Genomic DNA, 72,089 nt, shown 5'->3' on the forward strand with positions numbered 1-72,089 from the left:
AAAATATCTTAATCACCTCTGGGATTGCAACTTTAGGATTCGTTATAATAAGGAGCAGGTCATCCGCAAAGGCTGCCAGTGAGTGGGTTCTCCCATTCACTTTCAAACCCTTAATAGCCTCTGATGTTCTTAATTTACAAAGAAGCATTTCCAAAGATAAAATGAATAATGCAGGAGAGAGAGGGCAGCCCTGTCTCGTTCCATTGGAGATGTGGAAAGGAGGGGATAAAGTTCCATTAACCAGGACCCTAGCTGAGGGACTTGTATAAAGAGAAAAAATGGCTGAGATAAACATGGGCGGAAATCCAAAGTGGCGTAAAGCATTTTCTATAAAAACCCAGTTAACCCTATCGAATGCTTTTTCCGCATCCGTTCCCAGGAGCGTCAGTGGGACTTTGTGTTGTTTAGCGTAATATATGGCATGTAAAACTCTGCTAACGTTGTGCTTACCCTCTCGCCCCTTCACAAAGCCTATCTGTTCCTCACCTATGAGCTTAGGGAGTAATTTTGCTATCCTAAAGCTTAAAAGCTTGGCCCAGAGTTTAACATCAACGTTAAGCAGAGAAATTGGTCTGTAGCTGCTACACTTAGTGGGGTCTTTCCCTTCTTTAGGGATAACTGTTATGTGGGCGATTAGTGATTGTGGCGGAAGGGATTTTCCATTTAGTAAAGAGTTACATAAGTTTATTAGCTGCGGGGCGAGGGTATTTTTAAATTTTTTATAGTATATTATGGGTAGACCATCAGGTCCCGGGCATTTCCCTGAAGGAGTACTCGCTAAAACATTTAAAATTTCATCTAAAGTCACCGGGGAGAGTAACATGTCTTTATCCTCAATTGTTAAAGTTGGGACTTTGACCGCCTCTAGGAAATTGTTAATTTTATTAATCATAAGACCAGGGTCATCGGATTTTAGATTATAAAGGGCGGAATAAAATCCAGCAAATTCCTCTGCTATGGCAGGAGTGTTAGTAAGATGTAGACCTTTGTCAGATTTAACGCTATCTATAAAGGCTTTCTCTCTTTGGCCCTCAATCATTTGCGAAAGAAGTCTGGATCCTCTATCTCCATGAATATAGAGCTTATATTTGGCTGACCTAAGGGCTTTAGCTGATTTGATATTTAATAAATCTTTCAATTGGCATCTTAGTTTAATAATATCGTTATAATGGGTATCTGAGGGGCTACTTTTGTTGATGCTTTCTAAAGCAGAAATTTGAGCTAATATGGAATCTACCTTAAGTGACCTTTGCTTCCGAACCCAGGATCCCAGGGATATGAGCTCGCCTCTAATGAATGCCTTATGGGCTTCCCATATCATGGCCTTATCCATAAGAGGGGTGTTATTTAAGTCAAAAAGGCTACTAGCTTTTCCTCCTATCTAAGTCTGTCCCTATCATTTTCCAACAGGGTTTCATTTAATCTCCAGGAGCAAGCTTTAGGAGGAAGACCTTTCAGCTGAATCACCAGAGAGACAGGAGCATGGTCCGAGATAGTGATCTGACCAATGGTAGAGGATATTAGCTTATCCAGTACATAATTGGACAAAAACAAGTAATCCAAGCGCTGGTAGGATCTGTGGACAGCAGAGAAAAAAGTAAAGTCCCTGTCCCTGGGGTGAGCCAGCCTCCAGGTGTCTGATATCTGGTGCGCGGCTAAACCTTTACGTAACTTACACATTTGTGCAGAGGAATATTTCGGGGTATTAGAGGTAGAATCCATGGGATGATCAAGGGTAAGGTTCAGGTCACCTCCCAGGATTAACACTCCTTCTTTAAAGTCTTGTAGTGATCTTAACAACTTAATTAGCCAGGGTATTTGTCTAGAATTGGGAGCATAGACGTTAACAAGGGTCAGCTTACTGCCATAAAGTGTACCTTTTAGGAACAAGTACCTACTCTCAGGATCAATATATTGTGCCTGTAGTTGAAAGGGGGTATTGGCTTTAATCCCAATGGAAACACCTCTAGAGGCGGAAGAGTGGGAACTATGGAACCATTTAGTATAATGTTTATTGAAGAGGGCCGGAATACGGTTATGTCTAAAGTGTGTCTCCTGCAAAAACAAAAGGTCTGCCCTCTCCCTCCTTAGCATATGGAAGACCTGACTCCTTTTTTGGGGGACATTAAGTCCATTTACATTTAGTGATGTTACCTTTATAGGATCCATAGGTGAAAGAAGTTTGCATAGCAGAATAAAAAGTTGCATCCCGGTGAAGCAAATGTTTTCGGATGTAGGACCCATTTTGACGAACTATATACAGGGTATATAACAACACAATTGAGCATGTTAATATACAATTAAAAGCAACAAGGTAAAACCTCCTGTACGGGAGGAAATAACTTAAAGAAGGAAAAGGTAAGGTCGGGGGACCTGAGGAGTAGAGCAAAGCGGAGGAAGGGAATAGAGAGAAAGGGGGGGGGGGGAGGGAATAGAGTATCTTACGAAAGATGAAAAGAATAGAAATAAGAATGGGAGTGAGAGTAGGATAGAGGGAGGAGAAGACTGTGAAATACACCAAGTCTAAGCGAGCCCTCACAGCACATCTTAGAGAGGCTGGCCAGGAGAGGGGTAAGGAGGGTAATGGAAACATGCAATATCATATCTCAGAACAATGCTCCCATTCCCTCTCCTAGTGCCAGAAACTGTGAGTTCCCACCTAAGTGGCTATTGGGATAGCCCATTTCTCGCATGGGACATCCCACAGAAACCTTATAACGGGGAGAAAAAACTTAGGAATCAATTAATAAAATCATAATAAACCAGAGCACAATAGCATATATATATTCCTCTGCGTGTGGAGAGAAAGAAAAATGTGGCCATCACCTCACCACCACCACGTCCAAAACCAAGTACCTTCTGTTAACCATGTATACCAAACAGGCTACTAAGGCAGCGGCGGTGATGGGGTGAAACGACCATGACAAGTATGCGATCAAGACATATAAGGTAAGATAATCCTAGATGTGATGAGACTGACATATTAGCACCGGCTTGTTACCGGTTAATGCTCAATTTGAGAAGAAGTCCAGCACAGTAGAGTTGCAGGCTAGTTTCAAGTGTCCTGGAGTTCTGCCTGGCGCCTCTTCGCCTGAGGTGACTTGAACTTCTTAGCTACACGCCAATCTTCAGTAGCAGGTAAGGGTGGCATCTTCATGTCACCGGACATCGGCAACCACGGGGGGATGTCCAGGGGCTCAACTTGTAAAGCATCCCATATTTTAGCAAGCTCCTCTGGATGGCGGATAACGATCTGTTTTCCGTTAATAGTAGCGCAAAGGCCGAATGGAAAAAGCCAGCGCAAGGGATGGCGTCTCTCCCTGAGAAGGTCCGTCAGAGGCTTGAGTTGTCTCCTTTTAGCTAGAGTGCTAGCTGCTAGGTCTTGGAACAGCTGGATTTTACAGCCTTCCAGCATTACATCGCCCTTGTGTCTGGCGGCCGTTAAGATGGCGGACGAGTCCACGTAGCTGAGCAAGCCGCAGATAATGTCGCGCGGCGGGGCTTCTGGCGGCGGTTTGGGCCTGAGGGCTCTTTCTATAATTACTGACTTTGCCTGCTCTGGGCCAATAAGGGAGGAGAAAATTTGTCTGACCGTATCTAGAATGTCGTCTCTCTGCACACTCTCAGGTACACCTCTTATGCGAATGTTCTTCCTCCGGCTTCTGTTTTCCTGGTCTTCCAGGTGCAGGAAAGCTGTGTTCATCTGATCACGCACTTCCTCCACTTTAGATTGTAGTGCACGGCTATGTTTAGTTAGAGCAGACTGAGAGTCTTCCAGGGCTGCCACTCTGTGTCCCGTCTGCCTTATCTCCGTTTTAATGGCAGAGAGCTCTTTCATGACGGGGTCAAAAGCGAGGGCTAGGGCTTCTTTGAGGAAGGCTCTGGTGATGGGAATCGAGCCTCGCTCACTGTGTGTCTCAGACATGGCACAAGAGCCCTCATCGTCGGAATCTTCTGTGCAGGTCAAAGCGGCGGCTGCGCCCTGCGCCATCTTGGATCTTGCTGCTGGGGAGGATAACTTATTTTTCAAGTATTTATCCAAGTCGGATTGTCCCCTGGCATGTCTAGGAGTCGTCTGGGTCTCCTTAGGCTTGTCTTTTTTAGGTTTCCCCATCATGGAGCTGGGTGGGAACCCGTTAATTAGCTATTTACTGGTGCTGCTGTGAGGAGCTCTCGATTCAAGCTGCCATTTCCTGACGCGGCTAGCTCCGCCCCCAAAATATGTCATATTCTAAGTTCTTCAAAGTAGCCACCTTTTGCTTTGATTACTGCTTTGCACACTCTTGGCATTCTCTTGATGAGCTTCAAGAGGTAGTCCCTGAAATAGTTTTCACTTCACGGGTGCGCCCTGTCAGGTTTAACCCCTTAAGCCCTATTTCACCTTAATGCATTTTTTTTGACACCATGTCCCATTTGAAGCCCCCCTGATGCACCCCTAGAGTAGAAACTCCAAAAAAGTGACCCCATTTTAGAAACTACGGGATAAGATGGCAGTTTTGTTGGTACTAGTTTAGGGTACATATGATTTTTGGTTGCTCTATATTACACTGTTTGTGCGGCAAGGTAACAAGAAATAGCTTTTTTGGCACAGTTTTTTTTTGGGTTATTTACAACATTCATCTGAAAGGTTAGATCATGTGGTAATTTTATAGAGCAGGTTGTCACGGACGCGGCGATACCTAATATGTTTACATTTTTTTTTATTTATGTAAGTTTTACACAATGATTTCATTTTTAAAACAAAAAAAGTTTTAGTGTCTCCATAGTCTAAGAGCCATAGTTTTTTCAGTTTTTGGGCGATTATCTTATGTAGGGTCTCATTTTGGGGTGCATATGACTTTTTGATTGCTTGCTATTGCACTTTTTGTGACGTAAGATGACAAAAAATAGCTTTTTTTAAACAGTTTTTATTTTTATTTTTTTACGGTGGTCACCTGAGGGGTTAACTCATGTGATATTTTTATAGAGCCGGTCGATACGGACACGGCGATACATAAATAAAAAAAAGTATACATATTAGGTAAGTTTTACACAATGATTTCATTTTTGAAACAAAAAAAAATCATGTTTTAGTGTTTCCAAAGTCTAAGAGCCATAGTTTTTTCAGTTTTTGGGCGATTATCTTGGGTAGGGTCTCATTTTTTGCGGGATGAGATGACGGTTTGATTGGCACTATTTTGGCGTACATGCAACTTTTTTGATCACTTTTTGGGAAGTAAGGTGGGCAAAATTTAAATTTTCTCATAGTTTTTTTTAGTTTTATTTTTATGGCGTTCACCGTGCGGGGAAAGTAACATGACCGCTTTATAGATCAGAAACAGGGACCGCGGCGATCAGAAACAGCAGAAATCGCAACAAACCGCAGGTCTGAATTGACCTGCGGTTTGCTGCGATCGCCGATACGGGGGGGTAATATGACCCCCCCAGGCATTGTGACAGGATGCCGGCTGAATGATTTCAGCCGGCATCCTGTGCGGATTTACCCCTGGGGCACCACAATCTCAATTTAAACTCATGGCGTACCGGTACGTCATGGGTCCTTAAGGACTCGGGATCCATGCCGTACCGGTACGTCATGGGTCCCTAAGGGGTAAGTGAGATTTCTTGCCTTATAAATGGGGTTGGGACCATCAGTGGCGTTGAGGAGAAGTCAGGTGAATACACAGCTGATAGTCCTACTGAATAGACTCTTAGAATTTGTATTATGGCAAGAAAAAAGCAGCTAAGTAAAGAAAAACGAGTGGCAATCATTACTTTAAGAAATTAAGGTCAGTCAGTCAGCCGAAAAATTGGGAAAACTTTTAAAGTAAGGGCTATTTGACCATGAAGGAGAGTGATGGGGTACTGCACCAGATGACCTGGCCTCCACAGTCACCGGACCTGGCCTCCACAATCACCGGACCTGAAATGGTTTTCACTTCACAGGTGTGCCCTGTCAGGTTTAATAAGTGGGATTTCTTGCCTTATAAATGGGGTTGGGACCATCAGTTGCATTGAGGAGAAGTCAGGTGGATACACAGCTGATAGTCCTACTGAATAGACTGTTAGAATTTGTATTATGGCAAGAAAAAAGCAGCTAAGTAAAGAAAAACGAGTGGCCATCATTACTTTAAGAAATGAAGGTCAGTCAGTCAGCCGAAAAATTGGGAACATTTTGAAAGTAAGGGCTATTTGACAATGAAGGAGAGTGATGGGGTAATGCGCCAGATGACCTGGCCTCCACAGTCACCGGACCTGAACCCAATCGAGATGATTTGGGGTGAGCTGGACCGCAGAGTGAAGGCAAAAGGGCCAACAGGTGCTAAGCATCTCTGGGAACTCCTTCAAGACTGTTGGAAGACCATTTCAGGGGACTACCTCTTGAAGCTCATTAAGAGAATGCCAAGAGTGTCCAAAGCAGTAATCAAAGCAAAAGGTGGCTACTTTGAAGAACCTAGAATATGACATATTTTCAGTTGTTTGTTATGTATATAATTCCACATGTGTTAATTCATAGTTTTGATGCCTTCATAGTCATTAAAATATAAAAAACTCTTTGAATGAGAAGGTGTGTCCAAACTTTTGGTCTGTACTGTATGTCACTAAAAACAGTGTCATATTTTCTGGCTGTGATGTCTAGGCAAAACGACCAGGCTAGAAGTATATTTGTGTTTCACCCCCTTGCTATTCACATACATCACTGAAAACACCTGTTGTGATAGCTTCATTTACTGGCCCTACACCCAGTAACTGACTGTTTTACTGATCGCTACTGTTATTTTTATCTCTACTTTCTCTTGATTTTCTTTCTTTTCTCCCCCTTTCCTTCTCCCCTTCCCATTGGTATCCCATTCAGACCCTTTAGGGGACTCATAGACGAGTTTGCAGATACTAATTCTATCCTAGAAGTAAATAACTTACCCACTGAGATGACTGATATAACAGTCTTTATTTACAGATGCCTGCACGGGCAATGACAACCTATCTTGGCCCAAGTACAAATTTAATACTTCACTTTTATTGTTTTGTTCATTAAAAAGTGTCACTGGTGTATGTGATTCACATGTGATAGGACACAGACACACAAACAGAATAGCCTACTAAAGTGTTAAAAACACAGTCACACAACCCACTGTGAGAGACGATGGATATGGCCGGTAGGAGGCGATACATATAATCGCTTGCTCCAATATACGTGAAGAGAAGAAGAGGATGCAGTGCCACCACGTCCCGCATATATTGTACCAGTTAGATTCTATTGGACTGTCGGTCCAAAAAACAATAGTGGGAGAGTGATGCCTCAATCCCACTATGTAGATCAAGAAAAAAATTTTTTTCTTGATCTACATAGTGGGATTGAGGCATCACTCTCCCACTATTGTTTTTTGGACCGACAGTCCAGTAGAATCTAACTGGTACAATATATGTGGGACGTGGTGGCACTGCATCCTCTTCTTCTCTTCACGTATATTGGAGCAAGCGATTATATGTATCGCCTCCTACCGGCCATATCCATCGTCTCTCACAGTGGGTTGTGTGACTGTGTTTTTAACACTTTAGTAGGCTATTCTGTTTGTGTGTCTGTGTCCTATCACATGTGAATCACATACACCAGTGACACTTTTTAATGAACAAAACAATAAAAGTGAAGTATTAAATTTGTACTTGGGCCAAGATAGGTTGTCATTGCCCGTGCAGGCATCTGTAAATAAAGTTGTTATTAACCTTGCCCAGGTTAGGTCCTAAATCTATTATTTTGATATAACAGTCACTACATTTAATGTGAAAGGTCTGAACTCACCCCAGAAACGGGGCCAAGTTATGCTGGCTCTCAGGAAAATGGATTCCCGTATAGTATTTCTTCAGGAAACTCACCTACGCCAGAAGAAAATGCCAAGACTGCCGAAACGTCCATTTGCACACTGGTTCCATAGAGTACAGTCAGTTTCTGCCTCCAAAGGAGTTGCCATAGCAATTCACCAATCTGTCCCATTTACTTTTTTACAGCAACACACAGATGCGGATGGACGTCTTCTGTTAGTCAAAGGCTTGATAGCAGATCGCAAGTTCACCTTAGCTAACTTTTACGTTCCAAATAAGTCCCCTGTACATTGGCTTATACCAGCTCTTGAGACGCTTAAACTCTTTGCTGAGGGCCAGATAATCCTAGGAGCTGACCTAAATTTAGTGCTAAATCCTGTCAAAAACTAATCTTCAGCTAAATCCCGTGTAACCCAAAAGCTTCTCAGTAAACTCCATAAGAAACTCCATGACTTATGCTTAATTGATGTATGGCGTAGCCTTCACCCCACAGATAAGGACTTCTCCTAATACTCTGTTCTGCATGGGACGTACCAACGACTAGATCACATTTTGACCTCTGCATCTCTTCTTCCCTTTTTTAGATCAGAGGAGATCGGAAATATCACCTTATCCGACCAAGCTCCGTGCATGGCGGCTTTCACCCTAGCCTCTCTACCAAAAAGGGACTGGAGTTGGAAGCTGAATGAATCTCTACTGTACAATCAACTCCATTTGGATCAGGTTAGGACTCAATTGACAGAGTACTTTGTGCTTAACTTCTCCACACACAGCTCACAATCCATTGTATGGGAGGCCCACAAGGCGTTCATTAGAGGCTGCTTTATCTCTCTAGGCACCAGAGTCAAGAAGGAACAACAGAAGGCAGTTGACACACTCCTAGCAGACAGAGATAATTGAGAAAAAACATAAAGCTTCACTACGCAATGAACACCAAAAAACACTGACAGAACATAGGTTACAACTTCGCGACCTCCTTAGCCAAAAAGTGACGAAACAAATGCAGAATTTTCAGCATAAAGTCTATGCTCATGGAGACAAAGGAGGAAAGCTGATGTCATCCTTGCTCAAGAAAGCTAAGAATGTCACTCACATTTCCTCTATAAAACAGTCAAATGGCAAATTGACCAATGAAACTCCAGAAATTGCTAGGGCTTTTAGAGAGTTCTACTCGGAATTATACAACCTACATCAGGAATACCTGACCGGGAACTCCAAAGGGAGTGCCAAATCAGAGACTTTTTAGAATCCCTCCATCTTCCGGCCATAACACCAGAAGACTCGAAGTACCTCATTAGTCCGATAACAACTGATGAAGTAGTTAGTGCTCTTAAAAGCTTCCCACCTGGGAAAAGCCCAGGACCAGATGGCCTGCCCTTATTATATTATAAAAAGTTCCAAGATATCCTGATCCCTAGGTTTACAGATGTGTGCAATGCACTCATGCAAGGGGACTCCCTACCTAAACAGACACTAGAATCCTATGTCACCCTAATTCCTAAAGATGGAAAGGACCCTTTGAGCTGCAGAAGTTACCGCCCGATTTCCCTCTTGAACCTGGACTTAAAACTGTGGGCCAAGATTCTGGCTTGCAGGCTAGGCAAGTTCTTGTCAGCTTTGATAGGATCCGAACAATCAGGCTTTGTCCAGGGTCGAGAGGTAAAAAACAATTCCCACAGGATATTTCACGCTATACACATGGCACATAGAAAGAAACTACCTCTAGCTTTACTCAGAAAACAACAGTCACAGAAAACACATAGATTTGCGTTAACTATTTAGTGATCCTATGTGATGGAAAGTACCCTATATAGTGAGATACCCACTCAGTGTACATAAGCATACACGAACAAAGGATAAACAAACTAGACGGGTATAGTAGAAAAAAATATATACATATACTTTATTAAGCAATACATAAAAAATAGAGTTGAGCGAACACCTGGATGTTCGGGTTCGAGAAGTTCGGCCGAACATCCCGGAAATGTTCGGGTTCGGGATCCGAACCCGATCCGAACTTCGTCCCGAACCCGAACCCCATTGAAGTCAATGGGGACCCGAACTTTTCGGCACTAAAAAGGCTGTAAAACAGCCCAGGAAAGAGCTAGAGGGCTGCAAAAGGCAGCAACATGTAGGTAAATCCCCTGCAAACAAATGTGGATAGGGAAATGAATTAAAATAAAAATTAAATAAATAAAAATTAACCAAAATCAATTGGAGAGAGGTTCCATAGCAGAGAATCTGGCTTCCCGTCACCCACCACTGGAACAGTCCATTCTCAGATATTTAGGCCCCGGCACCCAGGCAGAGGAGAGAGGTCCCGTAACAGAGAATCTGTCTTCATGTCAGCAGAGAATTAGTCTGCATGTCATAGCAGAGAATGAGGCTTCACGTCAGCCACCACTGCAACAGTCCATTGGCATATATTTAGGCCCAGCACCCAGGCAGAGGAGGGAGGTCCCGTAACAGAGAATCTGTCTTCATGTCAGCAGAGAATTAGTCTGCATGTCATAGCAGAGAATGAGGCTTCACGTCAGCCACCACTGCAACAGTCCATTGGCATATATTTAGGCCCAGCACACACACAGGCAGAGGAGAGAGGTCCCGTAACAGAGAATCTGGCTTCATGTCAGCAGAGAATCAGTCTGCATGTCATAGCAGAGAATGAGGCTTCACGTCAGCCACCACTGCAACAGTCCATTGGCATATATTTAGGCCCAGCACACACACAGGCAGAGGAGAGAGGTCCCGTAACAGAGAATCTGTCTTCATGTCAGCAGAGAATTAGTCTGCATGTCATAGCAGAGAATGAGGCTTCACGTCAGCCACCACTGCAACAGTCCATTGGCATATATTTAGGCCCAGCACCCAGGCAGAGGAGAGAGGTCCCGTAACAGACAATCTGGCTTCATGTCAGCAGAGAATCAGTCTGCATGTCATAGCAGAGAATCAGGCTTCACGTCACCCACCACTGCAACAGTCCATTGTCATAAATTTAGGCCCAGCACTAGTGTTGAGCGGCATGTCCCATATTCGAATTCGCGAAATTTTGTGAATATTCGAAAGAATATTCGTAAAATATTCGCGATTATTCAAATTCGTTATTATTTCGCATATGCGATAATTCGAATTTTCGCATCGCATAATACATATGCTATGCAAAATTCACATGTGCGCTAATAAAATCGCCTTACGAAGATTCGCAACTCAATTCAATCACTAATGTATGAATGCAATGCCCTTTGCCTCTGTTCTGGGACAAGTGTAGATATTCGCATGTGCGCTAATAAAATCGCCTTACGAAGATTCGCACCTCAATCACTTTCTAGGGAATGTGAGACTTTTGGGAATCAATCGAGATACAGTGGGGGGTGATGACAGTAGTTGACAGAGTACAGATCAATGTAATCTGTAAGGTGGAAAGTAAAATAAAAAATACGAATATTCGTAAATCGAATTTTACGAAGTTCTACGTATTCGCGAATATGGTGCTATACTATATGAATGCACAGGCCTTTGCCTCTCTGTTCTGGGGACAAGTGTAGATATTTGCATTTGCGTTAATAAAATCACCTTACGAAGATTCGCAGCTCAATTCAATCACTAATGTATGAATGCAAAGCCCTTTGCCTCTGTTCTGGGACAAGTGTAGATATTCGCATGTGCGCTAATAAAATCGCCTTACGAAGATTCGCAACTCAATTCACTAATGTATGAATGCAAAGCCCTTTGCCTCTGTTCTGGGACGTGCCGATATTCGCATGTGCGCTAATAAAATCGCCTTACGAAGATTCGCGCCTCAATCACTTTCTAGGCAATGTGAGTAAGATCTGAGCTGTTGGACCTTTGGGAAACAATCAATTATATGTGTACTGTAATTTTGTGGGGGGGGGGGAAAAAACAAAAAACGAATATTCGTTTTTACGAATATATAGCACTATATTCGAAATATTCGCGAAATAGCGAAGTTGCGATATTCGCGAAAAAAATTTGCTTTTCGAATATTCGCGCTCAACACTACCCAGCACCCAGGCAGAGGAGAGAGGTCCCGTAACAGACAATCTGGCTTCATGTCAGCAGAGAATCAGTCTGCATGTCATAGCAGAGAATGAGGCTTCACGTCAGCCACCACTGCAACAGTCCATTGGCATATATTTAGGCCCAGCACCCAGGCAGAGGAGAGAGGTCCCGTAACAGACAATCTGGCTTCATGTCAGCAGAGAATCAGTCTTCATATCATAGCAGAGAATCAGGCTTCACGTCACCCACCACTGTAAGAGTCCATTGTCAGATATTTAGGCCCAGCACACAGGCAGAGGAGAGAGGTCCCGTAACAGAGGATCTGGCTTCATGTCAGCAGAGAATCAGTCTGCATGTCATAGCAGAGAATCAGGCTTCACGTCACCCAACATTGGAACAGTCCATTGGCATATATTTAGGCCCCGGCACCCAGACAGAGGAGAGGTTCATTCAACTTTGGGTAGCCTCGCAATATAATGGTAAAATGAAAATAAAAATAGGATTGAATGAGGAAGTGCCCTGGAGTCCAATAATATATGGTTAAGGGGAGGTAGTTAATGTCTAATCTGGACAAGGGACGGACAGATCCTGTGGGATCCATGCCTGGTTCATTTTTATGAACGTCAGCTTGTCCACATTGGCTGTAGACAGGCGGCTGCGTTTGAGGCCTAGTATTTAGGCGCTGGGTGACCGGTATGGATTTAGTGACAGAATTAGACTTGGAAATGCACAGTAGCGGGTGTGTGAAGTTATTCTGAATGACCCTATGTGCACCTTGAATATTATATACCCTTTTAGGGATAGATTTCAAATAGCTCTGATATAGCAGAAACCACTAAATTATGAAATTGCTAAATTGGGAATTGTATTTCAACCCAGAACAAGAAATGTGCTTGAACGGACACTAAATAACTCGCACTAAGGACAGATTTAGCTGGATATAAATTTGAGGCCTAGTATTTAGGCGCTGGGTGACAGGTATGGGTTTAGTGCCAGAATTAGACTTGGAAATACACAGTAGCGGGTGTGTGTGAAGTTATTCTGAATGACCCAATGTGCACCTTGAATATTATATACCCTTTTAGGGATAGATTTCAAATAGCTCTGATATAGCAGAAACCACTAAATTATGAAATTGCTAAATTGGGAATTGTATTTCAACCCAGAACAAGAAATGTGCTTGAACGGACACTAAATAACTCGCCCAGCTACAGCACTAAGGACAGATTTAGCGGGATATAAATTTGAGGCCTAGTATTTAGGCGCTGGGTGACCGGTATGGATTTAGTGACAGAATTAGACTGGGATATGGCCAAAAAATAAACAGACTATTGCTGGTTAAATGCACTTGGTGTGACAGCTTCACCCTGATGTAGGCTTTAGCCAAAAAACAACCACACCATTGAGGGTTAAATGCACTTGGTGACAGGCGCAGCTTGCCCCTGATTTTGTATATGGCCAAAAAATGAACAGACTATTGCTGGTTAAATGCACTTGGTGTGACAGCTTCACCCTGATGTAGGCTTTAGCCAAAAAACAACCACACCATTGAGGGTTAAATGCACTTGGTCGCAGCTTGTGCTGGCGCACCACAAGACACAAAATGGCCGCCGATCACCCCAGAAAAATGTGACTGACAAACGGTCTGGGCAGCCTAAAAACAGTGAGCAATTGAGGATCAGCAGCTCAATGATCCACAGCTGCAGATCGATCAGTTAATCAAGTCCTTTGGAGGAGTTAATCTGCCTAATCTCGCCCTACTGTCGCAGCCGCAACCTCTCCCTACGCTAATCAGAGCAGAGTGACGGGCGGCGCTATGTGACTCCAGCTTAAATAGAGGCTGGGTCACATGGTGCTCTGGCCAATCACAGCCATGCCAATAGTAGGCATGGCTGTGATGGCCTCTTGGGGCAAGTAGTATGACGCTTGTTGATTGGCTGCTTTGCAGCCTTTCAAAAAGCGCCAAGAAAGCGTCACAAAAGCGCGAAGAAAGCGACGAACACCGAACCCGAACCCGGACTTTTACGAAAATGTCCGGGTTCGGGTCCGTGTCACGGACACCCCAAAATTCGGTACGAACCCGAACTATACAGTTCGAGTTCGCTCATCCCTAATAAAAAATCATTATTTAATGGGTGATATATCACATCAGATAAAAAGGTGGACTACACCTGAGGGGACATAATATGATTACATACAAAGAAGGGGACAAGGAGGTCAATGCTCAGCTATACCTCAGCTAAGATTCACAAATAGCTAGAGAAAGTGCAAGTGCATATTTCAAAGCTTGTAACATATATATATACATATATGGCGATGGTCTAATGAGACCTTGAATCCCTGTAGGGGTCCCTAACTGATATTAAAACTTATATCTTTAATGGTTATTAATTAAAAATTTGAAACGAAAAAGAAAAAACACGCTCAGAAGAACAGTTATTTAAAATTATCAGTGTCTGATATTGGCTAGGGTTAATTCGGAGTGGTGTGGTCGCGTTCCCTTTAAATCAGCGGGATGTTTTGATGGATTTGAATACGTCCCACCTAGTGTTGTGAGATAATATTGGAACCAGCAATTGGATTGAGGGTGATTTGCTTTATTCAGAGTGATTCTTGGTCACATTACATGTGCTGGCTGAAGTGTCACTCCTACTATGGGTTCACTGTGACCTTTAGTAACACTCTGCTAACAATGTTGCCGTTTCCACTCCTGCAGATGTAGCAGTCAGCTTCTCACACGCAGCTATCGCTACTATCATGTGCTGGCTGAAGTGTCACTCCTACTATAGGTTCACTGTGCCCTTTAGTAACGCTCTGCTAACAATGTTGCCGTTTCCACTCCTGCAGATGTAGCAGTCAGCTTCTCACACATCGCTATCGCTACATCACCATTCATCCTCTATCTGTGCTGGCTCCCTGTCATCTCCCTCTGCTTTTACTCTAGCGTGGCCTCTATTAACATTCATAGAGGCACGCTGTAGCACTATCTATCCCTGTTAGGGCTCGCTCTCACACTCTCTCCTATGTTTGCAATGCTGCTGATTGCAGCGTACTAAATACTTCGTTTCCCTGCCGGTCAGACACTGCTTAAAATTGACAACACATTTCCCTCCCTCCCGACATGTTTCGCCACACCGTGGCTTCGTCAGGGGATAGAGGTCCCCTGACGAAGCCACGGTGTGGCGAAACATGTCGGGAGGGAGGGAAATGTGTTGTCAATTTTAAGCAGTGTCTGACCGGCAGGGAAACGAAGTATTTAGTACGCTGCAATCAGCAGCATTGCAAACATAGGAGAGAGTGTGAGAGCGAGCCCTAACAGGGATAGATAGTGCTACAGCGTGCCTCTATGAATGTTAATAGAGGCCACGCTAGAGTAAAAGCAGAGGGAGATGACAGGGAGCCAGCACAGATAGAGGATGAATGGTGATGTAGCGATAGCGATGTGTGAGAAGCTGACTGCTACATCTGCAGGAGTGGAAACGGCAACATTGTTAGCAGAGCGTTACTAAAGGGCACAGTGAACCTATAGTAGGAGTGACACTTCAGCCAGCACATGATAGTAGCGATAGCTGCGTGTGAGAAGCTGACTGCTACATCTGCAGGAGTGGAAACGGCAACATTGTTAGCAGAGTGTTACTAAAGGTCACAGTGAACCCATAGTAGGAGTGACACTTCAGCCAGCACATGTAATGTGACCAAGAATCACTCTGAATAAAGCAAATCACCCTCAATCCAATTGCTGGTTCCAATATTATCTCACAACACTAGGTGGGACGTATTCAAATCCATCAAAACATCCCGCTGATTTAAAGGGAACGCGACCACACCACTCCGAATTAACCCTAGCCAATATCAGACACTGATAATTTTAAATAACTGTTCTTCTGAGCGTGTTTTTTCTTTTTCGTTTCAAATTTTTAATTAATAACCATTAAAGATATAAGTTTTAATATCAGTTAGGGACCCCTACAGGGATTCAAGGTCTCATTAGACCATCGCCATATATATATATATAAATATCCCGAGGGTCTCTAAAAGGGACTTTTGTTTATGAAATATATATATACATACACTCACCTAAAGAATTATTAGGAACACCTGTTCTATTTCTCATTAATGCGATTATCTAGTCAACCAATCACATGGCAGTTGCTTCAATGCATGTAGGGTTGTGGTCCTGGTCAAGACAATCTCCTGAACTCCAAACTGAATGTCAGAATGGGAAAGAAAGGTAATTTAAGCAATTTTGAGCGTGGAATGGTTGTTGGTGCCAGACGGGCCAGTCTAAGTATTTCACAATCTGCTCAGTTACTGGGATTTTCGCGCACAACCATTTCTAGGGTTTACAAAGAATGGTGTGAAAAGGGAAAAACCTCCAGTATGCGGCAGTCCTGTGGGCGAAAATGCCTTGTTGATGCTAGAGGTCAGAGGAGAATGGGCGACTGATTCAAGCTGATAGAAGAGCAACGTTGACTGAAATAACCACTCGTTACAACCGAGGTATGCAGCAAAGCATTTGTGAAGCCACAACACGCACAACCTTGAGGCGGATGGGCTACAACAGCAGAAGACCCCACCGGGTACCACTCATCTCCACTACAAATAGGAAAAAGAGGCTACAATTTGCACAAGCTCACCAAAATTGGACTGTTGAAAAATGTTGCCTGGTCTGATGAGTCTCGATTTCTGTGGAGACATTCAAATGGTAGAGTCCGAATTTGGCGTAAACAGAATGAGAACATGTATCCATCATGCCTTGTTACCACTGTGCAGGCTGGTGGTGGTGGTGTAATGGTGCGGGGGATGTTTTCTGGGCACACTTTAGGCCCCTTAGTGCCAATTGGCCATCGTTTAAATGCCACGGGCTACCTGAGCATTGTTTCTGACCATGTCCATCCCTTCATGACCACCATGTACCCATCCTCTGATGGCTACTTCCAGCAGGATAATGCACCATGTCACAAAGCTCGAATCATTTGAAATTGGTTTCTTGAACATGACAATGAGTTCACTGTACTAAAATGGCCCCCACAGTCACCAGATCTCAACCCAATAGAGCATCTTTGGGATGTGGTGGAACGGGAGCTTCGTGCCCTGGATGTGCATCCCTCAAATCTCCATCAACTGCAAGATGCTATCCTATCAATATGGGCCAACATTTCTAAAGAATGCTATCAGCACCTTGTTGAATCAATGCCACGTAGAATTAAGGCAGTTCTGAAGGCAAAAGGGGGTCCAGCACCGTATTAGTATGGTGTTCCTAATAATTCTTTAGGTTTGTGTATATATATATATATATATATATATTTATACATATACACAGTGGGATGCAAAAGTTTGGGCAACCTTGTTAATCGTCATGATTTTCCTGTATAAATCGTTGGTTGTTACGATACAAAATGTCAGTTAAATCTATCATATAGGAGACACACACAGTGATATTTGAGAAGTGAAAGGAAGTTTATTGGATTTACAAAAAGTGTGCTATAATTGTTTAAACACAATCAGGCAGGTGCATAAATTTGGGTGTTGTTGTCATTTTATTGATTCCAAAACCTTTAGAATTAATTATTGGAACTCAAATTGGCTTGGTAAGCTCAGTGACCCCTGACCTACATACACAGGTGAATACAATTATGAGAAAGAGTATTTAAGGGGGTCAATTGTAAGTTTCCTTCCTCTTTTAATTTTCTCTGAAGAGTAGCAACATGGGGGTCTCAAAACAACTCTCAAATGCCCTGAAGACAAAGATTGTTCACCATCATGGTTTAGGGGAAGGATACAGAAAGCTGTCTCAGAGATTTCCGCCGTCTGTTTCCACAGTTAGGAACATATTGAGGAAATGGAAGACCACAGGCTCAGTTCAAGTTAAGGTTCGAAGTGGCAGACCAAGAAAAATCTCCGATAGACAGAAGCGACGAATGGTGAGAACAGTCAGAGTCAACCCACAGACCAGCACCAAAGACCTACAACATCATCTTGCTGCAGATGGAGTCACTGTGCATCGTTCAACCATTCGGCGCACTTTACACAAGGAGATGCTGTATGTGAGAGGGATGCAGAGGAAGCCTTTTCTCCGCCCACAGCACAAAAAGTGCCTCTTGAGGTGGGCTAAAGCACATTGGGACAAGCCAGCTTCATTTTGGAATAAGATGCTGTGGACGGATGAAACTAAAATTGAGTTATTTGGCCATAACAAGGGGCGTTATGCATGGAGGAAAAAGAACACAGCATTCCAAGAAAAACACCTGCTACCTACAGTAAAATATGGTGGTGCTTCCATCATGCTGTGGGGCTGTGTGGCCAGTGCAGGGACTGGGAATCTTGTCAAAGTTGAGGGACGCATGGATTCCACTCAGTATCAGCAGATTCTGGAGACCAATGTCCAGGAATTAGTGACAAAGCTGAAGCTGCGCCGGGGCTGGATCTTTCAACAAGACAACGACCCTAAACACTGCTCAAAATCCACTAAGGCGTTTATGCAGAGGAACAAGTACAACGTTCTGGAATGGCCATCTCAGTCCACAGACCTGAATATTATTGAAAATCTGTGATGTGACTTAAAGAGAGCTGTCCATGCTCGGAAGCCATCAAACCTGAATGAACTAAAGATGTTTTGTAAAGAGGAATGGTCCAAAATACCTTCAACCAGAATCCAGACTCTCATTGGAACCTACAGGAAGCATTTAGAGGCTATAATTTCTGCAAAAGGAGGATCTACTAAATATTGATTTAATTTCTTTTTTGTGGTGCCCAAATTTATGCACCTGGCTAATTTTGTTTAAAACAATTATAGCGCACTTTCTGTAAATCCAATAAACTTCATTTCACTTCTCAGATATCACTGTGTGTGTCTCCTATATGATATATTTAACTGACATTTTTTATCGTAACAACCAACGATTTATACAGGAAAATAATGACGATTAACAAGGTTGCCCAAACTTTCGCATCCCACTGTATATAAATCAGGGGTGTGGAATTTTTTTTTTAAAACTACTTGTCGAAGGACTAAAGCGGGGTCTCAATCTACTTGTCCCTCATGACAATCTACTTGTCCTGATACAAAAAGTAATTTTAAATCAAAACCATATTTAAGTGAATCCCTTTAATGTACATGCCATACTGGGGCAGTGAATCCCTTTAATGTACATGCCATACTTGGGCAGTGAATCCCTTTAATGTACATGCCATACTGGGCCAGTGAATCCCTTTAATGTACATGCCATACTGGGCCAGTGAATCCCTTTAATGTACATGCCATACTGGGCCAGTGAATCCCTTTAATGTACATGCCATACTGGGCCAGTGAATCCCTTTAATGTACATGCCATACTGGGCCAGTGAATCCCTTTAATGTACATGCCATACTGGGCCAGTGAATCCCTTTAATGTACATGCCATACTGGGCCAGTGAATCCCTTTAATGTACATGCCATACTGGGGCAGTGAATCCCTTTAATGTACATGCCATACTGGAGCCTTGAATCCCTTTAATGTACATGCCATACTGGGGCAGTGAATCTCTTTAATGTACATGCCATACTGGGCCAGTGAATCCCTTTAATGTACATGCCATACTGGGGCAGTGAATCCCTTTAATGTACATGCCATACTGGGGCAGTGAATCTCTTTAATGTACATGCCATACTGGGCCAGTGAATCCCTTTAATGTACATGCCATACTGGGGCAGTGAATCCCTTTAATGTACATGCCATACTGGGGCAGTGAATCCCTTTAATGTACATGCCATACTGGGCCAGTGAATCCCTTTAATGTACATGCCATACTGGGCCAGTGAATCTCTTTAATGTACATGCCATACTGGGCCAGTGAATCCCTTTAATGTACATGCCATACTGGGGCAGTGAATCCCTTTAATGTACATGCCATACTGGGGCAGTGAATCTCTTTAATGTACATGCCATACTGGGCCAGTGAATCCCTTTAATGTACATGCCATACTGGGGCAGTGAATCCCTTTAATGTACATGCCATACTGGGCCAGTGAATCCCTTTAATGTACATGCCATACTGGGGCAGTGAATCCCTTTAATGTACATGCCATACTGGGCCAGTGAATCCCTTTAATGTACATGCCATACTGGGCCAGTGAATCCCTTTAATGTACATGCCATACTGGAGCAGTGAATCCCTTTAATGTACATGCCATACTGGGGCAGTGAATCCCTTTAATTTACATGCCATACTGGGGCAGTGAATCTCTTTAATGTACATGCCATACTGGGGCAGTGAATCCCTTTAATATACATGCCATACTGGGCCAGTGAATCCCTTTAATGTACATGCCATACTGGGGCAGTGAATCCCTTTAATGTACATGCCATACTGGGGCAGTGAATCCCTTTAATGTACATGCCATACTGGGGCAGTGAATCCCTTTAATGTACATGCCATACTGGGGCAGTGAATCCCTTTAATGTACATGCCATACTGGGGCAGTGAATCCCTTTAATGTGCATGCCATACTGGGCCAGTGAATCCCTTTAATGTACATGCCATACTGGGCCAGTGAATCCCTTTAATGTACATGCCATACTGGGGCAGTGAATCCCTTTAATGTACATGCCATACTGGGGCAGTGAATCCCTTTAATGTACATGCCATACTGGGGCAGTGAATCCCTTTAATGTGCATGCCATACTGGGCCAGTGAATCCCTTTAATGTACATGCCATACTGGGCCAGTGAATCCCTTTAATGTACATGCCATACTGGGGCAGTGAATCCCTTTAATGTACATGCCATACTGGGGCAGTGAATCCCTTTAATGTACATGCCATACTGGAGCCTTGAATCCCTTTAATGTACATGCCATACTGGGGCAGTGAATCTCTTTAATGTACATGCCATACTGGGCCAGTGAATCCCTTTAATGTACATGCCATACTGGGGCAGTGAATCCCTTTAATGTACATGCCATACTGGGGCAGTGAATCTCTTTAATGTACATGCCATACTGGGCCAGTGAATCCCTTTAATGTACATGCCATACTGGGCCAGTGAATCCCTTTAATGTACATGCCATACTGGGCCAGTGAATCCCTTTAATGTACATGCCATACTGGAGCAGTGAATCCCTTTAATGTACATGCCATACTAGGGCAGTGAATCCCTTTAATGTACATGCCATACTGGGGCAGTGAATCCCTTTAATGTGCATGCCATACTGGGGCAGTGAATCCCCTTGATGTACATGCCAGTATGGGGAAGTCCCAGTCCCCCCCCTATTCATGGAGGGTGAGTGGCTGGAAGTTGGAATCTGGCCGCACTCCTATTGACACTTCAATGCCAGGGAGAAGAAGCAGAGCGGCAGCCTGACAGCAGAGCATAGCTGACCCAGAGCAGTCACCACACACACTACCTGCTGGGCTATCTATCACTGCACGGGCTGCCACCATGTCAGGAGCTCCTACTACAGCCGCTGACTAACGTGTGCCTCCGCTGGGAGCTGACTTCCGGCCAGTGGCGCCCGACTTTCGGCCTGCACAGGAGCGCTGATAACTAGTGATGGGAAGTTCGGATCTTTTAGGTGAATCGGTTCATTTGAATCAGCTCATTCAAATGAACCGATTCATGAATCGGATCTTCGGTTTACTTGGTGAGTCAGACTGCTGAGCTGACTCGCAAGTGAACCGCAGACTCTAGGTGCCGGTGCGCATGCGCAGATGCTATACACATGTGATTCACTTGCTGCTGCTGACTCAGTGCAGTCGGCTCTTCAGCTCTCTGAACTCTGATTAGTATTGAGTGAGTCAGGAAGAGTGATTTATTATAGTAAAGGGAAGCTGAGGCCGACGCCGGACAGGAGGACTCAGGACAGGAGGACAATAGACTTATGGCGTAAAGCAAAATGGAAGGCTTTAAAAGGCATTCCATTTGCTTTCTGTCCTAATAGAAGTCTATGCAAATCAAAATGGATCCGTCTGGGTCCAGTTATGCAAGACGGAAAACTAAGTCCTGTCGACACGACAGGACCCAGACGGATCTGTTAGGATTTCCATAGACTTTTACGATGACTGAAAGCAAAACGGAATGCTTCTTAAAGGTTTCCGTTTTGCATTCCATTTTATGGATTACGTTATTTTCTGTTATAACCTTTTTATAACGGAAAGCCATAACGGAATCCATAAAGGTGATGTGAACCCACCCTTGGTTATATAGCTACTGAATGAGATGCCTTTAACATATACAGTCATGTGAAAAAATTAGGACACCCTTTGAAAGCATGTGGTTTTTTGTAACATTTTTAATAAAAGGTTATTTCATCTCCGTTTCAACAATACAGAGAGATTAAAGTAATCCGACTAAACAAAGAAAACTGAAGAAAAGTCTTTTCAAGATCTTCTGTAAATGTCATTCTACAAAAATGCCTATTCTAACTGAGGAAAAAGATAGGACACCCTTGCCCCTAATAGCGAGTGTTACCTCCTTTGGCTGAAATAACTGCAGTGAGACGGTTCTTGTAGCCATCTACCAGTCTTCGACATCGGTCTGAGGAAATTTTACCCCACTCCTCAATGCAGAACTTTTTCAGCTGTGAGATGTTTGAGGGGTTTCTTGCACGTCCAGCCCTTTTCAAGTCACCCCACAGCATCTCAATGGGATTCAAATCTGGACTTTGACTTGGCCATTCCAGGACTCTCCATTTCTTCTTTTTCAGCCAATCTTTGGTTGATTTACTAGTATGTTTTGGGTCATTGTCATGTTGCATGGTCCAGTTCCGCTTCAGCTTTAATTTTCTAACTGATGGTCTCACATGTTCTTCAAGCACCTTCTGATACACAGTAGAATTCATCGTGGATTCTATGATGGTGAGCTGACCAGGTCCTGCTGCAGCAAAGCAGCCCCAAACCATGACACTTCCACCTCCATGCTTCACAGTTGGTATGAGGTTCTTTTCTTGGAATGCTGTGTTTGGTTTACGCCAAACATGTCCTCTGCTGTTGTGTCCAAATAATTCAATTTTGGACTCATCTGTCCAAAGAACATTATTCCAGAAGTCCTGGTCTTTGTCAACTTTATCTCTGGCAAATGTCAGTCTGGCCTCGATGTTTCTCTTTGAAAGCAAAGGTTTCCTCCTTGCACACCTCCCATGCAAGTTAAACTTGTACAGTCTCTTTCTGATTGTAGAGGCATGTACTTCTACATCAACAGTAGCCAGAGCCTGCTGTAGTTCTCGAGATGACACTTTAGGGTTTTTGGAGACCTCTTTTAGCATCTTGCGGTCTGCTCTTGGGGTGAACTTGCTGGGGCGACCAGTCCTGGGCATGTTGGCAGTTGTTTTGAAAGCCCTCCACTTGTAGACTATCTTCCGGACAGTGGAATGGCTGATTTCAAAATCTTTTGAGATCTTTTTAAATCCCTTCCCAGACTCATAGGCTGCTACAATCTTTTTTCTGAAGTCCTCTGACAGCTCTTTTACTCTCACCATGGTGCTCACTCTCACTTCAACAGTCAGGAGCACACCAAACTAAATGTCTGAGGTTTAAATAGGGCAAGCCTCATTCAACATGCAGAGTAACGATCTACTAATTATGTGCACCTGGTGTGATATACCTGTGTGAGATCTGAGCCAATTTAAGAGGGAATACATGTGAGGGTGTCCTATCTTTTTCCTCAGTTAGAATAGGCATTTTTGTAGAATGACATTTACAGAAGATCTTGAAAAGACTTTTCTTCAGTTTTCTTTGTTTAGTTGGATTACTTTAATCTCTCTGTATTGTTGAAACGGAGATGAAATAACCTTTTATTAAAAATGTTACAAAAAACCACATGCTTTCAAAGGGTGTCCTAATTTTTTCACATGACTGTATATCTCCTGAGAAGCCAATTTGATTCTAAAGGGTTAATTTAATTCAACCTGTAATCTAAACTCTGTGTCATCTGTCCCTTCTCTTATCTCTCTGCTCCTGTCCCTTAATCTTATCACTGCTGCAACAAAAGCATCAGCCTCAGTGTTCTCCAGTCTGACTCACGGCTCTTTTAACTCAATGAATCGAATGAGTCACAAACTAAGTCGGATCTTCAGATTGTTTTAACTTGTGACTCATTCGATTCATTTCTATTCTTAGACTCCCTGCACTTGTGCGACTCGAGTCAGAGCTGCTAGTGTGCTTGCCCCGCCCCCTCAGCTCTGGTCGGTGATTGGTTGGTGGGCGGGGAGGGGTGGGGCTGGCAGAAGCAGCTTCCACTCTAAGATCATATTACGCTCCTCCCCGTCCCTCCCTCAGGCTCCTCCCTGCTGCCAGCGTGAGGTGAGCGGCTCTGCATTGTCTGTGTGCTGTGTGACTGAGCCGTTACCGGACATCACTACAAAACACTGCGGTAAGCAGCCCGGATTTGCTGCACCGGGCTGTGTATTAAAGGAAAACACGGCGCAACCCTAGCCCTGCTACTTGCCCGCAGGGCTAAGCTGCCTGCACAAACTACCTGCCCGGCGCCCGGAACTGCATGTCCCGGGCGTCGGGCAATAGGAATTTCACACCCCTGTATATATATATATATATATAGGACCTGTTTCACATGCAAAAAAGTTCTCCACATATATCGCAAATATTCACAATTTATGCTGATATATATACACCTGTATCTCCACTGCCAGTGCATCAAATTAGGACATACATGTGTATAGCGCACAGACCCAGACCCACATGGGAAAAGGGGACTAGTGCCTTCAACTCAGCAAAGAAACGCATGTGTGCATGTTATCATCTATTATAAAAAAGGAGAAACAGAGTCCTATAAGGATGCATAAACGTGCAGGTTGCCTCAGGGGCAGATGAAAATACCTACTGGTGCCCAAGTGGAGCAATGTAAAGACACGCACATACCAATAAATGCACCCTAGAAATCAAACAATTGAGTGACCATGTCTAAATAGATACAATCAAGATATCAGAGATAGTCACTGAGATCGATTCCTGCACTAAAAAAGACATAGCTGAATTATGCTGCAGATCATAAGCTGACAAAGCAAGGAGAGGCCTCACACTATAACATTGCGTATAGAGTTGAGCGGACACCTGGATGTTCGGGTTCGAGAAGTTCGGCCGAACTTCCCGGAAATGTTCGGGTTCGGGATCCGAACTCGACCCGAACTTCGCCCCAAACCGCATTGAAGTCAATGGGGACCCGAACTTTTCGGCACTAAAAAGGCTGTAAAATAGCCCAGGAAAGAGCTAGAGGGCTGCAAAAGGCAGCAACATGTAGGTAAATCCCCTGCAAACAAATGTGGATAGGGAAATGAATAAAAATAAAAATAAAATAAATAAAAATTAACCAATATCAATTGGAGAGAGGTCCCATAGCAGAGAATCTGGCTTCACGTCATCCACCACTGGAACAGTCCATTGTCAGATATTTAGTCCCAGGCACCCAGCCAGAGGAGAGAGGTGCCGTAACAGAGAATCTGGCTTCATGTCAGCAGAGAATCAGTCTGCATGTCATAGCAGAGAATCAGGCTTCACGTCACCCAACATTGGAACAGTCCATTGTCATATATTTAGGCCCAGCACCCAGGCAGAAGAGAGAGGTCCCGTAACAGAGGATCTGGCTTCATGTCAGCAGAGAATCAGTCTGCATGTCATAGCAGAGAATCAGGCTTCACGTCAGCCACCACTGCAACAGTCCATTGGCATATATTTAGGCCCAGCACCCAGGCAGAGGAGAGAGGTCCCGTAACAGAGAATCTGGCTTCATGTCAGCAGAGAATCAGTCTGCATGTCATAGCAGAGAATGAGGCTTCACGTCACCCAACATTGGAACAGTCTATTGTCATATATTTAGGCCCAGGCACCCAGGCAGAGGAGAGAGGTCCCGTAACAGAGGATCTGGCTTCATGTCAGTAGAGAATCAGTCTGCATGTCATTGCAGAGAATCAGGCTTCAAGTCAGCCACCACTGCAACAGTCCATTGGCATATATTTAGGCCCAGCACCCAGGCAGAGGAGAGAGGTCCCGTAACAGAGAATCTGGCTTCATGTCAGCAGAGAATCAGTCTGCATGTCATAGCAGAGAATGAGGCTTCACGTCAGCCACCACTGCAACAGTCCATTGGCATATATTTAGGCCCAGCACCCAGGCAGAGGAGAGAGGTCCCGTAACAGAGAATCTGGCTTCATGTCAGCAGAGAATTAGTCTTTATGTCATAGAAGAGAATCAGGCTTCACGTCACCCAACATTGGAACAGTCCATTGGCATATATTTAGGCCCCGGCACCCAGACAGAGGAGAGGTTCATTCAACTTTGGGTTGCCTCGCAATATAATGGTAAAATGAAAATAAAAATAGGATTGAATGAGGAAGTGCCCTGGAGTACAATAATATATGGTTAAGGGGAGGTAGTTAATGTCTAATCTGCAAAAGGGATGGACAGGTCCTGTGGGATCCATGCCTGGTTCATTTTTATGAACGTCAGCTTGTCCACATTGGCTGTAGACAGGCAGCTGCGTTTGTCTGTAATGACGCCTCCTGCCGTGCTGAATACACGTTCAGACAAAACGCTGACCGCCGGGCAGGCCAGCACCTCCAAGGCATAAAAGGCTAGCTCTGGCCACGTGGACAATTTAGAGACCCAGAAGTTGAATGGGGCCGAACCATCAGTCAGTACGTGGAGGGGTGTGCACACGTACTGTTCCACTATGTTAGTGAAATGTTGCCTCCTGCTAACACGTTCCGTATCAGGTGGTGGTGCAGTTAGCTGTGTTGACAAAACTTTTCCACATCTCTGCCATGCTAACCCTGCCCTCAGAAGAGCTGTCCGTGACACAGCTGCCTTGGCGACCTCTTGCTCCTCCTCTGCCTTCGCCTTGGGCTTCCACTTGTTCCCCTGCGACATTTGGGAATGCTCTCAGTAGCGCGTCTACCAACGTGCGCTTGTACTCGCGCAACTTCCTATCACGCTCCAGTGCAGGAAGTAAGGTGGGCACATTGTCTTTGTACCGTGGATCCAGCAGGGTGGCAACCCAGTAGTCCGCACACGTTAAAATGTGGGCAACTCTGCTGTCGTTGCGCAGGCACTGCAGCATGTAGTCGCTCATGTGTGCCAGGCTGCCCAGAGGTAAGGACAAGCTGTCCTCTGTGGGAGGCGTATCGTCATCGTCCTGCCTTTCCCCCCAGCCACGCACCAGTGATGGGCCCGAGCTGCGTTGGGTGCCACCCCGCTGTGACCATGCTTCATTCTCATACTCCTCCACCTCCTCCTCATCCTTGTCCTCCTCGTCCTCCAGTAGTGGGCCCTGGCTGGCCACATTTGTACCTGGCCTCTGCTGTTGCAAAAAACCTCCCTCTGAGTCACTTCGAAGAGACTGGCCTGAAAGTGCTAAAAATGACCCCTCTTCCTCCTCCTCCTCCTCCTCCTGGGCCACCTCCTCTTCCAACATCGCCCTAAGTGTTTTCTCAAGGAGACATAGAAGTGGTATTGTAACGCTGATAACGGCGTCATCGCCACTGGCCATGTTGGTGGAGTACTCGAAACAGCGCAACAGGGCACACAGGTCTCGCATGGAGGCCCAGTCATTGGTGGTGAAGTGGTGCTGTTCCGCAGTGCGACTGACCCGTGTGTGCTGCAGCTGAAACTCCACTATGGCCTGCTGCTGCTCGCACAGTCTGTCCAGCATGTGCAAGGTGGAGTTCCACCTGGTGGGCACATCACATATGAGGCGGTGAGCGGGAAGGCCGAAGTTACGCTGTAGCGCAGACAGGCGAGCAGCAGCAGGATGTGAACGCCGGAAGCGCAAACAGACGGCCCGCACTTTATGCAGCAGCTCTGACATGTCGGGGTAGTTGTGAATGAACTTCTGCACCACCAAATTCAGCACATGCGCCAAGCAAGGGATGTGCGTCAAACCGGCTAGTTCCAGAGCTGCAACGAGATTTCGCCCATTATCGCACACCACCAGGCCGGGCTTGAGGCTCACCGGCAGCAACCACTCGTTGGTCTGTTGTTCTAGACCCCGCCACAACACCTGTGCGGTGTGGGGCCTGTCCCCCAAACATATGAGTTTCAGAATGGCCTGCTGATGTTTACCCCGTGCTGTGCTGAAGTTGGTGGTGAAGGTGTGTGGCTGACTGGATGAGCAGGTGGAAGAAGAGGAGGAGGAAGCTGAGTAGGAGGAGGTGGCAACAGGAGGCAAAGAATGTTGCCCTGCGATCCTTGGCGGCGGAAGGACGTGCGCCAAACAGCTCTCCGCCTGGGGCCCAGCCGCCACTACATTTACCCAGTGTGCAGTTAGGGAGATATAGCGTCCCTCGCTGTGCTTACTGGTCCACGTATCTGTGGTTAGGTGGACCTTGCCACAGATAGTGTTGCGCAGTGCACACTTGATTTTTCCGGATTCTTGGTTGTGCAGGGAAGGCACGGTTCTCTTGGAGAAGTAGTGCCGGCTAGGAACAACATACTGTGGGACAGCAAGCGACATGAGCTGTTTGAAGCTGTCTGTGTCCACCAGCCTAAATGTCAGCATTTCATAGGCCAGTAGTTTAGAAATGCTGGCATTCAGGGCCAGGGATCGAGGGTGGCTAGGTGGGAATTTACGCTTTCTCTCAAATGTTTGTGTGATGTAGAGCTGAACGCTGCAGTGTGACATGGTTGAGATGCTTGGTGACGGAGGTGGTGGTGTTGGTGGTACATCCCCTGTTTGCTGGGCGGCAGGTGCCAACGTTCCTCCAGAGGCGAAGGAAGAGGCCGAGGCGGCAGCAGCAGCAGAAGAGGTAGCAGGGGGAGCCTGAGTGACTTCCTTGGTTTTAAGGTGTTTACTCCACTGCAGTTCATGTTTGGCAGGCAGGTGCCTGGTCATGCAGGTTGTGCTAAGGTTCAGAACGTTAATGCCTCGCTTCAGGCTCTGATGGCACAGCGTGCAAACCACTCGGGTCTTGTCGTCAGCACATTGTTTGAAGAAGTGCCATGCCAGGGAACTCCTTGAAGCTGCCTTTGGGGTGCTCGGTCCCAGATGGCGGCGGTCAGTAGCAGGCGGAGTCTCTTGGCGGCAGGTGTTCTGCTTTTGCCCACTGCTCCCTCTTTTGCTACGCTGTTGGCTCGGTCTCACCACTGCCTCTTCCTCCGAACTGTAAAAGTCAGTGGCACGACCTTTATTCCATGTGGGGTCTAGGACCTCATCGTCCCCTGCATCGTCTTCCACCCAGTCTTGATCCCTGACCTCCTGTTCAGTCTGCACACTGCAGAAAGACGCAGCAGTTGGCACCTGTGTTTCGTCATCATCAGAGACATGCTGAGGTGGTATTCCCATGTCCTCATCATCAGGAAACATAAGTGGTTGTGCGTCAGTGCATTTTATGTCTTCCACCGCTGGGGAAGGGCTAGGTGGATGCCCTTGGGAAACCCTGCCAGCAGAGTCTTTAAACAGCATAAGAGACTGCTGCATAACTTGAGGCTCAGACAGTTTCCCTGGTATGCATGGGGGTGATGTGACAGACTGATGGGCTCGGTTTTCAGGCGCCATCTGTGCGCTTTCTGCAGAAGACTGGGTGGGAGATAATGTGAACGTGCTGGATCCACTGTCGGCCAACCAATTGACTAATGCCTGTACCTGCTCAGGCCTTACCATCCTTAGAACGGCATTGGGCCCCACCAAATATCGCTGTAAATTATGGCGGCTACTGGGACCTGAGCAAGTTGGTACACTAGGACGTGTGGCTGTGGCAGAACGGCCACGTCCTCTCCCAGCACCAGAGGGTCTACTAACAACACCACGACCATGTCTGCGTCCCTTACTAGATGTTTTCCTCATTGTAACCGTTCACCACAATAAGAAAAATATTATTTGGCCCAATGTATTGAATTCAAATTCAGGCCTTTTTTTTACAGACACCTAACACTATCTGGCTATCTATTTAGGTACCGTATTACACTAATACAGGCACAGCAGTAACGACAGATTTAGCTGAATATAAATTTGAGGCCTAGTATTTAGGCGCTGGGTGACAGGTATAGGTTTACTGACAGAATTAGACTTGAAAATGCACAGTAGCGTGTGTGTGAAGTTATTCAGAATGACCCTATGTGCACCTTGAATCTTATATACCCTTTTAGGGATAGATTTAAAATAGCTCTGATACAGCAGAAACCACTAAATTAGGAAATTGCTAAATTGGGAATTGTATTTCAACCCAGAACAAAAACTGTGCTTTAACGGACACTAAATAACTTGACCAGCCACAGCAGTAACGACAGATTTAGCTGGATATAAATTTGAGGCCTATTATTTAGGCGCTGGGTGACAGGTATACGTTTACTGACAGAATTAGACTGGGATATGGCCAAAAAATAACCACACTATTGATGGTTAAATGCACTTGGTGTGACAGCTTTACCAACCACACTATTGAGGGTTAAATGCACTTGGTGACAGGCTCAGCTTGCCCCTGAAGTAGTATATGGCCAAAAAATAACCAGACTATTGATGGTTAAATGCACTTGGTGTGACAGCTTGACCCTGATGTAGGATTTAGCCAAAAAACAACCACACCATTGAGGGTTAAATGCACTTGGTGACAGCTTGCCCCTGATGTAGTATATGGCCAAAAAATAACCAGACTATTGATGGTTAAATGCACTTGGTGTGACAGCTTGACCCTGATGTAGGATTTAGCCAAAAAACAACCACACCATTGAGGGTTAAATGCACTTGGTGACAGGCTCAGCTTGCCCCTGATGTAGTATATGGCCAAAAAATAACCACACTATTGCTGGTTAAATGCACTTGGTGTGACAGCTTGACCCTGATGTAGGATTTAGCCAAAAAACAACCACACCATTGAGGGTTAAATGCACTTGGTGGCAGCTTGTGCTGGCGCACCACAAGACACAAAATGGCCGCCGATCACCCCAGAAAAAAGTGACTGAAAAACGCTCTGGGCAGCCTAAAAACAGTGAGCAATTCAATAGCAGCAGTTTAATCATCCACAGCTGCAGATCGATCTCTGAATGAAGTCTTTTGGAGGAGTTAATCACTGCCTAATTTCGCCCTAACGTCGCAGCTGCAACCTCTCCCTATGCTGATCAGAGCAGAGTGACGTGCGGCGCTATGTGACTCCAGCTTAAATAGAGGCTGGGTCACATGCTGCACTGGCCTATCACAGCCATGCCAATAGTAGGCATGGCTGTAACGGCCTCTTGGGGCAAGTAGTATGACGCTTGTTGATTGGCTGCTTTGCAGCCTTTCAAAAAGCGCCAAGAAAGCGACGAACACCGAACCCGAACCCGGACTTTTATAAAAATGTCCGGGTTCGGGTCCGTGTCAGTGTTACGGACACCCCAAAATTCGGTACGAACCCGAACTATACAGTTCGGGTTCACTCATCCCTAATTGCGTACCCATATAGTAAAGACAGTCCAAACTCAGCAGAGCCACGTACCCCGACGCGCGTTTCCCGCTAGGATGCCTTCTTCTGGGGGATGTGGCTCAACCTGCAATGTGTCTGTATTTAAAAACGCCTAGCTCCCCTGTGTTCAATCAAGGTTCGATTTGCAGACTGCTGTGTCTGCCCTTGATGACATCACTGGTTGGAAAAGGGGTGGGGTATGTGCCCGGCCGCCCGGTGGCCAATCGAGCGGCAAACCATGGAGCAGAGATTAGCCTGCATCACAAAAGGTCCTTGACCCGGACAAGGATAGTAGCTATATCGCAGCAGTCACTCACATCATAACATGTATAAAATGGGGAAACAAATATATATATATATATATATATATATATATATATATATAAATACATAATAATAAGTAAATGGATTATGGATAATGAATAGGAAGAGGGGATAGAGCAAAGTAAAGCCAGACAGAAAAAACGAGATATTACAATAAGATTAACACAATAAAGTGAATTTAAAGGTATAAACCAATAAATATATACCAATGTATGTCCAATGAGCATGTATTGAAGTATAATTACCGTGCAAAGATGTGGTCAAGTTAGTCAATTTAAAACCAATCCCAAAGCATTTTAAGAAATTCCAACAGGGTAATCCATCCCTTTTGAAAATACGTGGTATTGACCACGTGAATGTGGGAATTAGAGGGGGGAATGTTATGAAAATGCTTGCTCAACGTGAGACAAGATGGATCTGGACCCTAGACACAATACAACCAAGGGGCCTCAATGATGTCTGCGGCTTTGCCCCTTTTCTCTGAGTGCCAATGCCACCCTTTTTAATTTTAATTATTATTACGTTTCTATGTTAGTGCTATTAATTTCATTTTTTATTCATTTATTGTGCTCATTTCTGTTTTAGTGTTTTGAGTTAATAATTTTCTCTTTATTCTTTATATACCTAGCTTATTTCCTTCTATTTTATATATGTGTCGTCATTCCCATTCTCCGGGAGAACAGTGATTTTGGTGGTAGTCGACCGTTTCAGTAAAATGGCTCACTTTATACCACTAACGAGTCTGCCAAACGCTAAGACTCTTGAGCAAATCTTTGTGGATAATATTGTGAAATTGCACGGTATTCCTTCGGATGTGGTCTCTGATAAGGGCTCGCAGTTTGTCTCCTGGTTTTGGAGGGCGTTCTGCTCTCGGCTTGGCATTCAACTTTCTTTCTCGTCGGCTTTTCATCCACAGTCGAATGGTCAGACGGAGCGTACCAATCAAAACCTGGAGACCTACTTGAGGTGCTTTGTGGCTGAGAATCAGGAGGACTGGTCCTTATTCTTGTCCTTAGCAGAATTTGCATTGAATAACCGTAGGCAGGAGTCCACGGGTAAGTCGCCATTTTTTGGCGCATACAGTTTCCATCCTCAGTTTGGTACCTTTTCTGTGTCTGGTTCCTCCGGGATGCCAGAGGAGGAGAGATTCTCTTCTGCCTTGTCCTCTATCTGGCGGAGGATTCAAGGGAATTTGGAGAGGATGGGTGAAAGGTATAAACAAATGGCTGACAGGAGACGTGTGACTGGTCCGGACCTGTGTGTGGGTGATCTGGTGTGGTTGTCCACTAAGAATATCAAGTTGAGAGTGCAATCTTGGAAACTGGGTCCAAGATTTGTTGGTCCGTATAAGATTTCTGCGGTGATCAATCCGGTGGCGTTTCGGCTGGATCTTCCGCAGACTTGGAGGATCCATGATGTCTTCCACAGGTCTTTGCTAAAAAAAAATGTTAAACCGGTGGTACCATCGCCATTGCCTCCTCCTCCTGTTCTAGTCAAGGGAAACTTGGAGTTTGAGATCTCCAGGATTCTCGACTCGAGAGTTCTTCGGGGCTCCCTCCAGTACCTGGTGCACTGGAGGGGATACGGTCCTGAAGAGAGGATGTGGGTTCCGGCGTCTGATGTCAACGCCAGCCGACTGGTGAGGGCTTTTCATAGGTCCCATCCGGATAAGGTTGGTCCGGGGTGACCGGAGGTCACCCGTAGAAGGGGGGGTACTGTCATGCCCCACTCTGACGATGTGCGGAGGTCAGCCAGGATAGCAGCACGAGTTTAGTGATTGCTTTGGAGCCATGCTTGATCCGCCTCTCTCAGGTGCACTGGGTGGGGTCTTTAGTTTAAATAGCACACTGCCCAGTGTCCTGAGCGGATTATACTGTTCATTCTGGTCTGGGAAGCTTGGAGAGAAGGTTGGCTGTCAGTTCCTGCTCTCAGAGATAAGTGTCATTGCTAGTTCGGTTGTTGTGTCTTCTTGTCCATCCAGGTTCTGTGCGAGCAGACTGCTCCTATCTCCCCACTTCACCATCTTAGGGAGTTCAGGGTTTTTGTTAGCCAAGGCTGGAGGACACTAGCACACCTACCTTCAAGGTCTGCTGTGGGCTGAGCAGTGCAGGGAAAGAGGTCAGGGATAAGCTAGGAGGTGACCCTTCCCCTGTCTCTTGTCCAGAGCCTGGTTGGTGTGTTATCTTTGGTACAAAGTGTACGTCCGCCGTGACAGGCCTGTTCCAGTGTTGGGTGATATGAAGCCTGATTCTCTCCTATGACATGAAGCCTGAATCTCTGCTATGGGACCTCTCTCCTCTGTCTGGGTGCCGGGTCCTAAAAATATCTGACAGTGGCCTGTTCCAGTGTTGGGTGACATGAAGCATGATTCTCTGCTATGACATGAAGCCTGATTCTCTGCTATGGGACCTCTCTCCTCTGTCTGGGTGCCGGGTCCTAAAAATATCTGACAATGGCCTGTTCCAGTGGTGGGTGACATGAAGCCTGATTCTCTGCTATGACATGAAGCCTGATTCTCCGCTATGACATGAAGCCTGATTCTCTGCTATGGGACCTCTCTCCTCTGTCTGGGTGCCGGGGCCTAAAAATATCTGACAATGGCCTGTTCCAGTGGTGGGTGACATGAAGCCTGATTCTCTGCTATGACATGAAGCCTGATTCTCTGCTATGGGACATCTCTCCTCTGTCTGGGTGCCGGGGCCTAAATATCTGACAATGGCCTGTTCCAGTGTTGAGTGACGTGAAGCCTGATTCTCTGCTATGACTTGAAGCCTGATTCTCTGCTATGACATGAAGCCTGATTCTCTGCTATGACATGAAGCCTGATTCTCTGCTATGGGACCTCTCTCCTCTGTCTGGGTGCCGGGGCCTAAATATCTGACAATTGCCTGTTCCAGTGGTGGGTGACGAGAAGCCTGATTCTCTGCTATGCCATGAAGCCTGATTCTCTGCTATGCCATGAAGCCTGATTCTCTGCTATGCCATGAAGCCTGATTCTCTGCTATGACTTGAAGCCTGATTCTCTGCTATGACATAAAGCCTGATTCTCTGCTATGGGACCTCTCTCCTCTGTCTGGGTTCCGGGGCCTAAATATCTGACAATGGCCTGTTCCAGTGGTGGGTGACGTGAAGCCTGATTCTCTGCTATGACATAAAGCCTGATTCTCTGCCATGAGACCTCTCTCTACAATTGATATTGGTTAATTTTAATTTATTTTATTTTTATTTTTATTCATTCCCATATCCACATTTGTTTGCAGGGGATTTACCTACATTTTGCTGCCTTTTGCAGCCCTCTAGTCCTTTCCTGTGCTATTTTACAGCCTTTTTAGTGCCGAAAAGTTCAGGTCCCCATTGACTTCAATGCGGTTCGGGGCGAAGTTCGGGTCGAGTTCGGATCCCGAACCCGAACATTTCCGGGAAGTTCGGCCGAACTTCTCGAACATCCAGGTGTTCGCTCAATTCTAATCACGATTATTCCAAAGGAAGGCAAAGATAGTTCTCTATGTGCTAACTATCGCCCTATATCCTTATTAAATTTAGATTTAAAAATACTAGCAAAAATTTTGGCGACACGCCTTTATGGTTTTCTCCCATCCTTAATCAAGAATGATCAAGTTGGCTTCGTCCGTGGTAGGGAGGGCAGAGATAACACTGCCAAGTTCCTGAATGCAATATACTATGCTAAAAAAATGGGCCGTCCTCTGGTCCTCCTTAGCACGGACGCAGAAAAAGCCTTTGATAGGGTTAGTTGGGAATACATGATTGAAGTCCTTCGGGCCTTTAATGTTCCTGAACCTTATATTAAAGCCATCTTATCATTATATACCAATGCATTAGCTTCTATTATCATAAATGATACTTTGTCTCTGCCCTTCATTATCCGCAATGGCACCAGACAGGGATGCCCCCTCTCACCATTGATTTTTGTGTTGGTCATGGAAACACTACTACAGTCGCTCAGGAATGAGGAAGGGATAGAGGGCATCAAAATGGACCAACAGGAACATAAAGTGGCTGCGTTTGCAGATGACCTCCTTATATTGAATACCAATCCAACTAAAGCCCTCCCTTTAATATACAGACGTGGACAAAATTGTTGGTACCCTTTGGTCAATGAAAGAAAAAGTCACAATGGTCACAGAAATAACTTTAATCTGACAAAAGTAATAATAAATTAAAATTCTATAAATGTTAACCAATGAAAGTCAGACATTGTTTTTCAACCATGCTTCAACAGAATTATGTAAAAAAATAAACTCATGAAACAGGCATGGACAAAAATGATGGTACCCCTAGAAAACACAGAACATAATGTGACCAAAGGGACATGTTAATTCAAGGTGTGTCCACTAATTAGCATCACAGGTGTCTACAACCTTGTAATCAGCCATTGGGCCTATATATATGGCTCCAGGTAATCACTGTGTTGTTTGGTGATATGGTGTGTACCACACTCGACATGGACCAGAGGAAGCAAAGGAAAGAGCTGTCTCAAGAGATCAGAAAGAAAATTATAGACAAGCATGTTAAAGGTAAAGGCTATAAGACCATCTCCAAGCAACTAGATGTTCCTGTGAGTACAGTTGCACATATTATTCATAAGTTTAAGATCCATGGGACTGTAGCCAACCTCCCTGGACGTGGCCGCAGGAGGAAAATTGATGACAAATCTAAGAGACGGATAATCCGAATGGTAACAAAAGAGCCTAGAAAGACTTCTAAAGAGATTCAAGGTGAACTTCATGCTCAAGGAACATCAGTGTCAGATCGCACCATCCGTCGTTGTTTGAGCCAAAGTGGACTACATGGGAGACGACCAAGGAGGACACCATTGTTGAAAACGAATCATAAAAAAGCAAGACTGGAATATGCCAAACTACATGTTGACAAGCCACAAAGCTTCTGGGAGAATGTCCTGTGGACAGATGAGACAAAAATCGAAGTTTTTGCCAAGGCACATCAGCTGTATGTTCACAGACGAAAAAATGAAGCATATCAAGAAAAGAACACTGTCCCTACTGTGAAACATGGAGGAGGCTCTGTTATGTTCTGGGGCTGCTTTGCTGCGTCTGGCACAGGGTGTCTTGAATCTGTGCAGGGTACAATGAAATCTCAAGACTATCAAGGAATTCTAGAGAGAAATGTACTAGCCAGTGTCAGAAAGCTTGGTCTCAGTCGCAGGTCATGGGTCTTGCAACAGGACAATGACCCAAAACACACCGCTAAAAACACCCAAGAATGGCTAAGAGGAAAAAATTGGACTATTCTAAAGTGGCCTTCTATGAGCCCTGACCTCAATCCTATTGAGCATCTTTGGAAGGAGCTGAAACATGCAGTCTGGAAAAGGCACCCTTCAAACCGGACACAACTGGAGCAGTTTGCTCATGAGGAGTGGGCCAAAATACCTGCTGAGAGGTGCAGATGTCTCATTGACAGTTACAGGAAGCGTTTGATTGCAGTGATTGCCTCAAAAGGTTGCGCAACAAAATATTAAGTTAGGGGTACCATCATTTTTGTCCATGCCTGTTTCATGAGTTTATTTTTTTACATAATTCTGTTGAAGCATGGTTGAAAAACAATGTCTGACTTTCATTGGTTAACATTTATAGAATTTTAATTTATTATTACTTTTGTCAGATTAAAGTTATTTCTGTGACCATTGTGACTTTTTCTTTCATTGACCAAAGGGTACCAACAATTTTGTCCACGTCTGTATAATATCCTGGAGCAGTTTAGTCTTCACTCTAACTTTAAAATTAATATGAGCAAGTCACATATTCTAAGTATTGATCTCCCCCCTCTACTTAAAAAGGTATTGAAAGATAGTTCCCCTTTTAACTGGGATACTCCCTACATTACCTATTTGGGAGTTAAGATTGGTCCAGACCCTACTTCATTATTCCATTTGAACTATTCCCCCCTCATGAAATCGATAATTGACCAACTGTTGGTATTAAAGAATCCCCCGCTTTCATGGTTTGGTAGAAAAAACATAGTCACTTCTCTAGTATTACCTAGACTGACCTACCTACAACAGGTCTTGCCTATTCCAGTCCCCAAAACATACTATGTTAGACCTAAAAGTGAAATTAGCAAGTTTGCTTGGGATGGGAAGAGGGCTCGACTAGCTCGCTCTGTTCTCTGTAGACCTAAGGCTAAAGGAGGGATTGGACTCCCGGACCCCGAGCTTTATGGGAAAGCTGTGACACTTTCACGGGTAGTAGACTGGCTATCAGGCCCTATAGAAAAATCTTGGGTCTTCATGGAGCAGTGTGACTTTGGCTCGAGCCTCTCTGGTCTCTTGGTGGGAATGGAAAAATTCCCAGCCCAAAATAAATCACTCAATCCAATTGTCAGGTCGACACTATCGACATGGAATTGGCTTAAAAACCACAATACATGATACCCCTTTTGTCACCTCTACTCCAGATAAGAGACGTCATGGCACATGCTTCTTCTGACATAAGAGACTGTCTACCAATGTCAGTTAGGAACTCAACCATCAAAGTTCTTTCCTTATATGGGGAGGAGGGCAAAGTATTAAGCAACAAAGAGATTTTACACATTTTTCCAGATTGCAAACCCTTTCCACATCCGCTTTCCTTTCTTCAGTCCTTCATTACTAAATATGCACCCATGGAATCTCTCCTACGACCACTAACGTGGTTTGAAAGCTTACTAGTCGACCATTCTAGACATAGCAAACTGATATCCCAATTATATAAAAAGCTTAACTCGCCCACAAATATGGCTAAACCGGCTTTTATAGGGCAATGGGAAAAAGATCTAGGTGTTGGTTTTTCTCAGGAGGAGATCTCTCAACTGTTATTAATACCGCAAAGGTCATCCAGATGTGTCCGTACCCAGGAAAACAGCTATAAAGTCTTAACTCGCTGGTATAGGACTCCAGATATCACCTGTAGATATAGTTTGACTGGGTTGACACATGTTGGAGATGTGAAGAACATAGAGGTTCATTCTACCATATCTGGTGGTCTTGCCCACTTATACATAAACGGTGGACCAAAATCTTTAGCCTGGCCAACAAAATTTGTAACCTTGTAGTTCCAATGTCTTCCCAATTGGCACTTTTAGGATCTAGTCCTTCCTCCTATAAAGGGACTCCCACTAGACTCTTTTATTGTATGCTAAGTGCAGCACGTATACTTATTCCGAAATTCTGATTGGCATCTCAAGTCCCTTCTATAGCTCAATGGAAAGAGAAAGTAGATCAGATCTACAGATTTGAGGAGATCTCAGCCTGGGAAGATTGAAGGTTTTCATCCTTTAGATCTAGCTGGAGTGCCTGGACCAAATACAGGAACTTCACCTAGAAACCCTTTAAGGATAACCTTACCCATGCCAACCTTTATGTACAAAGACATAGAACAATTCCATTTCCTCGCTCGGATGTATGTTTTTTGTGTTTGGACGTAATTGATAGTAAAGAAAGTAATTAATGTAGGGTTCATTACCATCTATGACCATCCACTATCCAATGCAATGTTATTGTCCATAACCTGTCACTCAACCTGTTATCATTATAACATGTACTTCATTTGTATGTCCTATATTTCTCAATAAAAAAATAAAAATATAAAAATAAAGAATTCATAAAAAAACAAAAAAAAACAAGAAAGGTCTCTAGCTCTTGCTTCCTCTTCTGCTGCAGTCTCGGCCTCTAAATCCACCTCTGGAGTGACAGTGCCACCTGCCACACCGCAAACAGGATCTGCCAGCAACACCACCATCTGTGTCACCAAGCATCTCCACAATGTCCAACGGAAGCGTTCAGCTCTCCATCTCCCAAACACTGGAGCGGAAGAGGAAGTACCCCTGAATGCCAGCATTTCAAAATTACTGGCCTTTGAAATGCTGTCATTCCGTCTAGTGGAGATGGAGAGTTTTGAAAGCCTTATGGCGGTGGCTATCCCACAGTATGTTGTGCCCAGCCTCCACTTGTTTTCCAGGCGTGCCATCCCTTCCCTGCACAACCAAGTGGAAGACAAAATCAGGTGTGCACTGCGCAACGCCATCTGTGGCAAGGTGCACCTCACTACGGATACGTGGTGCCAGTAAGCACGGTCAGGGCCGTTATATCTCCAGAACAGCACACTGGGTAAATGCAGTGGTGGCTGGGCCAGAGGCGGATAGCAGTTTGCCGCATGTCCTTCCACCACTGAGGATTGCAGGGCGCTTCAGTTTGCCTCCTGTTGCTTCCTCCTGCTACTCCACTTCCTCATCCTCTACCAGCTCCTCATCCGGTCAGCATACCACCAACTTCAGCACAGCCAAGGGTAAATGACAGTAGGCAGTTTTAAAACTTATCGGTTTGGGGGACAAACCCCACACCGCGCAGGAGCTGGGGATGGGCCTTGAACAACAGACAGATGAGTGGTTGGTGACAGTGAGCCTCAAGCCCGGCCTGGTGGTGTGTGATAATGGGCAAAATCTCGTAGCAGCTCTGGGACTAGCCGGTTTGACGCACATCCCTTGCCTGGCGCATGTACTGAATTTGGTGGTGCAGAGGTTCCTTAAAAACTACCCTGATATGTCAGAGCTGCTGCATAAAGTACAAGCCGTCTGTGCGCGCTTTCGGCGTTCTCACCCTGCCACTGCAGCGTAACTTCAGCCTTCCCACTCACCACCTCATATGCGATGTGCCCACAAGGTGGAACTCCAACTTGCATATGCTGGCCAGACTGTGCAAGCAGCAGCAGGCGATAGTGGAGTTTCAGCTGCAGCACGCACGGGTGAGTCGCTCTGTGGAACAGCACCACTTCACCACCAATGACTGGGCCTCCATGCGAGACCTGTGTTTCTTGTTGCGCTGTTTCGAGAACTAAACAAACATGGTCAGTGCCGATAACGACGTTCTCAGCGTTACTATCCCACTTCTATGCCTCCTTGAAAAAACGCTGCTGGCGATGATGGAAGAGGATGTGGCACAGGAGGAGGAGGAGAAAGAGGGATCATTTTGTATGGTTTCCGTCCAGTCATTCACAAGTGGCTCCGAGGGTGTGTTCCTGCACCCACAAATGCCAGGTACACAATTGTCCAGTCAGGGCACAGTTCTGGAAGATGACGAGGTCGAGTATGAGGATATGAATTAGGAGGAACCTTGTTCACAGCAGAATGGCACCCAGACCAGCTCATGGCCATCACTGGTGCGTGACTGGGGGATACACAGGACACAGATGATACACCTCCCACAGAGGACAGCTTGTCGTTGCCTCTGGGCAGCCTGGCACACTGGCGATTAAATGTTGCAGTATCTACGCAATGACCGCAGAGTTGCCCTCATTCTAACTTGTGCTGATTACTGGGTGGCCACACTGCTGGATCCCCATTTTCATGGACACCGTACCGTCCTTGATTCCCTCACTGGAGCGTGATCGTAAGATGCGTTAGTACAAGCGTATGCTGGTAGATGCGCTGCTGGTGGCATTTCCAACATACACATACTGCATCACCAACTTGGTGGAGCAGTATGTGTGCACACGCCTACACTTACTGAATGACGGGTCTGTTCATTTCAACTTCTGGGTCTCCAAATTGGGCACATGGCCTGAGCTTGCCCTTTACGCCTTGGAGGTGCTGGCCTGCCCTGCAGCCAGTGTATTGTCTGAACGTCTGATTAGCACGACAGGGGGCGTTATCACAGACAAGCGCAGCCGCCTGTCCACAGCCAATGTGGACAAGCTCACGTTCATTAAAATGAACCAGGCTTTGATCCCACAGGACTTGTCTGTACCATGTGCAGAGTAGACATGTATACAGGCCTTACCCAGCCATTGTTATACTACAGCGCAATTGCTCATTCTTGTATTTTAAATATTTCACACTGTTTTGGGATGTACCATAATAAAATAATAAAAAAAAAAAAATTTCAACCGAAAACCAGTGTTGGCTACCTCGTCCTCCTCCACTGCCGCTTTCACCTACACTGTTAAGTCCACCGCCTCCTCAAAATCCTACTCCATATGGACCTCCACCTCATAAATCAAGTTTTTTTTTTTTTATTTGTACGTATTTTATTTTATTGTATGTCATTTCACTAATTGGTCTGTTACATTTTCGGGTGAAATTCACCAATTTTTGGGTGTGATATACCCCTGCTCTACCTATAAAACACAGAGAGAGAATGCACCAAACAGATATAACACTGACTATGCTGGCAAGACATAAATGCAGGTATTAAAAGCTGAGACTTTTGCCAATATATTCCAGTCATGAAGATATCGGAGCCCATCATGCACCACGTCATGGTTCTCAGCATGGCAAGGGGTCCTAACCGCTGCTCTAACTATGGTGTGAACACGGTCTGAAGGTGATATAATTCAACTCGCAGCCAAGCTTCCCACAAATGCCCAGCATGTATACTGCGGTAGTACTATGTGAATGAAGCCAGGCCGCGAGCCACACCCACACCAGACCATGTGATGGAGGTTACCAGGTGCACGTGGTGATGTGACTAGGTGCATGATGGGCTCCGATATCTCCATGACTGGAATATATTGGCAAAAGTCTCAGCTTTTAATACCTGCATTTATGTCTTGCCAGCATAGTTAGTGTTATATCTGTTTGGTGCATTCTCTCTCTGTGCTTTATATGATTAATTGCTACATTCTGTGTAGTTTGCTCTTGTGGTGCATGTGGACCACGCCGATATCCTCCATTGTATGCATATTTTGCTGGGGTTAGTCGATTACTGCGGTCCACATGCGGTCGGGCTGCTCCCCCAATAAAAGACACGCCACAGGGGCGTGGCTTGGCCGCTGAGAGGAATGGCCGCTTGATCTTACAGCTCCTGCACCTCAGCGTGTTCAGAGAAGCTTCCCAGAGCTACAGACACTGCCTCCTCTGTGCCTGCATTGGCGATAAAAGCTGGACTCCCTCCTGGACGATATTGGCAAGTCGAAAAGGCAGCTTCCCAGGCTGCAAAGCGGGAACCTGGATGGCTTCTTTGAGCGGGGCCCAGCTAAAGATGGCGCGGGCTCCCGCACCGGAATGCGTACCTCATCTCCTCATGGCAGCGCTTCGCCGAGAAGCCCTTCTAGGTCCGCCTCACCTCCGCTAGAGCCCGACATCCTCTCTCTAACAGAAACGGAGTTTCCATCGCTCCCACCGACGCCTAGTGACCTGGGAACTCCAGGGGCTACAGTTACTCAGGGCGGCGCCATTACTGACCTGGCAGGGCTCTCTCCATCTTGCAGCCCCCAAAAACAAAGACCGCGATTGGACCCATCATGCTCTCCTGAGGTCAGTACAGGATCATGGGCACAAGCAGTGATGTCCCCTGCAGTGGTTCCTTTTAATGCATATCAGGCCTCAGATAAGCCCGTATGTGAAGATTCCATGAAAAATATGCTGATGGCCTTGCACCAGTCTCTGCGTGCAGACATGGCAGGGCTGATTAACCCCCTGGCGTCCAAAGTCAAAGAGACTTCAGATAAGCTTTTGCACGTGGAGAACAAAATGGCAGATTTTGCCACTTCACAAAACAACATTATAGATGCCCATAATGACTTGGCTGATGAGCTGGAGACTGTTAAGAGCAAGCTAGCGGATATGGAGGACCGTTCCAGAAGGAATAATGTGAAATTCCGAGGTATTCCAGAAGAAATAGCGCCCCGAGATTTACAAGCATATCTCAAGAGCCTAATAAAAGCGTTGTTACCTAAAATACCGGTCCCTGACATGATCATTGATAGGGCACACAGACTTCCAAAACCACCACATCTCAGTGCTGAAGTTCCAAGAGATACGATTGCTCGGATCCATTTCTTCCACACTAAGGAAGCCTTAATGTTAGCAGCCAGAAACTGCAACAAATTGCCTGCTCCTTTTCAAACAGTCAGACTTTTTGCTGATCTTTCCATGGCGACGCTGAGACAAAGGAGAGAATTGCAACCGATCACCCTGGCTCTCAGGGATAATGATTTACCGTATAAGTGGGGCTATCCGCAGAAATTGCTGATCCGTAAAGATGGAAAAACTCACGTGGTGAAATCTGTCTCAGATGGCCGAGATCTACTATTGTCATGGGACATTTCTCCCCAGATGGAAAGAAGAGGGACTCGTACCCGGGAGGATCGAATATCCGCATCTGATACTCGTGAGGACTGACTTCCCTACATGGAACTTACAAGGTTTCTGATAAAACACAAGGAAGCTGTCACCGATATAGTGCCACAGACGACAGAGGTTTCTTGAAATGGGGACCAGATTGCATTCTTCACAAAGGGTCTGTTGTCTAACCTTTTATTTTAGGTGCGGGCTCTACGCTGAAAGACTCCGTGTATTTGAGGCTCCTCTTAGCCTCATTTGTGGACATACGCCACCTTTGTCACACAGACGGGCCCTGCTTTCTGGTGTTTAATTTCTTCCTTCTGTTTTCCCTAACCCAATTATTTCTTTTCACTAATTGCCACTTTAACCATCTCTCTGTGGCTACTTGTCATTTTTGCTTATTGTTAGGCAGTTGCCTACTGTTATTGGAGTTGGTTTGATAATCTGTCATTGTCTGTCAGACCGTACTAAACTTGGTTCCTCCTTCCACTCATATGGGCCTCAAAATCCTATCACTGAACGCTAAAGGACTTAACTGTCCACAGAAGAGGTCATATGTCTGGAAGGAAGCGACCAAAGCTGGAGCGGACCTCATTTGTATCCAGGAAACTCACTTATTACAGGCGGATGCTAAACGTGTGCATAATCGATCTTTTCCTCATGTATTGCATTCTCATTTTAGCAAGAAGTCTAGAGGGGTATTCATAGCTGTCAAGAACTCAGTGGCCTTTACTGTCACCTCCTCAAAAGTGGACTCCAACGGCCGATACATCATCCTGGTATGTTCCATCAATAACATCACATACACAATAGTCAATGTATATGCGCCTAACAATCGCCAAATCACTTTCCTGAGAAAATTACTGAAACAGCTAAACTCCTTGAAACAGGGTAAGGTGATTGTCTGTGGGGATTTTAACTCGGTGATGGATCGGTCGTTGGACACTTCCAATTTAACCCGGCGTTCTGGAGGGGATTTAGCCTCTCTATTTCATGCAGAGGGACTCATTGATGTGTGGAGAGCTCAACATAGCGTGGAAAGAGATTACACATTTTTCTCTGCTCCTCATCTCTCATACTCACGTATTGATATGTTTCTGGTAGATCAAGCCACCTTATTGCATACAATTTCATCCGACATTGGGCTCATTCAATGGTCCGATCATGCCCCTATACTATTGACCTTAGAAGATTTATATCAGTTCCCATGTGCTCCCATATGGCGTAATGACACATATTTATTTTCCAACCCCGATACAATTAAGGAGTTGTCTGCTGAGTTGCAGGAATTTTTCAACTTTAATGTTGGCTCGGTGGCGGATAAATATATCCTGTGGCAGTCCCATAAGGCTTTTATTAGAGGCTCCCTGATTAGATTAAAATGCAAAGTACGAAAGATTAGAGAAAGAGAGATATCTCAACTGCTTAAATCTATTGCAGATCTTGAAAATCGTAATAAGCTATTACCGACGACCCAGGTGTCCTCCTTGCTGAAGGCAGAGAGAGATAAATTGGGAAGTCTATTATCTCGTGACTATTCCAGATCCCTGCTCAGGTTGAGGTCGAGATATTATGCCCAGGGGAACAGAGCTGGCAAGCTATTGGCCAATCAACTCAAGGCCCAGCAAACCAAATCAAAAATCCCATTCCTCATACATCCGACATCTAAAGCGAAGCTTCTAGATCCTAGAGACATTGCTGAACAATTCCGTAGCTATTATCACAGTCTTTATAACCTTAAAGATTTGGTTACTTTACCCGATAATTACTCTGAATTGGTGGAGGACTTTCTGAATCAATCTGATTTACCTACTCTCTCTCCCAACCAGCTTCTTTTGTTAAATGCCCCCCTCACGTCCCTTGAAGTCCAAAAAATAGTGGCCACTCTCCCATCCGGTAAATCCCCAGGTCCAGACGGGTTATCTAATGAGTACTACAAACATTTTTTTCCTGTACTGTCCCCCTATATACTGGATATTTTCAATCGAGCTCTTGAGGGAACCCCATTCCCATCTGAGATGCTTACAGCTCTTATAGTTACCTTACCAAAGCCTGGTAAATCCCCGGACACTCCTCAAAATTTCAGACCGATCTCATTGCTGAATTCAGATATCAAACTTTTCGCCAAGTTGATTGCCAGTAGATTGTCAGCCATTCTCCCTTCCCTGATCAAAGATGACCAGACAGGATTTGTTAAGGGTCGTATTTCATCAGATAATACTAGAAGATTGATTAATTTGTTTGACCATGCTGAGTGTAATAATCTCCAAATGTTGGCGGTGACACTAGACGCTGAAAAAGCGTTCGACCGTCTACATTGGTCGTTCGCGTTCTCAGTCCTCCGCAAGATGGGTTTTCATGGCTGCATATTGAACGCTTTCTCTAGTTTATACGCCTCCCCTATGGCCAAAGTATGGGTTAATGGGGTGTTATCGGTCCCTTTCCAGATTACCAATGGGTCCCGTCAAGGGTGTCCACTGTCACCCCTACTGTTCATTTTAGCTCTGGAGCCTTTAGCTCAGCATATTAGGAAAGCTCCCCTTGTTCAAGGAATAAATATTGGTGGAAGAGACCATAGAATCTCGCTTTATGCTGACGACATCATCCTCACATTATCAAGCCCACTCCAGTCGTTGAGATCCGCTTTTGACATTATAGCACATTTTGGCACACTTTCGTATTACAAGATCAATAATTCCAAGTCACAAGCTCTTTTACTTAATATCCCTCAGACTGATGCCAGGGAGCTAAAATCCAGTTTTTCCCTAGACTGGCAGGATATGGAACCCAAGTTGACGTACCCTTGCTCTCTCCTATATAAGCAAAATTATGAGCCTCTCCTTGAAACTATGTCATCTGATTTTTCCCTCTACACCATGAAAGATATATCATGGGTCGGGAGGGTGGCAGCGTTTCAAATGATGACGCTCCCTAAGTTGGTTTATATATTTAGAGCTCTCCCTATCTCAGTTCCTGACCAGTTTTTTCGGAAAGCACAGGCGATATTATCCAAATATATTTGGAAATCATCTAAACCCAGAATTGCCCAAAGACAGCTTTTCCTACGGAAAAAGGCCGGTGGTTTAGGATTGCCCTGTATAGGGGACTATCACAAGGCTATTGGTTTATCTCTTGCAAGGGAATGGTGGGATAGGGACTGTGATAAAGCATGGCATCAAATTGAATCCCATTCACTTAAGGGGGGCTCGTTGAGGGATCTACTCATCAATATATTGTGGAAGGGGAAAATCCCTGATCTCTCTCTCCGGACAGTGAAACATGTAGGGAAGCTCTGGTTACACTTTCACAATACGTGTGCAGACTCTACCGACACCTTGTTTTCATATTCAGATACCCGTTCACTGGAATGGATTTTGAAAGATATCAATCTTAGCAGATGGCGAGATCAAGGTTTCAAGAGAGTTTCTCAGCTTATTGGTCCTGAGGGCGTTCTCTCGTTTAACAATGCTCAGCAGATGTTTCAGTTTTCGGCTGGAGAGATATTTAACTACCTTAGGGTAAAGCACTTATTGGAGTCTAACATTTCTAAGCCTCCCTCTGTACATGTGGGGATTCTTCAGCTTTATTACTCCCGAAATTTACTAAGGAAAGGGGCAACAGGAAAAATATATGAATATATGGGAAACAAGTCTAAGTTTGATAAATCCAAACCATTCCTGAAATGGGAGAGAGACCTGGGTCGTACGTTCTCTGGAGAGGACTGGACCTGTGCAATAAGTTTCTTGACCTCTAACTTTAAATGTGTTACACATTATGAAGCTGGGGTTAAGACACTCCTAAATTGGTACTTTACACCCAAGAGGCTGCATATCATATACCCTACTTCTTCTCCTCTGTGCTGGCGGGGATGTGGAGCTGTGGGCTCATTGCTCCATATTTTGTGGGCATGCCCAGTTATCACTGGTTTCTGGAAACAGGTGTTTGTACTGCTAAGGGAATTATCTGGCCATGACATTTCCCCTTCTCCGGATCTCGCTCTTTTATTTCTGGGTATTCAACGCATTCATCCACCATATAGACCCATCACGGGGCGCGTTTTACTGGGAGCTAAATTAGTCATAACCCGCCATTGGAAAAAAGTGGTCTCCCCTGATATTTCAGAGGTGGTAGTGGAGTTGAATAACACCTGTCGTTATGAGAGAATGATTCCCCCCTCAATGCTCCCCCCTGCTAAGTATAGATATACCTGGGATCCCTGGATTGCACATTCGAAATTCTCCCAATGAGTGACCTTTACAGATTGTGTTTATATAGAGGAAGGCGCTTAGATTCACCCTCAGATATCTTTCTATTTGGGTCCCTCCTGTAGTCTAGCCTACTGATATGACAGATAAGTTACTGTACGAGTTGATTGTGGTACCTTGGTGCTTATGTAAAAACACTTAACTGACATGCCTTTGTCCATTTGGTATTATCATTGCACTATAATATTGTTTTACTTAATCTTGATTTGTGGTTGCTATTTGTCAATGTTACGCCATACCTTCCATGATAATGGATTTTTTGTTATTGGATCTACCTCTTTGGTGGTTGTACCCACCTTAACATGTCTGTGTATAGCCATGATATGCTGATACTTTTGTTGAAAATATATCAATAAAAATGTTGAATTCAAAAAAAGACACGCCACAGTGTCAGGGGCTGAGCAGCTCCTCCAGAATTGCCACTATATATTTTTTTGTTTTTCTCTTTCTGCCTTGTTAGATTTGAGTGTGTTTGCCTTTACCTGGCATTCTAACACTCTTTTGCACCTGGTAACCTCCATCACATGGTCTGGTGTGGGTGTGGCTCGCGGCCTGGCTTCATTCACATAGTACTACCGCAGTATACATGCTGGGCATTTGTGGGAAGCTTGGCTGCGAGCTGAATTATATCACCTTCAGACCGTGTTCACACCATAGTTAGAGCAGCGGTTAGGACCCCTTGCCATGCTGAGAACCGTGACGTGGTGCATGATGGGCTCCGATATCTCCATGACTGGAATATATTGGCAAAAGTCTCAGCTTTTAATACCTGCATTTATGTCTTGCCAGCATAGTCAGTGTTATATCTGTTTGGTGCATTCTCTCTCTGTGTTTTATATGATTAATTGCTACATTCTGTGTAGTTTGCTCTTGTGGTGCATGTGGACCACGCCGATATCCTCCATTGTATGCATATTTTGCTGGGGTTAGTCGATTACTGCGGTCCACATGCGGTCGGGCTGCTCCCCCAATAAAAGACACGCCACAGTGTCAGGGGCTGAGCAGCTCCTCCAGAATTGCCACTATATATTTTTTTGTTTTTCTCTTTCTTCCACTCCTATACCTAGTATTGAGGTAAAAAAAAAAAATCACTAATTTGTCTGTTACATTTTCGGGTGAAATTTACCAATTTTTGGTTGTGATATACCCCTGCTCTACTTAGTTGACAGCTTAATAAATTTCACTAATTTTTCTTTTACATTTTCTGGTGACATTCAACAATTTTTGGCTGTGATAGACCCCTACCCTACCTAGTAGACAGGTTAATAAATTTCAAAAAATTTTCTGTTACATTCTTGGGTTGACATTTTACAATTTTTGACGTGAATAAACCCCTGCTCTGCATAGGTTACAGGGACTGAAATTTTAAAAAATAATCCGCTCCATTGGTGGGTGACATTAACCCATTTCTGGCGATTGAAAAACACCTACTCTGCATAGGTGACAGGGACTTAAATTTCTAAAATTCGTCTTTAATTGGCCCTTTCCTTCGATCCTTCTGCTTTAATAATTTGTCCCACATTTACGCTTCATCCCATTGCAGCCATTGACCTCCCTTGGTTGAGGTTTCCCATTCTCACACTTCCTCTCTGGCGTGGAACCCTGATTCGCTGATAACCGTGATCAACATGGTAGGCTCAGAAAAGAACATCGAAAGTTGATAGAGAAGATCCAAATGAATGGTGGATATCACAGGAACATGCGATCAGGCAGAAGTTATCTAGAGTCAAGAAAACGGCAACAGGGCCTCTCCTGGCTAACGTTTCCAAATCAAAAATACCCCAGTGACATTCCCTATAATTTTTTATTAATCATTCCATCTTAAGAGTCCTGTATTGTTATTTATCGTCACTACCTCCCCAAGTCGGGAGTGGGTAATTGCCGCGTGCCCCCTCCTTTCCTTAGATTTTTCTGCTTTAATAACTTTTCCCATATTTTTGATCAAAATCAAATTTCATCCATTGATCTCCCTTGGATGAGGTCTCTCCTACTCATGCTCTCTCTCCGGCGTAGAACCCAGATTCGCCGATAACCGTGATCAACATGGTAGGCTCAGAAAAGAACATCGAAAGTTGAGCTGAGCTTGCCCTTTACGCCTTGGAGGTGCTGGCCTGCCCTGCAGCCAGTGTATTGTCTGAATGTGTGTTTAGCACGACTGGAGGGGTTATCACAGGTTATATTTCCCAATGTTTTGGGGTGTACCCTAATTTAAAAAAATAAAAATAAATTTAAAACAAAAAAGCAGTGTAGGCTACCTCCTCCTTCTCCACCGCCGCTTCCACCTACACCGCCACATCCACCGCCTCCTCTACCTCCTACTCTATATGGACCTCGTCCTTCTAGATCAAGATGATAATTTTAAATTTTTTATGTATTTTATGTTATTTAAAGTAATTTCCCTATCCACATTTGTTTGTAAATCACTTGCCATGCTCTTAACCACATTTTGATGCTATTTGCAAACCTCTAGCCCTTTCCATCACATTTTTACAGCCATTTAAGTGCTCAAAAGTTTGGGTCCCATTGACTTCAATGGGGTTCGGGGTCAAGTTCGGGTCAAGTTCGGGTCCCGAACTCGAACTTTTTTGTGAAGTTCAGCCGAACCCGTCGAACCCGAACATCCAGGTGTCCGCTCAATTCTACTTTTAAACCTTTGCCCCTTTAATTTAAAACTATGTCCTATTGTAGCAGATTTATTCTTTTAAATATTCTCTCCTCTTTTACCTTGTTGATTCCCTTTATGTATTTAAAAGTTTCTATCATATCCCCTCTGTCTCGTCTTTCGTCCAAGCTTTACATGTTAAGGTCCTTTCCTGGTAAGTTTTATCCTGCAATCCATGTACTAGTTTAGTAGCTCTTCTCTGAACTCTCTCCAAAGTATCAATATCCTTCTGGAGATATGGTCTCCAATACTCTGCACAATACTCCAAATGAGGTCTCACTAGTGCTCTACTGGTAATGCCTCTCCCTATACACCCAGGCATTCTGCTCGCATTTCCTGCTGCTCTATGACATTGTCTGCCTACTAGAGTTGAGCGAACACCTGGATGTTCGGGTTCGAGAAGTTCGACCGAACTTCCCGGAAATGTTCGGGTTCGGGATCCGAACCTGATCCGAACTTGAAGTCAATGGGGACCCAAACTTTTCGGTACTAAAAAGGCTGTAAAACAGCCCAGGAAAGGGCTAGAGGGCTGCAAAAGGCAGCAACATGTAGGTAAATCCCCTGCAAACAAATGTGGATAGGGAAATGAATAAAAATAAAAATTAAATAAATAAAAATTAACCAAAATCAATTGGAGAGAGGTCCCATAGCAGAGAATCTGGCTTCACGTCACCCACCACTGGAACAGTCCATTCTCAGATATTTAGGCCCCGGCACCCAGGCAGAGGAGAGAGGTCCCGTAACAGAGAATCTGTCTTCATGTCAGCAGAGAATCAGTCTTCATATCATAGCAGAGAATCAGGCTTCACGTCAGCCACCACTGCAACAGTCCATTGTCATAAATTTAGGCCAAGCACCCAGGCAGAGGAGAGAGGTCCCGTAACAGACAATCTGGCTTCATGTCAGCAGAGAATCAGTCTTCATATCATAGCAGAGAATCAGGCTTCACGTCAGCCACAAATGCAACAGTCCATTGTCAGATATTTAGGCCCAGCACCCAGGCAGAGGAGAGAGGTCCCGTAACAGACAATCAGGCTTCACGTCAGCCACCAGTGCAACAGTCCATTGGCATATATTTAGGCCCAGCACCCAGGCAGAGGAGAGAGGTCCCGTAATAGAGAATCTGGCTTCATGTCAGCAGAGAATCAGTCTGCATGTCATAGCAGAGAATCAGGCTTCACGTCAGCCACCACTGCAACAGTCCATTTTCATAAATTTAGGCCAAGCACCCAGGCAGAGGAGAGAGGTCCCGTAACAGACAATCTGGCTTCAAGTCAGCAGAGAATCAGTCTTCATATCATAGCAGAGAATCAGGCTTCACGTCACCCAACACTGTAAGAGTCCATTTTCATATTTTTAGGCCCAGCACCCAGGCAGAGGAGAGAGGTCCTGTAACAGACAATCTGGCTTCATGTCAGCAGAGAATCAGTCTTCATATCATAGCAGAGAATCAGGCTTCACGTCAGCCACCAATGCAACAGTCCATTGTCAGATATTTAGGCCCAGCACCCAGGCAGAGGAGACAGGTCCCGTAACAGACAGTCAGGCTTCACGTCAGCCACCAGTGCAACAGTCCATTGGCATATATTTAGGCCCAGGACCCAGGCAGAGGAGAGAGGTCCCGTAACAGAGAATCTGGCTTCATGTCAGCAGAGAATCAGTCTGCATGTCATAGCAGAGAATCAGGCTTCACGTCAGCCACCACTGCAACAGTCTATTTTCATAAATTTAGGCCAAGCACCCAGGCAGGGGAGAGAGGTCCCGTAACAGACAATCTGGCTTCATGTCAGCAGAGAATCAGTCTTCATATCATAGCAGAGAATCAGGCTTCACGTCAGCCACCAATGCAACAGTCCATTGTCAGATATTTAGGCCCAGCACCCAGGCAGAGGAGAGAGGTCCCGTAACAGACAGTCAGGCTTCACGTCAGCCACCAGTGCAACAGTCCATTGGCATATATTTAGGCCCAGGACCCAGGCAGAGGAGAGAGGTCCCGTAACAGAGAATCTGGCTTCATGTCAGCAGAGAATCAGTCTGCATGTCATAGCAGAGAATCAGGCTTCACGTCAGCCACCACTGCAACAGTCCATTTTCATAAATTTAGGCCAAGCACCCAGGCAGAGGAGAGAGGTCCCGTAACAGACAATCTGGCTTCATGTCAGCAGAGAATCAGTGTTCATATCATAGCAGAGAATCAGGCTTCACGTCACCCACCACTGTAAGAGTCCATTTTCATAAATTTAGGCCCAGCACCCAGGCAGAGGAGAGAGGTTTCGTAACAGACAATCTGGCTTCATGTCAGCAGAGAATCAGTCTGCATGTCATAGCAGAGAATCAGGCTTCACGTCAGCCACCACTGCAACAGTCCATTTTCATAAATTTAGGCCAAGCACCCAGGCAGGGGAGAGAGGTCCCGTAACAGACAATCTGGCTTCATGTCAGCAGAGAATCAGTCTTCATATCATAGCAGAGAATCAGGCTTCACGTCACCCACCACTGTAAGAGTCCATTTTCATAAATTTAGGCCCAGCACCCAGGCAGAGGAGAGAGGTCCTGTAACAGACAATCTGGCTTCATGTCAGCAGAGAATCAGTCTTCATATCATAGCAGAGAATCAGGCTTCACGTCAGCCACCAATGCAACAGTCCATTGTCAGATATTTAGGCCCAGCACCCAGGCAGAGGAGAGAGGTCCCGTAACAGACAGTCAGGCTTCACGTCAGCCACCAGTGCAACAGTCCATTGGCATATATTTAGGCCCAGGACCCAGGCAGAGGAGAGAGGTCCCGTAACAGAGAATCTGGCTTCATGTCAGCAGAGAATCAGTCTGCATGTCATAGCAAAGAATCAGGCTTCACGTCAGCCACCACTGCAACAGTCCATTTTCATAAATTTAGGCCAAGCACCCAGGCAGAGGAGAGAGGTCCCGTAACAGACAATCTGGCTTCATGTCAGCAGAGAATCAGTCTTCATATCATAGCAGAGAATCAGGCTTCACGTCACCCACCACTGTAAGAGTCCATTTTCATAAATTTAGGCCCAGCACCCAGGCAGAGGAGAGAGGTTTCGTAACAGACAATCTGGCTTCATGTCAGCAGAGAATCAGTCTTCATATCATAGCAGAGAATCAGGCTTCACGTCAGCCACCAATGCAACAGTCCATTGTCAGATATTTAGGCCCAGCACCCAGGCAGAGGAGAGAGGTCCCGTAACAGACAATCAGGCTTCACGTCAGCCACCATTGCAACAGTCCATTGGCATATATTTAGGCCCAGCACCCAGGCAGAGGAGAGAGGTCCCGTAACAGAGAATCTGGCTTCATGTCAGCAGAGAATTAGTCTGCATGTCATAGCAGAGAATCAGGCTTCACGTCACCCAACATTGGAACAGTCCATTGGCATATATTTAGGCCCCGGCACCCAGACAGAGGAGAGGTTCATTCAAATTTGGGTAGCCTCGCAATATAATGGTAAAATGTAGGGATGAGCGAACTCGAACTGTATAGTTCGGGTTCGTACCGAATTTTGGGGTGTCCGTGACACGGACCCGAACCCGGACATTTTCGTAAAAGTCCGGGTTCGGGTTCGGTGTTCGTCGCTTTCTTCGCGCTTTTGTGACGCTTTCTTGGCGCTTTTTGAAAGGCTGCAAAGCAGCCAATCAACAAGCGTCATACTACTTGCCCCAAGAGGCCGTCACAGCCATGCCTACTATTGGCATGGCTGTGATTGGCCAGAGCACCATGTGACCCAGCCTCTATTTAAGCTGGAGTCACATAGCGCCGCCCGTCACTCTGCTCTGATTAGCGTAGGGAGAGGTTGCGGCTGCGACAGTAGGGCGAGATTAGGCAGATTAACTCCTCCAAAGGACTTGATTAACTGATCGATCTGCAGCTGTGGATCATTGAGCTGCTGATCCTCAATTGCTCACTGTTTTTAGGCTGCCCAGACCGTTTGTCAGTCACATTTTTCTGGGGTGATCGGCGGCCATTTTGTGTCTTGTGGTGCGCCAGCACAAGCTGCGACCAAGTGCATTTAACCCTCAATGGTGTGGTTGTTTTTTGGCTAAAGCCTACATCAGGGTGAAGCTGTCACACCAAGTGCATTTAACCAGCAATAGTCTGTTCATTTTTTGGCCATATACAAAATCAGGGGCAAGCTGCGCCTGTCACCAAGTGCATTTAACCCTCAATGGTGTGGTTGTTTTTTGGCTAAAGCCTACATCAGGGTGAAGCTGTCACACCAAGTGCATTTAACCAGCAATAGTCTGTTCATTTTTTGGCCATATACAAAATCAGGGGCAAGCTGCGCCTGTCACCAAGTGCATTTAACCCTCAATGGTGTGGTTGTTTTTTGGCTAAAGCCTACATCAGGGTGAAGCTGTCACACCAAGTGCATTTAACCAGCAATAGTCTGTTCATTTTTTGGCCATATACAAAATCAGGGGCAAGCTGCGCCTGTCACCAAGTGCATTTAACCCTCAATGGTGTGGTTGTTTTCTGGCTAAAGCCTACATCAGGGTGAAGCTGTCACACCAAGTGCATTTAACCAGCAATAGTCTGTTTATTTTTTGGCCATATACTACATCAGGGGCAAGCTGCGCCCGTCACCAAGTGCATTTAACCCTCAGTAGTGTGGTTGGTCAAGCTGTGACACCAAGTGCATTTAACCAGCAATAGTCTGTTCATTTTTTGGCCATATACTACATCAGGGGCAAGCTGCGCCCGTCACCAAGTGCATTTAACCAGCAATAGTGTGGTTATTTTTTGGCCATATCCCAGTCTAATTCTGTCACTAAATCCATACCGGTCACCCAGCGCCTAAATACTAGGCCTCAAATTTATATCCCGCTAAATCTCTCGTTACCGCTGTCCTGTTGTAGCTGGGAAAGTTATTTAGTGTCCGTCAAAGCACATTTTTTGATCTGGGTTGAAGTACAATTCCCAATTTAGCAATTTCATAATTTAGTGGTTTCTGCTATATCAGAGCTATTTGAAATCTATCCCTAAAAGGGTATATAATATTCAAGGTGCACATTGGGTCATTCAGAATAACTTCACACACACCCGCTACTGTGTATTTTCAAGTCTAATTCTGTCACTAAACCCATACCTGTCACCCAGCGCCTAAATACTAGGCCTCAAATTTATATCCTGCTAAATCTCTCGTTACCGCTGTCCTGTTGTAGCTGGGAAAGTTATTTAGTGTCCGTCAAAGCACATTTTTTGTTCTGGGTTGAAGTACAATTCCCAATTTAGCAATTTCATAATTTAGTGGTTTCTGCTATATCAGAGCTATTTGAAATCTATCCCTAAAAGGGTATATAATATTCAAGGTGCACATAGGGTCATTCAGAATAACTTCACACACCCGCTACTGTGCATTTCCAAGTCTAATTCTGTCACTAAACCCATACCTGTCACCCAGCGCCTAAATACTAGGCCTCAAATTTATATCCCGCTAAATCTCTCGTTACCGCTGTCCTGTTGTAGCTGGGAAAGTTATTTAGTGTCCGTCAAAGCACATTTTTTGTTCTGGGTTGAAGTACAATTCCCAATTTAGCAATTTCATAATTTAGTGGTTTCTGCTATATCAGAGCTATTTGAAATCTATCCCTAAAAGGGTATATAATATTCAAGGTGCACATTGGGTCATTCAGAATAACTTCACACACACCCGCTACTGTGTATTTCCAAGTCTAATTCTGTCACTAAACCCATACCTGTCACCCAGCGCCTAAATACTAGGCCTCAAATTTATATCCTGCTAAATCTCTCGTTACCGCTGTACTGTTGTTGCTGGGCAAGATATTTAGTGTCCGTCAAAGCACATTTTTTGTTCTGGGTTGAAATACAATTCCCAATTTAGCAATTTCATAATTTAGTGGTTTCTGCTATATCAGAGCTATTTGAAATCTATCCCTAAAAGGGTATATAATATTCAAGGTGCACATTGGGTCATTCAGAATAACTTCACACACACCCGCTACTGTGTATTTCCAAGTCTAATTCTGTCACTAAACCCATACCTGTCACCCAGCGCCTAAATACTAGGCCTCAAATTTATATCCTGCTAAATCTCTCGTTACCGCTGTACTGTTGTTGCTGGGCAAGATATTTAGTGTCCGTCAAAGCACATTTTTTGTTCTGGGTTGAAATACAATTCCCAATTTAGCAATTTCATAATTTAGTGGTTTCTGCTATATCAGAGCTATTTGAAATCTATCCCTAAAAGGGTATATAATATTCAAGGTGCACATTGGGTCATTCAGAATAACTTCACACACACCCGCTACTGTGTATTTCCAAGTCTAATTCTGTCACTAAACCCATACCTGTCACCCAGCGCCTAAATACTAGGCCTCAAATTTATATCCTGCTAAATCTCTCGTTACCGCTGTACTGTTGTTGCTGGGCAAGATATTTAGTGTCCGTCAAAGCACATTTTTTGTTCTGGGTTGAAATACAATTCCCAATTTAGCAATTTCATAATTTAGTGGTTTCTGCTATATCAGAGCTATTTGAAATCTATCCCTAAAAGGGTATATAATATTCAAGGTGCACATTGGGTCATTCAGAATAACTTCACACACACCCGCTACTGTGTATTTCCAAGTCTAATTCTGGCACTAAACCCATACCTGTCACCCAGCGCCTAAATACTAGGCCTCAAATTTATATCCCGCTAAATCTGTCCTTAGTGCTGTAGCTGGGCGAGTTATTTAGTGTCCGTTCAAGCACATTTCTTGTTCTGGGTTGAAATACAATTCCCAATTTAGCAATTTCATAATTTAGTGGTTTCTGCTATATCAGAGCTATTTGAAATCTATCCCTAAAAGGGTATATAATATTCAAGGTGCACATTGGGTCATTCAGAATAACTTCACACACACCCGCTACTGTGTATTTCCAAGTCTAATTCTGGCACTAAACCCATACCTGTCACCCAGCGCCTAAATACTAGGCCTCAAATTTATATCCTGCTAAATCTCTCGTTAACGCTGTCCTGTTGTGGCTGGGAAAGTTATTTAGTGTCCGTCAAAGCACATTTTTTGTTCTGGGTTGAAATACAATTCCCAATTTAGCAATTTAAAAATTTAGTGGTTTCTGCTGTATCAGAGCTATTTGAAATCTATCCCTAAAAGGGTATATAATATTCAAGGTGCACATAGGGTCATTCAGAATAACTTCACACACCCGCTACTGTGCATTTCCAAGTCTAATTCTGTCACTAAACCCATACCTGTCACCCAGCGCCTAAATACTAGGCCTCAAATTCATATCCAGCTAAATCTGTCGTTAGTGCTGTAGCTGGGCGAGTTATTTAGTGTCCGTTCAAGCACATTTCTTGTTCTGGGTTGAAATACAATTCCCAATTTAGCAATTTCATAATTTAGTGGTTTCTGCTATATCAGAGCTATTTGAAATCTATCCCTAAAAGGGTATATAATATTCAAGGTGCACATAGGGTCATTCAGAATAACTTCACACACACGCTACTGTGCATTTCCAAGTCTAATTCTGTCACTAAATCCATACCGGTCACCCAGCGCCTAAATACTAGGCCTCAAACGCAGCCGCCTGTCTACAGCCAATGTGGACAAGCTGACGTTCATAAAAATGAACCAGGCATGGATCCCACAGGATCTGTCCGTCCCTTGTCCAGATTAGACATTAACTACCTCCCCTTAACCATATATTATTGGACTCCAGGGCACTTCCTCATTCAATCCTATTTTTATTTTCATTTTACCATTATATTGCGAGGCTACCCAAAGTTGAATGAACCTCTCCTCTGTCTGGGTGCCGGGGCCTAAATATATGCCAATGGACTGTTCCAATGTTGGGTGACGTGAAGCCTGATTCTCTGCTATGACATGCAGACTGATTCTCTGCTGACATGAAGCCAGATCCTCTGTTACGGGACCTCTCTCCTCTGCCTGTGTGCTGGGCCTAAATTTATGAAAATGGACTCTTACAGTGGTGGGTGACGTGAAGCCTGATTCTCTGCTATGATATGAAGACTGATTCTCTGCTGACATGAAGCCAGATTGTCTGTTACGGGACCTCTCTCCTCTGCCTGGGTGCTGGGTAGTGTTGAGCGCGAATATTCGAAAAGCAAATTTTTTTCGCGAATATCGCAACTTCGCGATTTCGCGAATATTTCGAATATAGTGCTATATATTCGTAAAAACGAATATTCGTTTTTTGTTTTTTTCCCCCCCCCAGAAAATTACAGTACACATATAATTGATTGTTTCCCAAAGGTCCAACAGCTCAGATCTTACTCACATTGCCTAGAAAGTGATTGAGGCGCGAATCTTCGTAAGGCGATGTTATTAGCGCACATGCGAATATCGGCACGTCCCAGAACAGAGGCAAAGGGCTTTGCATTCATACATTAGTGAATTGAGTTGCGAATCTTCGTAAGGCGATTTTATTAGCGCACATGCGAATATCGGCACGTCCCAGAACAGAGGCAAAGGGCTTTGCATTCATACATTAGTGAATTGAGTTGCGAATCTTCGTAAGGCGATTTTATTAGCGCACATGCGAATATCTACACTTGTCCCAGAACAGAGGCAAAGGGCTTTGCATTCATACATTAGTGATTGAATTGAGCTGCGAATCTTCGTAAGGCGATTTTATTAACGCAAATGCAAATATCTACACTTGTCCCCAGAACAGAGAGGCAAAGGCCTGTGCATTCATATAGTATAGCACCATATTCGCGAATACGTAGAACTTCGTAAAATTCGATTTACGAATATTCGTATTTTTTATTTTACTTTCCACCTTACAGATTACATTGATCTGTACTCTGTCAACTACTGTCATCACCCCCCACTGTATCTCGATTGATTCCCAAAAGTCTCACATTCCCTAGAAAGTGATTGAGGTGCGAATCTTCGTAAGGCGATTTTATTAGCGCACATGCGAATATCTACACTTGTCCCAGAACAGAGGCAAAGGGCATTGCATTCATACATTAGTGATTGAATTGAGTTGCGAATCTTCGTAAGGCGATTTCATTAGCGCACATGTGAATTTTGCATAGCATATGTATTATGCGATGCGAAAATTCGAATTATCGCATATGCGAAATAATAACGAATTTGAATAATCGCGAATATTTTACGAATATTTTTTCGAATATTCACAAAATTTCGCGAATTCGAATATGGGACATGCCGCTCAACACTAGTGCTGGGCCTAAATTTATGACAATGGACTGTTGCAGTGGTGGGTGACGTGAAGCCTGATTCTCTGCTATGACATGCAGACTGATTCTCTGCTGACATGAAGCCAGATTGTCTGTTACGGGACCTCTCTCCTCTGCCTGGGTGCTGGGCCTAAATATATGCCAATGGACTGTTGCAGTGGTGGCTGACGTGAAGCCTCATTCTCTGCTATGACATGCAGACTGATTCTCTGCTGACATGAAGCCAGATTCTCTGTTACGGGACCTCTCTCCTCTGCCTGTGTGTGTGCTGGGCCTAAATATATGCCAATGGACTGTTGCAGTGGTGGCTAACGTGAAGCCTCATTCTCTGCTATGACATGCAGACTGATTCTCTGCTGACATGAAGCCAGATTCTCTGTTACGGGACCTCTCTCCTCTGCCTGTGTGTGTGCTGGGCCTAAATATATGCCAATGGACTGTTGCAGTGGTGGCTGACGTGAAGCCTCATTCTCTGCTATGACATGCAGACTAATTCTCTGCTGACATGAAGACAGATTCTCTGTTACGGGACCTCCCTCCTCTGCCTGGGTGCTGGGCCTAAATATATGCCAATGGACTGTTGCAGTGGTGGCTGACGTGAAGCCTCATTCTCTGCTATGACATGCAGACTAATTCTCTGCTGACATGAAGACAGATTCTCTGTTACGGGACCTCTCTCCTCTGCCTGGGTGCCGGGGCCTAAATATCTGAGAATGGACTGTTCCAGTGGTGGGTGACGGGAAGCCAGATTCTCTGCTATGGAACCTCTCTCCAATTGATTTTGGTTAATTTTTATTTATTTAATTTTTATTTTAATTCATTTCCCTATCCACATTTGTTTGCAGGGGATTTACCTACATGTTGCTGCCTTTTGCAGCCCTCTAGCTCTTTCCTGGGCTGTTTTACAGCCTTTTTAGTGCCGAAAAGTTCGGGTCCCCATTGACTTCAATGGGGTTCGGGTTCGGGACGAAGTTCGGATCGGGTTCGGATCCCGAACCCGAACATTTCCGGGATGTTCGGCCGAACTTCTCGAACCCGAACATCCAGGTGTTCGCTCAATTTTACTAAAATAAAAATAAAAATAGAATTGAATGAGGAAGTACCCTGGAGTACAATAATATATGGTTAAGGGGAGGTAGTTAATGTCTAATCTGGACAAGGGACGGACAGGTCCTGTGGGATCCATGCCTGGTTCATTTTTATGAACGTCAGCTTGTCCACATTGGCTGTAGACAGGCGGCTGTGTTTGTCTGTAATGACGCCCCCTGCCGTGCTGAATACACGTTCAGACAAAACGCTGGCCGCCGGGCAGGCCAGCACCTCCAAGGCATAAAAGGCTAGCTCTGGCCACGTGGACAATTTAGAGACCCAGTAGTTGAATGGGGCCGAACCATCAGTCAGTACGTGGAGGGCTGTGCTTTGCATGCAGGTGCCTGGTCATGCAGGTTCTGCTAAGGTTCAGAACGTTAATGCCTCGCTTCAGGCTCTGATGGCACAGCGTGCAAACCACTCGGGTCTTGTCGTCAGCACATTGTTTGAAGAAGTGCCATGCCAGGGAACTCCTTGAAGCTGCCTTTGGGGTGCTCGGTCCCAGATGGCGGCGGTCAGTAGCAGGCGGAGTCTCTTGGCGGCGGGTGTTCTGCTTTTGCCCACTGCTCCCTCTTTTGCTACGCTGTTGGCTCGGTCTCACCACTGCCTCTTCCTCCGAACTGTGAAAGTCAGTGGCACGACCTTCATTCCATGTGGGGTCAAGGACCTCATCGTCCCCTGCATCGTCTTCCACCCAGTCTTGATCCCTGACCTCCTGTTCAGTCTGCACACTGCAGAAAGACGCAGCAGTTGGCACCTGTGTTTCGTCATCATCAGAGACATGCTGAGGTGGTATTCCCATGTCCTCATCATCAGGAAACATAAGTGGTTGTGCGTCAGTGCATTCTATTTCTTTCACCGCTGGGGAAGGGCTAGGTGGATGCCCTTGGGAAACCCTGCCAGCAGAGTCTTCAAACAGCATAAGAGACTGCTGCATAACTTGAGGCTGAGACAGTTTCCCTGGTATGCATGGGGGTGATGTGACAGACTGATGGGGTTGGTTTTCAGGCGCCATCTGTGCGCTTTCTGCAGAAGACTGGGTGGGAGATAATGTGAACGTACTGGATCCACTGTCGGCCACCCAATTGACTAATGCCTGTACCTGCTCAGGCCTTACCATCCTTAGAACGGCATTGGGCCCCACCATATATCGCTGTAAATTCTGGTGGCTACTGGGACCTGAGGTAGTTGGTACACTAGGACGTGTGGATGTGGCAGAACGGCCACGTCCTCTCCCAGCACCAGAGGGTCCACTAACACCACCACGACCATGTCCACTTCTGCGTCCCTTACTAGATGTTTTCATCATTGTTATCGTTCACCACAACAACAAAAATATTATTTGGCCCAATGTATTGTATTCAAATTCAGCTGAATATAAATTTGAGGCCTAGTATTTAGGCGCTGGGTGACCGGTATAGATTTACTGACAGAATTAGACTTGGAAATGCACAGTAGCGTGTGTGTGAAGTTATTCTGAATGACCCTATGTGCACCTTGAATATTATATACCCTTTTATGGATAGATTTCAAATAGCTCTGATACAGCAGAAACCACTAAATTATGAAATTGCTAAATTGGGAATTGTATTTCAACCCAGAACAAAAAATGTGCTTTGACGGACACTAAATAACTTGCCCAGCAAGAACAGTACAGCGGTAACGACAGATTTAGCGGGATATAAATTTGAGGCCTAGTATTTAGGCGCTGGGTGACCGGTATGGATTTACTGACAGAATTAGACTTGGAAATGCACAGTAGCGTGTGTGTGAAGTTATTCTGAATGACCCTATGTGCACCTTGAATATTATATACCCTTTTAGGGATAGATTTCAAATAGCTCTGATATAGCAGAAACCACTAAATTATGAAATTGCTAAATTGGGAATTGTATTTCAACCCAGAACAAAAAATGTGCTTTGACGGACACTAAATAACTTGCCCAGCCACAACAGTACAGCGGTAACGACAGATTTAGCGGGATATATATTTGAGGCCTAGTATTTAGGTGCTGGGTGACCGGTATGGATTTACTGACAGAATTAGACTTGGAAATGCACAGTAGCGTGTGTGTGAAGTTATTCTGAATGACCCTATTTGCACCTTGAATATTATATACCCTTTTAGGGATAGATTTTAAATAGCTCTGATACAGCAGAAACCACTAAATTATGAAATTGCTAAATTGGGAATTGTATTTCAACCCAGAACAAAAAATGTGCTTTGACGGACACTAAATAACTTGCCCATCCACAACAGTACAGCGGTAACGACAGATTTAGCGGGATATAAATTTGAGGCCTAGTATTTAGGCGCTGGGTGACCGGTATAGATTTACTGACAGAATTAGACTGGGATATGGCCAAAAAATAACCACACTATTGCTGGTTAAATGCACTTGGTGTGACAGCTTGACCAACCACACAATTGAGGGTTAAATGCACTTGGTGACGGGCGCAGCTTGCCCCTGATGTAGTATATGGCCAAAAAATGAACAGACTATTGCTGGTTAAATGCACTTGGTGTGACAGCTTGACCAACCACACTACTGAGGGTTAAATGCACTTGGTGACGGGCGCAGCTTGCCCCTTATGTAGTATATGGCCAAAAAATAAACAGACTATTGCTGGTTAAATGCACTTGGTGTGACAGCTTCACCCTGATGTAGGCTTTAGCTAAAAAACAACCACACCATTGAGGGTTAAATGCACTTGGTGACAGGCGCAGCTTGCCCCTGATGTAGTATATGGCCAAACAATAAACAGACTATTGCTGGTTAAATGCACTTGGTGTGACAGCTTCACCCTGATGTAGGCTTTAGCCAAAAAACAACCACACCATTGAGGGTTAAATGCACTTGGTCGCAGCTTGTGCTGGCGCACCACAAGACACAAAATGGCCGCCGATCACCCCAGAAAAAAGTGACTGACAAACGGTCTGGGCAGCCTAAAAACAGTGAGCAATTGAGTATCAGCAGCTCAATGACCCACAGCTGCAGATCGATCAATAATCAAGTCCTTTGGAGGAGTTAATCTGCCTAATCTCGCCCTACTGTCGCAGCCGCAACCTCTCCCTACGCTAATCAGAGCAGAGTGACCGGCGGCGCTATGTGACTCCAGCTTAAATAGAGGCTGGGTCACATGGTGCTCTGGCCAATCACAGCCATGCCAATAGTAGGCATGGCTGTGACGGCCTCTTGGGGCAAGTAGTATGACGATTGTTGATTGGCTGCTTTGCAGCCTTTCAAAAAGCGCCAAGAAAGCGTCAAAAAGCGCCAAGAAAGCGACGAACACCGAACCAGAACCCGGACTTTTACGAAAATGTCCGGGTTCGGGTCCGTGTCACGGACACCCCAAAATTCGGTACGAACCCGAACTATACAGTTCGAGTTCGCTCATCCCTACTGCCTACCTTTTAAGTCCCTAAATCCCTTTCCTCAGATACTGAGGTTAGGACTGTATCACTGATTTTATATTCTGCTCTTGGGTTTTTACGTTATCTTGCACTTATCAACATTACATTTTAGTTGCCAGATTTTTGACCATTCCTCTAGTTTTCCTAAATCCTTTTCCATTTGGTGTATCCCTCCAGGAACATCAACCCTGTTACAAATCTTTGTGTCATCAGAAAAAAGACACACTTTACCACGAGGCCTTCTGCAATTTCGCTGATAAAGATATTAAACAATATGGGTCCCAGAGCAGATCCCTGAGGTACCCCACTGGTAACAAGACCATGGTCTGAATATACTCCATTGACTACAACTCTCTGTTGTCTGTCCCTCAGCCACTGCCTAATCCATTCAACAATATGGGAGTCCAAGCACAAAGACTGCAATTTATTGATAAGCCTTCTATGTGGGGCAGTATCAAGAGCCTTACTAAAGTCTAGATAAGCGATGTCTACTGCACCTCCGCCATCTATTATTTTAGTCACCCAATCAAAAAAATCAATAAGATTAATTTGACATGATCTCCCTGAAGAAAAACCATGCTGTTTTTCATCTTTCAATTTATGGGATTTTAGATGTTCCACAATCCTCTCCTTAAGTATGGTTTCCATTAATTTCCCCACTATTGATGTCCGGCTTACTGGCCTATAGTTGCCCGATTTCTCCCTACTACCTTTCTTGTGAATGGGCACAACATTTGCTAATTTCCAATCTTTTGGGACGACTCCTGTTACCAGTGATTAGTTAAATAAATATGTTAATGGTTTTGCTAGTTCACCGCTAAGCTCTTTTAATAGTTTTGGGTGTATACCATCAGGCCCCTGTGACTTATTTATATTAATTTTAGACAGCTGACTTAGAACCTCTTCCTCTGTAAAGACAAATGCATCAAATGAGTCATTAGTCTCCCTTCCTAACTGAGGTCCTTTTCCTTCATTTTCCTTTGTAAAAACTGAACAGAAGTATTCATTGAGGCAGTCAGCTAGTTCTTTATCTTCTTCCATATACCTTCCTTCTTTTGTTTTTAATTTGGTAATTTCTTGTTTTAGTTTCCTTTATTCATTTATGTATCTGAAGAATGTTTTATCGCCTTTTTTCACTGACTGAGCTAATTTCTCTTCTGCCTGTGCTTTAGAAGCTCCTATAACTTGCTTGGCCTCTCTCTGCCTAATCTTATAAATTTCCCTGTCATCCTCTTTTTTTTTTATCATTACTAAATGCTATATTTTAGTTTTTAATCATTTTGGCAACTTTGCTGAGTACCACAGTGGTCTCTTCCTTTTTTTGCTTTTACTGACAAGCCTAATGCAATTATCTGTTACCTTCAATAGTGCCCCTTTTAAGTAGTCCCATTTCTCCTGGACTCCATTGAAACTGTTTCAAACTGATAGGGACTCGTATACCACTAATCTATTTTTAGAAAAGTCAGTTTTTCTAAAATCTAAAACTTTTGTTTTTGTGTGGTGTGACTTAGTCACTGCACTTATTGTAAACCACACTGACTGGTGATCACTAGATCCTAAGCTATTCCCTACACTAATATCAGATACCAAATTCCCATTTGTAAATACTAAATCTAAAATGGCCTCCTTCTGGGTTGGCTCCTCAACTACTTGCTGTAGAGCTTGGACCATATCTGCAGTTAGCCAGCTGAGTATATTACTGGATGTACTAACAGCCCTGGCACCACCGATATCAGCTCCCTAATATTTTGTATATACAGAGCTAAATAACCCATTTAGGAACTCTGTATTTTCCTTATCTTCAGTGACCATCCCCTTTTACCATTATTTAGGGGCCTACCTGCTCTGACCTTGATTTTTTTTAGCATTTATATAGTTAAAGAATTTTCTGGAATTTGTTTTGCTCTCTTTTGCCACCTGCGTTTTGCCTGTTGTCCATTTCATATTTTTTCATATTTTACAGATTTTATTAAGCACTTTGTAATTTTCAAAGACAACAGCTGACCCCCAGATTTGTATTATTTAAATGCCAAAATAATTATATTGTGGTCACTATTACCCAGTAGAGTTGATCGAGCACCAAAGTGCTCGTGTGCTTGGGCCGAACACATCGGTATGCTCGTGTGCTCTACCGAGCACAATGGAAGTCAATGGGAGAACCCACAGACACCCCCTGCTCAGAAGAGGGTGTCTGGTTCACAAAAAAAGGTTAGAAATTGATGGAAACCCCATCAAAATGGTTTAGAAAAAGCATTAAGAAGATAGCTGGATCTACAACATACAATAGAGAACCACACAATGGCTATATGCCAAAAGCAACGTATGTGCAAGCCATCAATCTATCCATGAGACAGATAACAGGCTTAGTCAGTATACCTTACAATAGCAGCCTTGTACACTGAGACATTCCAAACCAGCTCTCATCTGACTGAGAGCCAATAAGCCTCAAAGTTACTTCAGATCTGTTGGATGGCTTGGGTGGACCTGCGCACCTAGATCAATATCATTAGGGAGACTGTGTGTGAACTCTGTTGAGCAGTGTGCCCCACTTACTAGCGCTCCAACAAGACAAACAGCGCCATCTATTGGTTTCATAGTCTTATGACAAGAGCAATAGTATTGTCATATGACTATGAAACCAATAAATGGCGCTGTTCATGACTCATGAATATAACGGTTATTGAATATTATGTTAGGATAATCAGAAAACTTTTTGTCTCCCTAATGATATTGATCTAGGTGTGCAGGTCCACCCAAGCTATCCAACAAATCTGAAGTAACTTTGAGTCTTACTGGCTCTTAGTCAGATGAGAGCTGGTTCGGAATGTCTCATAGTGCACAAGGCTGCCATTGTAAGGTATGCTGACTAAGCCTGTCATATGTGAAAAAGTGAGGAACCGCACTCTGTTCAGGTCGTAATACCGGTGCCAATCAAGGGCTTATTAGGCCGTATCCAAGAAATTAAATATTGAGGCACTCAGTCTGGAAGTTATGCAAATTAAGTGTATTTTATTTTTTCATTTTTCTGTGCCATCCATTGGTCCATTTTATATTAAATAATGACAGATTGTTATCTGACCAGACGTTTCTTTCACGGTGGACCTTCATCAGTGGTCATGTTATCTGGAACAGTATCAAATACATATATAAGGTACTTTTTGCATGGATGGCAGAGTATGAAGTCACATAGATATAAATATAAAAATGAGACAATAAATAATGTACAAGTAATATTTGATAAGGTTGTAGCAGCAGAGTAGATAGGGGTCCAGAGATTATTAAAGACATATACAGTACAGACCAAAAGTTTGGACACACCTTCTCATTCAAAGAGTTTTCTTTATTTTCATGACTATGAAGGCATCAAAACTATGAATTAACACATGTGGAATTATATACATAACAAACAAGTGTGAAACAACTGAAAATATGTTATATTCTAGGTTTTTCAAAGTAGCCACCTTTTGCTTTGATTACTGCTTTGCACACTCTTGGCATTCTCTTGATGAGCTTCAAGAGGTAGTCACCTAAAATGGTCTTCCAACAGTCTTGAAGGAGTTCCCAGAGATGCTTATCACTTGTTGGCCCTTTTGCCTTCACTCTGCGGTCCAGCTCACCCAAACCATCTCGATTGGGTTCAGGTCCGGTGACTGTAGAGGCCAGGTCATCTGGCGCAGCACCCCATCACTCTCCTTCATGGTCAAATAGCCCTTACTTTCAAAGTTTTCCCAATTTTTCGGCCGACTGACTGACCTTCATTTCTTAAAGTAATGATGGCCACTCGTTTTTCTTTACTTAGAATTTGTATTATGGCAAGAAAAAAATAGCTAACAGTCTATTCAGTAGGACTATCAGCTGTGTATCCACCTGACTTCTCCTCAACGCAACTGATGGTCCCAACCGCATTTATAAGGCAAGAAATCCCACTTATTAAACCTGACAGGGCACACCTGTGAAGTGAAAACCATTTCAGGTGACTACCTCTTGAAGTTCATCAAGCAAATTCCAAGAGTGTGCAAAGCAGTAATCAAAGCAAAAGGTGGCTACTTTAAAGAACCTAGAATATGACATATTTTCAGTTGTTTCACACTTTTTTGTTATGTATATAATTTCACATGTTTTAATTCATAGTTTTGATGCCTTCAGTGTGAATCTACAATTTTCATAGTCATGAAAATAAAGAAAACTCTTTGAATGAGAAGGTGTGTCCAAACTTTTGGTCTGTACTGTATATAAATATAAATTCATATTTTCAAACATGATTATATGGGTATATACAAGGAAAACATGATTCTATGAGGATTTTAATATGAAACATAATGTAGATTGTGGTCGCGTCGTCTATGCGTCAATGTCGAATATGGCAATGTTTGCGGGGGTTTGCTAGTTAATAATTGCGTATATCGGGCTCCATGGGTACTTGTGCAATTGGCATAGTTGATTGACCACATGCAAACAGTATTAAAGCATGTTTGGGGGGAAAAAAACTTGAGCGAACGTACTAAGTAAACAGGTTAAACCGGCAGTCATATAGATATATGGGAGTACACAGTTATAGCATACTGAAGAAACAGATAATAAGTCTTAAGCGGTACATCATGAGTACAGGAATTGACAGGCATGAAAAAAATCACATGACAATATTGTGGCCGCATAGTCTGTTAATGAATGGGGTCACCTGACAGGAAGTCGCACGTATGCGTTCCATAGAGCGGAAATCCTGGCTAATGTTGTGGGGCACGGTAATTCCGGTCACATGACCGGAAGTGGCGTAGTATGGAGATATTCATGTGTTCCATATGATGTCCTATGGGTGGAGTCAGTGTCATTCATGCGTTCCACTGTGAATGGAGTTAAATCTAAATCTATGTGTACGTTGTTGCCTATTGTATGCTATTTGGGCTGTATTATATCATCCAATATGGGAAATTAGGTCTTGGTGGAATAATTGGATGAAATGAGAGGGGAATATACAGGGAGTGCAGAATTATTAGGCAAGTTGTATTTTTGAGGATTAATTTTATTATTGAACAACAACCATGTCCTCAATGAACCCAAAAAACTCATTAATATCAAAGCTGAATATTTTTGGAAGTAGTTTTTAGTTTGTTTTTAGTTTTAGCTATTTTAGGGGGATATCTGTGTGTGCAGGTGACTATTACTGTGCATAATTATTAGGCAACTTAACAAAAACCAAATATATACCCATTTCAATTATTTATTTTTACCAGTGAAACCAATATAACATCTCAACATTCACAAATATACATTTCTGACATTCAAAAACAAAGCAAAAACAAATCAGAGACCAATATAGCCACCTTTCTTTGCAAGGACACTCAAAGGCCTGCCATCCATGGATTCTGTCAGTGTTTTGATCTGTTCACCATCAACATTGCGTGCAGCAGCAACCACAGCCTCCCAGACACTGTTCAGAGAGGTGTACTGTTTTCCCTCCTTGTAAATCTCACATTTGATGATGGACCACAGGTTCTCAATGGGGTTCAGATCAGGTGAACAAGGAGGCCATGTCATTAGATTTTCTTCTTTTATACCCTTTCTTGCCAGCGACGCTGTGGAGTACTTGGACGCGTGTGATGGAGCATTGTCCTGCATGAAAATCATGTTTTTCTTGAAGGATGCAGACTTCTTCCTGTACCACTGCTTGAAGAAGGTGTCTTCCAGAAACTGGCAGTAGGACTGGGAGTTGAGCTTGACTCCATCCTCAACCCGAAAAGGCCCCACAAGCTCATCTTTGATGATACCAGCCCAAACCAGTACTCCACCTCCACCTTGCTGGCGTCTGAGTCGGACTGGAGCTCTCTTCCCTTTACCAATCCAGCCACGGGCCCATCCATCTGGCCCATCAAGACTCACTCTCATTTCATCAGTCCATAAAACCTTAGAAAAATCAGTCTTGAGATATTTCTTGGCCCAGTCTTGATGTTTCAGCTTGTGTGTCTTGTTCAGTGGTGGTCGTCTTTCAGCCTTTCTTACCTAGGCCATGTCTCTGAGTATTGCACACCTTGTGCTTTTGGGCACTCCAGTGATGTTGCAGCTCTGAAATATGGCCAAACTGGTGGCAAGTGGCATCTTGGCAGCTGCACGCTTGACTTTTCTCAGTTCATGGCCAGTTATTTTGCGCCTTGGTTTTTCCACACGCTTCTTGCGACCCTGTTGACTATTTTGAATGAAACGCTTGATTGTTCGATGATCACGCTTCAGAAGCTTTGCAATTTTAAGAGTGCTGCATCCCTCTGCAAGATATCTCACTATTTTTGACTTTTCTGAACCTGTCAAGTCCTTCTTTTGACCCATTTTGCCAAAGGAAAGGAAGTTGCCTAATAATTATGCACACCTGATATAGGGTGTTGATGTCATTAGACCACACCCCTTCTCATTACAGAGATGCACATCACCTAATATGCTTAATTGGTAGTAGGCTTTCGAGCCTATACAGCTTGGAGTAAGACAACATGCATAAAGAGGATGATGTGGTCAAAATACTCATTTGCCTAATAATTCTGCACGTAGTGTATGTAAATATATGCAATATAAATATTGTATATATAAAAACACAAAAATCCATGTTATTACTACCATAATATACAGGGAGTGCAGAATTATTCTATACCCCGCCACAACTCCTGTGCGGTGTGGGGCCTGTCCCCCAAACATATGAGTTTCAGAATGGCCTGCTGACGTTTACCCCGGGCTGTGCTGAAGTTGGTGGTGAAGGTGTGTGGCTGACTGGATGAGCAGGTGGAAGAAGAGGAGGAGGAAGCCGAGTAGGAGGAGGTGGCAACAGGAGGCAAAGAATGTTGCCCTGTGATCCTTGGCGGCGGAAGGACGTGCGCCAAACAGCTCTCCTCCTGGGGCCCAGCTGCCACTACATTTACCCAGTGTGCAGTTAGGGAGATATAGCGTCCCTGGCCGTGTTTACTGGTCCACGTATCTGTGGTTAGGTGGACCTTGCCACAGATGGCGTTGCGCAGTGCACACTTGATTTTATCGGATACTTGGTTGTGCAGGGAAGGCACGGCTCTCTTGGAGAAGTAGTGGCGGCTGGGAACAACATACTGTGGGACAGCAAGCGACATGAGCTGTTTGAAGCTGTCTGTGTCCACCAGCCTAAATGACAGCATTTCATAGGCCAGTAGTTTAGAAATGCTGGCATTCAGGGCCAGGGTTCGAGGGTGGCTAGGTGGGAATTTACGCTTTCTCTCAAATGTTTGTGAGATGGAGAGCTGAACGCTGGCGTGTGACATGGTTGAGACGCTTGGTGACGGAGGTGGTGGTGGTGTTGGTGGTACATCCCCTGTTTGCTGGGCGGCAGGTGCCAACATTCCTCCAGAGGCGGAGGAAGAGGCCGAGGCGGCAGCAGCAGAAGAGGCCGAGGCGGCAGCAGCAGAAGAGGTAGCAGGGGGAGCCTGAGTGACTTCCTTGGTTTTAAGGTGTTTACTCCACTGCAGTTCATGCTTTGCATGCAGGTGCCTGGTCATGCAGGTTGTGCTCAGGTTCAGAACGTTAATGCCTCGCTTCAGGCTCTGATGGCACAGCGTGCAAACCACTCGGGTCTTGTGGTCAGCACATTGTTTGAAGAAGTGCCATGCCAGGGAACTCCTTGAAGCTGCCTTTGGGGTGCTTGGTCCCAGATGGCGGCGGTCAGTAGCAGGCGGAGTCTCTTGGCGGCGGGTGTTCTGCTTTTGCCCACTGCTCCCTCTTTTGCTACGCTGTTGGCTCGGTCTCACCACTGCCTCTTCCTCCGAACTGTGAAAGTCAGTGGCACGACCTTCATTCCATGTGGGGTCTAGGACCTCATCGTCCCCTGCATCGTCTTCCACCCAGTCTTGATCCCT

Source organism: Bufo gargarizans, chromosome 4 (assembly GCF_014858855.1).
Source record: "Bufo gargarizans isolate SCDJY-AF-19 chromosome 4, ASM1485885v1, whole genome shotgun sequence".
NCBI classification, from domain to species: Eukaryota; Metazoa; Chordata; class Amphibia; order Anura; family Bufonidae; genus Bufo; species Bufo gargarizans.